Source organism: Tauraco erythrolophus, chromosome 7 (assembly GCF_009769465.1).
Source record: "Tauraco erythrolophus isolate bTauEry1 chromosome 7, bTauEry1.pri, whole genome shotgun sequence".
NCBI classification, from domain to species: Eukaryota; Metazoa; Chordata; class Aves; order Musophagiformes; family Musophagidae; genus Tauraco; species Tauraco erythrolophus.
In genome coordinates this window covers 28,671,165-28,743,253 of record NC_141471.1, presented here as the reverse complement: position 1 = coordinate 28,743,253, position 72,089 = coordinate 28,671,165, and the positions used below count along the sequence as shown (strand labels likewise).

The 72,089-nt window shown below is 41.2% G+C and overlaps 1 protein-coding gene across 1 annotated transcript; it reads right to left on the bottom strand.

Annotated features, from left to right (window-relative positions):
* Nucleotides 1-15,104: 15,104 nt before the first annotated feature.
* On the bottom strand, nt 15,105-46,664 carry SDHAF3 (succinate dehydrogenase complex assembly factor 3). The gene is made up of 2 exons (XM_086615017.1): nt 46,503-46,664; nt 15,105-15,308 (listed from the first exon to the last, which is right to left on the bottom strand). Exons 1-2 carry the CDS (start codon nt 46,662-46,664, stop codon nt 15,105-15,107), a joined length of 366 nt encoding a protein of 121 aa, XP_086471143.1.
* Nucleotides 46,665-72,089: the final 25,425 nt, after the last annotated feature.

Here is a 72,089-nt window from a genome sequence, read left to right as displayed (position 1 = left end):
CCAAGAGCCCAGACAGGTTTTCTGAGACGCAATGGTTGGCCCCATGCTGCACGAGAAGTCAGCCTGAGCTGCCGAGTCTGCTGCACTCACGGGAAAAGTTCAACCAGCCAGGAGCGAAGGAACCAGCCAGGAGTGAAGGAGAGCGCGCTGTTCTCAGCAGCCTTCATCCACGTCAGAATTTCAGCAGCCCAGATCCTTCACAGCCTTATGTAAATCTCTGCTCACTCTAGGGTTTGACAAAATACATACCTTACACACAGCCTGTACCAGTACCTATAAATCCAGCATTTACTAGCTCGACACTTTGATAAAATATCACGTTATTTAATCCAAACTTATAACCAGAAAGTCGGAATTACAGTAAATGGAATCTTTTCTATCCTCTGTTTTAAAAGGTCTAATTATTTTATTACTCAATGTATGTACATGCAGAGAAGTAATAATTATTCTGAGTATTATCCTGCATAACAGAGCCAGTTAATGCTCAGAGATAATAACACAGAGACAGCTCATTATACCAATTTGAACAAAAATAACAGAATTATTTTTTTCTTCTGAACAAACTTGGTCTGCTTTGATAATAGCAAGTTTCAATCACTTCTTTATTTGCTGAAAGATTAAACTATGTGCAGCCAGTATAGTGATTATTATTTTAACGATGAATCACCACTTACTTTTAGATGGGATTCAAAGAGGAATTAGCCATCCAAGGGATTCGAAGACAAATTCGTTTAAGGCTACACTGAAAGAAAGATGATCTCAAACACAAAAAGGAAGCCTACTGAGGGTGAAAGCAAGAACAGGTAGCCTGGGAAGAATACAGAGAAATTGTCCAAGCAGCCAGGGATCAGGTTAGGAAAGCTAAAGAGCCCTGATAGAGTTAAATCTGGCCAGGGATATCAAGGGCAACAAGAAAAGCTTCTACACCCTGGGCTGCATCAACAGAAGCATGGCCAGCAGGTTGAGGGAGGTGATTCTGCCCCTCTACACTGCTCTCCTGAGACCCCACCTGGAATACTGCATTCAGCTCTGGAGTCCCTAACACAAGAAGGACATGGAGCTGCTGGAGCAAGTCCAGAGGAGGGTCACGAAGATGATCCGAGGGCTGGAGCACCTCTCCTATGAAGACAGGCTGAGAGAGCTGGGGCTGTTCAGTCTGAAGAGGAGAAGGCTCTGGGGTGATCTTATTGCAGCCTTCCAGTACTTAAAGGGGGCTTACAGGAAAGCTGGTGAGGGACTTTTTACAAGGGCATGTAGTGATAGGACAAGGGGCAATGGCTTTAAACTGAAAGACAGTAGATTTAGATTAGATATAAGGAAGAAATTCTTCACTCTGAGGGTGGTGAGGCACTGGAAGAGGTTGCCCAGAGGAGTCATGGATACCCCATCCCTGGAAATGTTCAAGGCCAGGCTGGATGGGGCTTTGAGCAACCTGATCTAGTGGACGGTGTCCCTGACTATGGCAAGGGGGTTGGAACTAGATGATCTTGAAGGTCTCTTCCAACTCAAATCGTTCTAAGATTCTGTGATGCTGAAATTATTGCACATCTGCTTATAAACAGCCTCCTTACAGGAAATGTCACTTATGATTTCACGCTGCTAACAGCTGAGAAAACTCAGATGAGCATGGAGAGGAGGAAACGGTGGCATTCTGAAACATCTCAGAACCACACAAGTTCAAGGTGCAGAAAGCCAGTTCAGCCACAGAGTACATTTAATTTCACCATAGCTGAGCTTATACCTCAAAGCAGGACAACTGCAACACAGGAAGTGGCTTTCCTGCAAAAGGAAGACAGCCTTGTTCCTTGATAACCCAGCTGCCCAGCACAGCCCCTGCTCTCTGGTGGATCCAGCAGTGTGCTGCCCTCAATGCATGCAAGGAAGGGAAGTCCCATGACAAAGCATACGTTTGGTTTTTCCAGCCTTTTTTTCTTTCATCTCCCCTGATCCAAAGCTTGCTCCATTCAGCTCCTCCTTACCTAATCCCTTACTCCACTTTTGCCCTGAAATAAAAAATTTGGGGAAAAAAACCCAAAAAATATAAACCAAATGAAACAATCACTTGTCACTCCCAGCACCTTTCCCTCTTTCTCCAGCTTGTTTTCTCCTGTCTGCAGACCATGGGCACAGCATGGCCCAAGGCCACGGCAGGGCCACCACGAGACCGCATGACTGAGCCCAGGGGGACTTGGCGCATCCGCCAGCCCCATGATGCACAAGCCGTGGCACTGCAGGTGAGGCACGGCGGGGGGGTTGGGTTTTCCCAGGGCCAGGAATTCCTCCTACCCCAAAAAAAGACGGCTGGGGCAGCCGGGCTGAGCCGGGGGCCAGGGTGAGGCCAGGACAGAGCTGCTGCAGGTCCTGAAGGGACACTCTGCGCCGGCAGCAGACACGTGTTTCTGATGAAAACCTGTGTCTGTCTGTCTGTCTGCTCAAAGGCGTGACGCCTCTGTCTCACATTTAGCCACTGCCTTCTCCCCATTAACTGCATTCAGGAGGGGTTCAGACCCTTGCCATACCCACTGCCGCTTTCCTGGAGCGAGTAATTTATCGCTCCAGGTAAGTTTATAATTATAAACGGAGCCGGCTGCAGCTGGGCCGAGCACCAAGGGGGAGATCGACCCACCGCCACCTCCTTTTCTCATGGGATGGGGACTGCCAGGGCTGCGCCAGGGACTTTGGCACAAGGTACTTTCAAGGAAGGAAAATGAGGCCCAGAGGAAGAACTAAAATAAAATCTCCATGGAAAAGGAAGACTTTCATTTCAAGCCTTTCTGTCTTGCATCCCTCGGAGTCCTGTCCTGAAGCGAAAGCAGAAAATCACAGCTATATTGAACATAATTTCATAGCTCACTTCTGGTTTTGATGAAAACTCATTCTGCTTTTTTTCTGCACCAACATTTTTGCGTGTGCCCAGGGAACAGGAATGTTCCCTTTAACCAAATAAAATATTGTTCCTGCCTCTGTACAGACATTACGGATCCTTGCAATTTCTGTCTTCCAGCAGAGGAGGCTGAGACTGTGAATTTATTCGTCTGCGGCTTTGGGGTTTTTTCTACGCCAGTTGCGTGAGGGCGAGGGATGCTGCTCCTCGGCTGCGACCTGCCGCTGCTCCAACTGGAAGGGCAGGTTCGTTCTCAGGCTGAGGCACTGAACAGCTCCATCACTGGCACAAGCAGTACCAGCCTGGCTCCATGGGCACAGGTGAACTTTGCCACCTCCTCCCCTGTATCTGGGATTTGTTGCAGGAACGGTGCTTGCCCATGCCCTCGGTTCCAGCTAGCCGATGACGCTGCTGGTTGCAAATCTTCTTTCTACAGCTCTGACAGGCTCCTTTTCCGTAGATTACAAAAAGCATTTTTATCATCCAAACTGCATGAGCCAGCAATACAATTCACTGGAATATAGTACCGCTATAAATATTTCATAGAAAGATGCCAAGTACTATAAATTGTTTCATACAGCCAATCCTGAATGCTGCTGAAGCACGGTGTGCACCAGAGGCACTGCAAGACTTGTGGTCCAAAGCCTAGCAGGAGGAGCTGCTATTCGACAATGAAGGGGTTAAAATGTTTGTGAAAGAATTCCATGAAGGGTTTAGCAGGCTGTCTGCACATACCTAAAGAACATAACAAGATGACCAAGCTTGAAGCTGACAGAAGTGATTAGTTGGGAGACTCCTTATCGAGAACTGGCTGTCCTTGAGGGGAACATACCAGAAAATGTATAAACTTTGTTCTCATGTTTTTCTGAATTGTGAGCACGTGCAGCAGTGACTCAGGGCAAAGGTCATTCTGGCGGGGGAGATCATTACCACCAACTCATGGACCACCAACCCTAAACATACCCCAGACCCAAAAGAAAGGCAGAGGAAGAGGACTGAGCATGTGAAGTAATTTACATGCAAAGCAAGAGAAAATTAACCCATTGTTTAAGAGAATAGCAATGAATATGTAAATATGTTATGAATATGCACGATGACAATGTATAACTAAGTTTCTCTCCAGGGGCTGGGTGCACATGGTAGGTGGAGATATGTCCCATGCACCCAGTGCCAAATAAAGTGATGCCTCTTTTCTAACACAAATTATGTTGGAAAGTTTCTGTCTGGATTTTCGGCTTGTCCCACCTGTTGGCAAGGGGAAGGAAACGCACTTAAAACCTTGCTCAGATAAGGCATTCACCAGCACACCACGCCAAGGCTCTGTGCCAGCTCTGAATTTCCATGGCAAACAATCTGGGTGGATCATGGAAAGAGCAGGAAAAAAGCTTCTTATTTACAGCAGAGACTATGAGTCTAGTGACGAGCCCAATTCCTTGGGCTCGGGAAGCCTTCTCCTCCGTGATGAAGGAGGCCAAGCAAGGACAGCACGGGGCAGGGCAGTGGAGCGTGCAGCAGGATGCCCAGAGAGCAGCTGTACCAAACGCCTCTGAACACCCTCTGCAGCCTCTTACCTCTGCTCGTCCCCACCCTTACCAAGCTGCCCAGGGACAATCTCCTTGCCTGTCCCCTCTCCCCTGCTGAGCAGATGTGCTTTTTACGCAGTAGATGTTGGTACTTGCTCTGAGATAAGTAATAAGGTCTTTCTGTTGGCACAGGGAGTGAGAACTGTTTCTAAAAAAGTAAAAATAGACAGCCTGTTTTGGGGCTTATTGCCAATGTTTGTTAAAAAGTTCATTTTTTATTTAAAGACGTGCCATTTTGAGGCTATTCTCTTTAAAAAGTTGGTGTTACAAACCTTACGCAGTGCCCTGAGGCTGAAAAACACCACCTGGAAATGCTTTGATCTGTGATCTGAAAATGCCTGAGGAGAGGCAGCAGCAGCACATTGGGTCCAGAGTTGATGGACAAACACCTCACAGGAAACCAACATCCAAGCAGCCTGTCCATACCAAAGAGCTCAAGCAATTTCCAGAAAGGCTCGCTTGCAGTCCAGGACAGACGAAGGGTACAAAGTTTCCTTTCAAATCCTCTCTGCAGCATGTTAAAAATAAATCAGAAAAGCCACACAAGATCCCTTGGAGCAACACTGGAGGCTCCTGCTCATGTGGACAGAGGGGACCTTTTGTGCGGAGTCCAGTGCAGCGGGTCCCGTTTCCCAAAGCTTCAGACATTGCTGTAAAATTGCATCAATTTTAATAATCTTAGCCCGGTTTGCAAACCTCAAGCAGGTTCAATTACCTGCAAAGGGGCAGAGCTAAGGACTGTCTTTTTTCCCAGCCAGCCATTCTTTTTTTTCAGCTGAAAAGGAAATAGTTCTGGTAAAGAAATCCCACCCTGGGGCTGGAAAACCCATGTTTGTCAGAACAAACAGAGTTGGGACTGGATTTGGTTTGATGCAATTTTCAGTTTCTTCCTCCCAAGGGAAAGGCAAAGGCAAAAGCAGGCCATGGGCACAGCACTGCAGGCAGAAGATGCTTCGCTGGCATGCTGGACGAGGAAGAACTGAACTCCTTGCAGTCCAAACCTCAGCCCCCTGAGGGCAATGGGCAAATCCCTCCAGTACAGCATCAGGATTTCCCTCAGTGGCTTTCTGTGCGGTGCCAGAAGTGTCCGTTCCTGCCATGCAGAGGATGAAGGTGACTGCCTCAAGCCCCCTGAAGCTGGTCACACTGCCTGGGGAGGTGCTGGGATTAAGGATCGCAGGGAATGGCCCTGGGGATGGGTCCCCCCTCTCCCCTTCGGGGATGATCCTCAGCTCCAGCCCGCACAAACACTCCTTTGGGCCCCAGAGGATGCTGCAAGGGTGCAACATCTGTGAAACCTGATTTAGAAGGAAGCCAAATGAAAGCCAGAGCATGTGGTTTAGCTTTCAGTCATGGCTATGCGCCGTGCGACGTGTTCCCAAAACATCGTGCTACAGAAATACACCCTTAATCATTGGAAATATTGGAAAATGGCAATTGAATCCCGCAGGTAGCACTGATATTTCATGTTTATAGCTCTCCCCAGCTCCCTTTAGTCGGGGAACAAAGTTTCGCTCTTACAAATGACTACACCGTTAACTAATTACACAGTGATCAATTTGTTTTAATAAAGGGATTATGTGGCAATGATGAGATCCAGAAGTGATTATAAATCACACGCAAGGTTCATGTCGCACACACACAGAGCTGCACCAATATCTCGTTACACACACAGTGTTCAGGAGTAAGCATATTATCCATTTTCTCAGTCTTTTTCTTTTTTCTGGAGTATAGCCCAGGTATTTTCAGATTTCTAACATCTTACTTACTTACAGGAACTTTTTTATAGTGGTCTTAAGAGCCCTTGCCATCAGTTTTTGTAATTATTCCCAAACTTGTAAAGAAATAGCTACATTTTTTAACTCATCAAGTGATTTTTACGGTAATAAAGAGCTGAATTAGAGTGAAATACAAAGAACAGCAAAGTTGATCATCTGGGATTCCCATACCAGAGGGTAATTTCAATTTCATAGAATTCAACAAAATATCAACACAAAACCACCCCTCAATCTGATAGGAATAACCAAGAAAACAAGCTGGGTCAAGATGAAGATACTTACCTTGAAACTCGTGCCACATCTTAACTATCTTAACACTTTATGGAAAGTTAGCACAGTACCTTTTATCTTGCAAAGTCTGGGATTTGCTCTCGGAAGCCTCTTTGACTCTGGCCACCTGTGAGCTACAAAGATTTGTCACAGAAGAGACAGCAGCTCTGGCCCACGTGTGACCTGCTCTGCCTGGATCGGATCACAGGGGAACAGCACCATACCTCACAGCGAGAGGCAGCAACAACCAAGTTCAAGGTGGTTTCAATTTCTTAACTTGCACTTGGCATTGGAAGACATTCTGGGTTTTGAAGGACCTCCTGCACATCTCCCAGATCCCCCTTCCAGTTCTCAAGAGCTTCTTTACTCTCTTTTCCTTTGAGATTGATTTTTACATGGACTTTTAGAGCTCATCCAGTTTTCAACACAGGCAGAATCATATTTTGGCCTATAAACTTGCCGAATATTGGTTTCAAAATAACTATCCACATCGTGGGATGTCAATAACATCTAAATAGCTTTTACAGGATTGCTTCTAACTCCAAGTACCCCCTTGGCATTCCAGGTCAATATTTCTTGCTTGCTTTGTCTCACCGTATAGCTTTTAGTGAGCTTCTGTTGCGATACCTAGTAAAATCTCTATCACAGTTCAGGATTAAGGATCAAACTAGCAAATTCCTATAAAGTATCCCTTGGCTTCTCACTTGTGTTTGTTTTTTTGATTCTTTAAATCACTGCCAGTCAGCACAGAAGTCCATACACCCTCAGCCTGACTGTTCTTAATGCATGGAGGGAGGCTATAGTAGATGTTTACACATAGCCAGGAAGGCACCTCTGGCTTTGGAAGCCAGCTATGGCTTTGCAGAGCTGATGTGAACCAAGAAAAAGAGAAAATGGAGAAGCTAATTCCATCTGATTTACTTGTCCTGGAGCTTCTCCACTTGGTGGGCTGCTCTTTCTGGACTAACAGAGACATCACTGTAGGAAAGCACAGAGATTCAGGCATGTCCTGACTCATGACAAGCAGAAGAGGCTGCTGATGGACCTGAATGGTGAGCGACGGCACCACATGGCCGCCTTCTTTGCTCCTTCAGCACAGGACTTCAATGCTTATAAACTGAAAGGGATATTTCTCCACAATGCTCTGAAACCTGTTTGATCACCATGTCAGGGATGCCTTGTGCCTCTGCTCCAGGGCTTAAATCCTGTGACATCAAAACAGCTTTAGTCTAGCAGTCTCACTTTTCGGTGTGGATATAGTGTTTTTTGAAAGGGCAATCTATTATGCTTCAGAAGTGTCATTTTTTGAAGTTTCAGAGCTGCTTTCAAAATTATGCCGAAGCGAATACTGCAATAATCTATTTACTGTAGCAATGTGATCAGACACACTTCATGCTTTGATCTGCAGTAGAGCAGGGTACAGACTTCATGCAGTCATCATACCCATGTGCCTTGCTACACTGTCACGCAGTTCCTGCAACAGATTTTGCCTCAGGTAGTGGACTAGCAATGGAAGACGTCATCCACAGCCATTTAGGAGAAGGTAAAGGCCCAGAATCCACACCCCTGTTGTCCAAATACATGGATTACAGAGAAAACGTGGGTAGGTCTTATTGTTAGAAAGTGTCACACTGTTCTCTGAGCATCTGATGGTGACCAGTGTGCATGAGCTGAGGGGCTGGAGCAGTGGCTCTGGACAGGGAACACTGAATCCTCCAAAGGATTTCAACAGGTGGTTGCTCTTGTGGCCCCTATGGCCCTAGTTCCTTCTCTAGCCTCTTCCTAGTTCCTTCTCTGCAAAAAGAGACTGCCTTGACACAAAGAGGTTTTTTCCTTATTCCTGTCATCTTTGTTTTCCTTTGCGATACTGCCAAGAGGTCACTCAAATTGTAACCTGATGTACCAGAGGTTTTGTCAGTGATTTTTGTGTCCCTTTTTTTTTTAACATAAGATCAAGGAGATGGGAAACAGAACAAATCACCGCTACATAAACTCCAGTCTCCATAGCAACAATGAAACGTGTTTTCCTTCCTCAGTTTTACAATTCCAATCCTATAGTCTTACCTGAGGCTTGGGTGAGCGGCAAAAGGATAAAACCTTTCCTAACTTACTCGCTCATTGCAGTTTCGAAAGCAGGCTACTGGGGTGAGCAGCATGGGTCAAGCGAGACCTGAAAAAGCTTTCCTGAGCTTCAAGATGAGAGACAGGAGCTTGGGAAGGGCAAATGGGAAATAGTATATTTACCTCTCTAGGACTTGCATGGGGTAAAGCACACTCCTGTAACACAAATTGGCTCTGGCAAAGTGATGGAGAGATAAAACATAACATTACGCAGTGTCACTCCTCCTCAGACTGATCGTCCCACCGCTGCAGGATCAGGGAAGTACCAGCTCCCCAGGAATACAGGGCTGTGCTGCTGTATTTGCACCAAAACTGAAGCAACTGATGGTCTGAACTGTTGGCTGCTGTGAACCCACCGCAGCGATGCAGAGCACAGGCTGCACGCCATCCATGCTGCACCCCCAGCTCGGGGAAGCCCAGAGCCATCGCCAGCTCCTGCAGCTACGCGGATTTGACACTGCGTGTCTGTCCATGAAATGCTAAAATTACTGAACGCTCAAGAGAAAAATTGAAGGAACTTGGGACAGACAAACCAGATTTCCAAGGACAGACTGGGAAATTTTGAGCCTGAGGAAGACTGGACCCCACAGTCCTGGTCAACCTCTGGCACCAAGACCTCTGCTGTGGCTTTGGCATTCTGCATGATGGATTAGTGCTAGGCAGAGGTCTCTCTGGAGGAAAATACCTTAAAGTACCAAGAGGCTCTTGGAACACCTTTCTATTTGTTTGTAAAGCCAGTTCTTCCTAAATCTGCTTTCCCGGGCAGGGGCTGCTGGCAAGCAGCAGGCAGCGGCTGCAGATGTGCAGTTGGATGCTTCATGCTCCTGCCCGCGCTGTAGTAACACGTGTCAGTCGCATCTCATTAAGGCATCCAAGTCATTTGTATAGAAGGTGTCGATTTCCTTTCTCTCAGCACCTGAGCAAAGTGTCACTGTATGAAATGAGCAATTAACAGCACAACAAGGAAAACAAGAGCAGGCTGAAATACAGGTGCATCCAAACAAAGCTTATTGTACCTCAATGCACATAAAAACGCACTTAATTTCTTCTCCAAGCTGATCTTCCAATTGACAATATTAATTTGGGATAGCTGAACTGGACATGAACGGCATAATTTAACTCAAAAAAAAAAACAAAGCAGAAGAATTGAGTTTCACTGTTTGTAAAAAAAAAAGCTCCAAATAAATTTTCCTTTTTCCTGTACCCAAGGGTACATCTGAGAGCACTGTATGATACCATCCTAAGCTCAAGTTTTCCAGTGGTAAAGGATTGCAAGATTTTGCCCAAGAGGCTAAGAAACTGTCATTTTAAGATATTTAGGTCAGATCCACTTTCCCACCACCCAGTACAACGTGCTCACAATATAAAATTAAATAGAATGAAATAGAAATTCTCAAATCAGTTCTAACTGGGTCTTTGATTAACATGATATTTTCTTCAGCTTTGAAAAGTTCTTCTAACTTAACTGGATCATAATCAAAGGTGACCTCACTGATGACAGCACATTGTTAACCTGTACTGGAGTAGCAGAGGGGATGTAGTAGGGAGGGAATCCCTCTGTGAGTAGGAAACGTGGACTGTGATCAGCTGAATTGGTCCCCAGCTCCTTACTGCCTCTCTACAGCACCCAAAAAGGGAAAACCCAGACTCTTTCAGCTGCCCTCTTCAATCCCAGCAGGGCCACCTGCCTAGGACTGGTGCTGGCAGACAGCGTGCCTTGGGTTTGGCCGCACACAGTTCAAAGCCCAGTCTGGTCAGCAGAGCCTGTTGGAAGGATGTGCCGGGGTCCATCATCACTTGGGTTACTCATTGGTTCCTGACCGCACCATCCTATTTTTGATATGAGTCTCTTGTACGAGGGAAGAGTGTGACCGGTTTCCATCGCTCTGGAGTACTTTCTATGCTATAGATTCTGTAAATTATTCCACCATAATAAAGCTAAGTGATATCCTGCCTTTGGTACAACTCCAACAGAGTACTGCCAGCTTACTTTCCTCTACACGTTTTACTGGTTTTGCTGTTAATCTCTCAGGATAAACATATACCACTATTTCAGATTCTGTACTAGTCGTTTTTCCAGTCAAAACCAGAAACAGCAACCTTTTGGGAAAACATGGTAAATACATTTGCTCACTTAACAGATGATTTGAATTTCACCTCATCCCTCAAGGAGTGTAACTGGCATAAAATAGAAGGCTCATCTGTGCTGGAAATGGTGTTGCAAATGGTGGTATTTCAACAAACTACTTATTAAGAGCTTTACAGTGGTAATACACACTTGTCTCAATGTTCCTCAGCATTTATAACAAGTTGACAGATATTCAGTAACTAAAGGTCATTTTATTCAATAAGGGATTCTTGTTTTATAGTCTTAAGTACTGGCTTTGAAATTGCTAGAGAGCAGATTAAACACTGAACTCCCCAGACACAGGTATCCATTGCGTAGGATCATACATCACATAAATGAGCTTGTTGAAACACCTGACATTTACTCATAACACACACTGCTACAAGTGGCAAAACCACCAAGCTCTCGGTCATTTATACATTGAATTTATAGCTCTCAATTTTGATGTACAAAGAATATGTTGTATTGTATAATGGTTGCATCCAAATAAAATTAAATTATGTGATCTTCATGTGCCTTAATTGATAGACACAAACCACTGGAAAAGCTGGAAGAACTCAGCACTGTCAAATCTGTTCCCAGGGCAGAGCTGCAGCCATTGAAACTGCTGAAAAGGTTCCTACCAAAGCCAGGCAGGTAACCTCCACCACCATGAGCAGATCATTTACAAATGCAATTATTGCCACTTCTAACACCATCCATTCGATTTGTGTCAGTCTTTACAGTAAACTTCTTCATGTGCTTCAAAGGGGAAGACTTCCCAGTACAACCATTCGTCACTGTGAGGCTCTTGGGTACCAAACACTGGCTGGCACACCAAGCCCGGTCCAGCACAGGGAGACAGATCAGTAGGAGGTGGGTCAGGCAGTTCTGGTGGCAAACAAGTCCTGCAAAACCCATGTTGCCCTATCTATACCCTTCAGCAGGAAGGATTTACCTTGAAACCTTTTCCAAGAGGTCTAAAAATCAACAGTTAAGTAGGACAGCCCTAAAATGGGAGATGCCTTTTATAGTTACGCACCTTTCATCCTTCCTCAAAGGTACATGGACCTTCTTTGTCCATGCTTGTAGTAAATCAGTCTGCTGAGAGATTCAGCCCCCTCTCTGCTATTATTTTGGCTATAGAGAGTAAAAAATAAAATGGATTATAACAGGCAGGGCAAGGCATGATATTGCTTCTTCACCAATTGTTCAATATTTTTACCTAGAAGTCAATGAAAATTTGGCCACTGACTCATTGGTGAATAACCGGCTTCTCATAAATATGTATCCAGGATGAAGAAAGTCAACTAATAACTCAAAATACTGAAGTAAGTCCGAATAGCTGAGAAATGAAACTCCTTCGTACATTCTACCATCAATATAAGTTACTAATTTATTTTAAGCAAGAAAGATCACATTCTAATAGCTCTTGCTAGACAGCCAGTTAAAAAAGCATAAATCCACATCATAGAAATAATAAAACATTGAAGGAATGACATTTTCAGTTGTTCTTTTTAAGATTTATAACTTCATATATATTTGTATATCAAAACTGTGGTCATTTTTAATGAGAGAGATTTCTGAAAATTGTCTGCTTGTTGATACAACTTTAGCTCATGCCTTTTCCAGCTATCTAAACCTCAGCTCCCTCTAACTCCTGTCAGCTGCCAGGTGATCACATAAAGTGCTACCTCAGATAAGGTTTAGCCAAATTAACCAGTGAATTTTATCACTCTTTCAGTTCTAGAGAGCCAAATGAATTTACAATCACCAAAATAGAACAGATCTTTCTTAACAGATAAGCTGTATGGAGAGAGATCTTTTAAGGGTGCTAGGAGCTTTTCAGTGTTTAGTTCTGTCACAGCTATCCACACCAACACACACAGAACACAGCTTAAAACTTAGTACTCATTTCTAAAGTAATCATTTTTCATTATAAGGGGATTACTATCTCTTCTCTAAGCAACTCTTTTGCCATTTGAAATAACACACTGCTTGAAGTTTTGAAGTCATTTTGATGGATGCTTTCCTGTGTAAAAATTCGCCACAAAAAGTATTGTATGCCTTAATAAACAAATAGATATACTCTGCCCTTCTGTGGAAAGGATGAGATGCCCATTGTCCTCCTCAGCTTAACTTTCATTGAACCAGACTTGTAAATCAAAGAATTCACTGATGTGTGGTAGCGTTGGCCCTGCAAGGTTTCTGTGGGACCATCCATGCCTGCCACCAGTGTAAGCGTTGCTTGGATCAGAACATGCCTTACCATTAGCACCAGCTGTGTTAAAGCCAGCCATCTCTAAAGGTGTTTCAATTCTATTGTGGAATTTTGGCTTTTGTAAGAGTTGTTCTAAAAGAGAATATTAATCGTACAAAATACAAGCTGCTATTGGGAATGAAAGCCAAAAGTTGTCAGATTTACTTGAAAAGGGGCCATGAACATAAAGATGTTTACCCTCACCTCCAACTCACTTTAGGTCTCATCAGAATCATAGAACGGCATAGGCTGGAAGGGACCTCAGAGATCATCTAATCCAACCTCCTTGTCATGGGCAGGGACACCTCTCAACTAGATCAGGCTACTCAAGGCTCTGTCCAACCTAGAAGTTTAAATTTTTCATATCAAATAGCAATTTTTCATTATAAATTAATTTAGCCTCTAGCAACCTGCATTATCTAGGTATATAGATGAGTAGATAAACATCACCTCTACCTAGTTTCATTAAACGCGTTGATAAAAATAACTGTGCTCTAAACTGTAGTATTTGAAATAAATTGGAAGTAGCTTCAATATTGACTGGAAAGTAGGCACACGTGTACTAGCAATCAAGGAGTGGAAACAAACTCTGTTGTCAAACACTGTTTTTTATATTAAAACCAAGTAGATCTAGTGACAAAAGTGCCTACTGTACATCTGATGGAAGCGCAATAGAATACACCCTTATGCCCTAAAACTTTGGAGTTGGATTACATTTTTACAGTCTTTGAAGTCTGAAAAGAAAAAAGCTTTAGGTATGGGCAAATGGCAGTATCGGAGACAATTTTCAAGCTTCCTGCATGCACATCCAATCTGCTTCCCACTTTGATGCTGGGGCAAGACATGGCAGGGCAGGAGGGAGCTGCTGTTTTCTCCAACCATGTCCTTGAAGGACCAAGCAGCAGGACTTGTGAACCTCAGTCCTGCAGTCTGAAAAGAACTGGAAAAGAGGTAAGGGAGAGAACAGCAGGCTGCTTCCCAAATTGCCCCCAGTTAGGGTCCAGGAGCGTAGCTTTGGCAAACAGCATGTTGTTACAACTTGAGACAGATGGAAATGTGCTTACTTGTCAAAGCTGTTATCCCTCAAGAGGAAAGAAATTACGTTGTCTTCAACACGCTGTGGGTAGCAGACAGGGTAAGGTCCAGAAATAGAACACAACTAATAATATCAGACAAGGTTTGGAATATGAAATGAAAGCTGTCTTTTGCACAGAAAGGAGGTGGTTTTTCTTAGCAGACAAAAATGTAGGACTTTTTTTTAGTCACAATAGTATCAGTATTGCAATAGGCACATATTGTTCTGGTGAAGACTTAATCTATTACCGATAAATTAGAGATGTTTGTTATACAGTATTATCAATAGGACAGTATCCGTGATTGAGGAGTTTGCAAATTCCAGTCTATATAAAATATTGAATAATATGAGATACTGAGCTTTTAATGGGCCTTTGAATCCTCACTACAGCACAACCAACTCATGAAGGCTTTTTTTATATTTTAGATTCTAACAATAATCTGAGTCTAGCTTTGAAAAAAGTGCAGTGGTTCCTTCAAGATCAATTTAATAATGAACTACATCTTTTATTTTAAAGCACATTTCACAATAAAGCTCAAGAAGAAAAACAACTTTCAATTTTAACAGCAGTATATGTTTTGTGTTTCTAATATTGGTCGTTTCTTTCCATTGAAATAAGCCCACTCTAGTATCATACTTTTGTTCTTTCTCTACTGAGTCCACATCAGAAAACAAATGCTAATTGCATCTTTTCCACATTAAGGTAGAAGATGATACACAAACAGAAAGATGTTTTGCCCAATGGGTGTCAAGATAAAAAAACACAACTTTCTCTTTTAAAAATGTCAATTTACTTTTACCAAATTCTTTAAGTCTCCACATTCCATTAGGGAAAAAAGAAATATGTTGTGATTATTCCATCTTAACATTTATTCTTGCATAGAAAGCCACATAGCCAGAGACATCCGTTTCAGACAAGTTATGGCATCAGCAGTGCCCATCATTCCACAGAAATCACATTTAAGTCAACTGGAAAAGGAAGCTTCAAAATTATTCCATATGCATTAAAATAATTTTTAAACTCCTTCAGGTTTTATGTTCTGAGTCTTTAGAAATGGTGATTTTTTTATTAGGTTTGGTAGCCTCATCCATCAGTTCCTTCAGCTGCCCAATCTGCTCATCACGGAAGTCATTAAGTTTTTCTTCTGTGAGCTGGATTCCATATACAGTCTTTTCTCTCAAGTTTTGTTTGTCCTCATTAATTTGTTGCTGTATCAGTGCTGCATAGTTCTAATAAGGAAGGAATACAAAGGTCATAAAAATGACAAATGTAAGTCAACTCTTTTTAATACCATTTTACCATAATAACATAACTCTTATTCAGTGTTCTACAACAGTCTATCAAATCAACTATCTAAATCAACACCAAATGACAAAAAAAATACACTTTCTATAAGAAAGAAAAAGTTATTAAAACATTTCTAGTACATACAGCAAATTTTAAGCAGCTAGGTTAAAATGCATATCCTATATGCACAGATTAATTTAATTATGTTATATCATGTATTACTACCTACTGAATATTTAATTACAGATCAAATATATTTATGTAGTTATAACTATTAAAATGCTATCTAGGAGGATATCAATAGAATTCACTTTGTAAACTTACACATCTGGAAAAGTATTATTCTTGAAGATATGTCTCAGAAAAAGCAATCTACAACTAGGCAATGTCCTAAGGCCTTTCTGCCTAGCCACTCTCTGCATGTCTGGGAACTAATAAGGTCATTTGCAGTCAGCCTTGGCCTGCTCCAAAGTGGTAGGAATTCAGCAACTGTGAGACTTCCGTTGCTCTGTCAGCTTTGGAAGAAATTAGTTACCAAAATTAAAAGTACGGGGAGAGTAATAAGAACTTACTTCTTCCCTGAAGAAAAAAAAAGGATAACCATTTTTCTTCACTGTTTTGAACATAAATAAATTCATTCAGACTTAGTTTCAATCCTGTTGTAACAGAAAGCATTTGGATCATATTTACTGAAGTAACAGCTTTTATGTCAGTGGACAGGCAAAACAGTCGGTATGTGTTACACCAGTACTAGGCTGAGGCCACTATAAGAGCAAAACTTTCTCAAGGGCAGAAATGGAAGTGGTCAACAGGCTACACCAGTAATGCAGGCATAGCTGGAAAATTGCTTTCTCACCGCTTTGGAGCAATCTTTAACCATTATGACTATTCTAAATTACAACACTCAAGAGTTTTGCAAGGACAGCAGTTCTGCAAATTTAATTTGGCCAGCGGTGCTGCCGCTGACACGGCTGTGTTCAAAGCCCATCAGCACGGATCCTGTGCGCTCCCGGCTCCCTCTGCCCAGCACCAGCCCCGCTGCAGCAGCTCTCAAAGAATCTGTAGTGAGTGAATTTCTCAAAAGCCTCATGGCATGTGTTCTTACTGAAGTCAGTGAACATACTGAGATGTTTAAAAGTTAAGCACGCGTTTAAACACTGGGTTGCAAGGGAGGCTAAATTTTCGATTTTCTTAAGAGGAATTTAAAAACAAACTCCACAATTAAGAAATTAATTTCAAAAGTTAATTTTTATTGGAAAAAATACAGGCTTTTCTCCTACTTTATTAAGGTATCCTTTAAAGCACCGTTAAACTTTCAAGCACAATTCTGAATATAGTGTAAGAAACTGAACCCTCCCATGGCAGGGGGGTTGGAACCAGATGATCTTTGAGGTTCTTTCCAAACCTAACCATTCTATGATTCTATGATTCTATGACCTAAAAACCTCTATATTCTGAATAAATAAGAATGATGACTGTGTTATATGGTAACACTTTTTTTTTAAATGAAGGATCAATCAGGAGCACTCAAAAGCACAAGAGAGATAAGCATTATTTTAAGTTCCAATTTTCAGCAAAAAGGAGCCTCATTATTGCATACTGAGATGTTAATCCAATTACCAGCAAAGTTACTAAAGCCACTACTTCAGCTTTATGTCTAATAATTCCAAAGAAGTGGGTGAGAAGAAAGATCATGTGATAAATTTCAAAAGGATAACATTTACTAACATAAATATACTACACTGTTTATGGACCATGTCAAGCCTCACTGAAGTCAGTAGGATCTTACCAGTCCTGCTGCAAAGCTTAATTCATGGCTATTTAAAGAAAACAGATAGATAAAACAAACTGAGGCAAACTAAAGTAAATTTTTATTACTACAGACTCTGAACAAAACTGATTCCTCATTTCTAATAGAAAGATTTGTAGTGGTAGAATATTGTGTTAAAGTTATCTACAAAAACAGCTTCGTAATACTGAGGTTCTTCCCCACATCGCCTCTCCCCTTTTACATTAAATACGCATTCAGGAACAGTGAGACTACAGTTAATCCCTGCAGTAAACCTACACCTCAGTGGTATTACCTTATGGTAGAGTTGGTCCTGGGTTTAGAAGGAACTACACACAGTTTTTTTCTGATGACTGAAGAGTCAAACAGTAACAACAAGGTAAAAAATGATAATGGATTAAAAACTCTTCAACTTTGCGATTTACAGAATTTCTTATCGAGGTAGATGGACAAATGTGATCTCTGAAGCTGTCAGCAGACCAGTAACGCACCGACATGTTACACATCAACTATTCCACCTCATTGTATCTTCAAATTTCTGCACTGAACAATCCAGTCAGTACTGATTCTGGACTCCAAAAAAAGAAACTCTCACTGTACCAAACAACAACATTCCCATTATTGTTCAGAAACAATACTGAAAGAAAGCAATGTGAAACTCTCCACATCTTATCAACAGACCTGACTGAATGCACAAACCCTAAGAACCTCTCCATGCGATGTCCCACCAGCACAGGTTCCACAGTGGGAGAAAAGTCCTCCCCACCACTAATGATCAACCACCTGGGAGCAGCCTGGGGCTACTGCTGCAGGTGTGGGCTATGGTACCTAGAAATAACTGAAGTCCATTTAAAGACTGGTTACAATTTTACCAACTTTGCCGACTAGAAAATCATCTTTTCAAAAAATATCAAATTAATTACTGGTAAACAATCCGCAATACTTTTTTTTTTTAATCTAGCAACAAATCATCACACTTGACAAATAATCAGCATTAAAGCATCCAGACCTCAGAAGTGGTGGTCTTCAACAAAGCCACAATGCCCACTCTCACAGACACCCTGTATCCAGACACACAGGGACGGACTGTATTTGCCCATTCCTTGATGCCAGGAGTTCTGCTTTGCAGTACTCCAGCGTGCTCCCATCTGGACATGTCACCGCTGGCTCGTTTTCCCCCACTCATTTTCTAGCTGAACAAATGTTTTGTACATGCCAGAAAGCCTCAATAGTTGCGGTTTCACATTGATTTGTAATGTAAACAAAAATTCAAAATTGGACCCTGAAAAAATGCTGGGTTTTGGTTGGCTCATGACAGAAAATGGAACTTTCTCACCTAATTTTACCAAATGGCAGTGATGAACCAAAGAAAATATGTTTCAGTCTTTACAAAAGCACTGGAAAAATATCAAATATATGACATATTTCATTTTCCCTGCCTATGATGCCAGATGAGGAACGAACAAAACTGGGGATATTTAAATATTTAACACACTACTGTTCCCTCAGAAATTCATGCTGTTATTATGTGATCAGTGATTTGTGGAAAGGTAGTACAAAATTTGCTGGTACTTAGTTCTGTAATTTAAGATTCAGCTTCTATACAGAAAATGCACATGAACTTCAATATGTTGAACTCCAAAGTTTAATAAAATTTAAAAAAAAAGCTAACATTTGTTCTTTCAATAATAAACCTTCAGTCACAAAATATGATGATCACATTCCCTCTCAGGCAATAAGGAGGAGCAGGACGTTCGTCTACGCTCTAGTTTTCATTAGAACTTAATATATACAGAATTTAACTATTTCCAACTGTCATCTTCTCTACTAGCAAACTGAAAAAAACCCTTGCTTAGGTTTCCCAAACAAGGAAAATTACTTTGCTTCTACTTTTAATTTTATTTTACATATAACTACACCTTCCAAATATAACAAAACTCCTTTGTCAATTGTGACACAAATCCCTGGCAGATTTTGCAAGGGCATCTTATCCCAACGACGACTCACATTCTGCTCACAGAACCAGAGACAAAAGACACAAAACGGAAGACGAGTGAACCGCTGCACCTTAGGGGCTCTTAGGTTGGTTAGTTGGTTCTGTGCAAGTAGCTCTTACTGCAACGATCCCCTGCCTGCACCAGCTGTACACTTTCTGGGCACCTACATGAAACAAAACAAAACAGAACAAAACAAAACACAAAACAAAACAAAACAAAACAAAACCATCAGCTGAATGGTAGAAGCTTTTGCCCCTTGTATATGACTGCCACCAGAAACAAAGAGGATGGGAACCAAGTCCAAGTCAAGACAACCTCTCATGACCATTTAACATGAAAACACAGCTGATTTATCCCGTATTCATTCCCAGCATGCTGAGCATCCATACCACAGATACCCTCAGAGTCCCACTCTTCCCAGTATCTATCCCAGTCTTAAAGGAGAGTAACAGTCCGAGGTGCAGACTGGCCAGGTCCCCGCATTGCCAACGGTACGTGCAACCGCAGAGACACCCCCAAAACTCTCCATAGTGCCAATGCACAGAGGCAGATGCCCCACCTGAACTCTCTGATGCACACCTTAGAGATGCTGGTTTCTGCCCACAGATCACGTTGGCATCTACAGCACATAAGCTGAATCCAGCCATTAGGCTTTCTTAAAATCCCAGGACATGATTTCTACAAAAACACAGATGGCAAGTATTTGCTGTAATCAATAACCACAGAGGCTTTTATTTAAATTCACTAACTGAAGCGAATAGGCAGTTTTCCTCTGCATGCTGATTCATAAGCATTTGCAGAATGCCACAAATTCATCAAAAGGGCAACGGGATGGGTGACAGTTGAGGTTTTAAAACACCACGTATTACAGAAAGGGTGGCAGCCTTGCTATTTTCAAAGCTGAGAAAGGATTAAATACAAACACAAAAGCAAAAACCCCACAACCAAAAGCCCCACTCCCTGATTGCCAGATGTACAGACTCCTATGTGGTACAGTGCATGTTGATAGATAGCCATCTCATATGGGAATACGAAATGCTGATAGACGTTTATGATTTGATAGTAAGAATAAATGGGTTAAGAGTCTGTTTGTCCATTTTCACTGGGAAGAACGATAATCATGATTTCTGTTTTCTTTGGCGTCCGCCTCAACATGTACAATGCTACATTTTAGACTATTGCTCAAAAAACCGCTCTTAAGATTCATTTATATAGAAAAAGTCAGGATAGACATGTCTGTTCACAGTAACCACCTGTACAATTCACTTTCTTGTCAGATTTTCTCTTTAAAAAAGGCCTAAAATGTTAATCTCCCTGAAGCAGTTAAAGTATAAATCCAACGAATTCATCCATTCCAAAAGACTATCTCCTCTTGCAGTCAAATTAATGGTAACGCTGGTAAACAACAACATTACTAGGGCCAGATCAGAAAACGCTACTCTGAGACATGTTAAACAAAGAGGGCACAGTCAGGCACTGTAAAACACTATAAAATTATTATAAATTGATTCTTCTCAGGGTGACATAAAAAAAAACAAAACAAGCATGGCCTGACGGGCCTGACAGACCACCCTCATCGCTCCCTGGAAGTTAACTTAAAATTGCAGCATTTCAAATTCTTTTGCTGCTATTAGAAGCAAAATCAAACACATGCTGCTTGGACAGTAGCATGAAGACATGACTGTGAATGAACAGCACAGCAAGGAACAATCTGTTCTTATCATTGTGCAGAGATATGTTGAATGACTTATTTTATGCACGTTCTGACAGAATTCTGCAATTGATTTACTGTATTTTTTTACTACAAAACTGTTTTGTTTGTTAAACTAATTGAGTATCAGCAAAAGACAAAATCCTTACAGAACTGATTTTTAAATGGGAGACACACCTCATGAAATTCCAGAGCATCTTCATATATTTTACCTGAAGCTGTAAGTATAGTTAGAAATGTAGTAACAAATCCAGGAAAATTCTACCACGCTTAAGATCAGCTTAACATACAATTTCAGTGGATACCTTCATACACTCGTGTACACATGAAGTCATAACGCCCTACACTTCACCCTATAAGACCACTTTAAATAGCCCATAAACATTTTTAAAATGGCATAAAATACAATTACTGTCAAATAAATTACCTAAGCTGAATAAACAGCTATGTGAAGTCACACATCCTCTAACAGGAACAACGTATTATCAGGCAATTTCAAACCACCTTTGTTTTTGCAAATGACACACCACGATCACTTAAAAAAAAAAGTCAATATACTATAAAGGGTGGTGAGTAAGCCTGCCTCCTGCTTTTGAAAATACGCATCAAATGTTATTTGAATGATACCAGGTAATGACATATGTCTGGCATTATCAGTTTGTTATGTGGAAAATTAAAATAGTAATCGCTGGGAAAAGGGCAACAGAATCAAGATGGGAATTTCGCTCTAAAGGTACCCAGCACAGCAGAGGACCTCTGGGGAATAAAGATCTCTAGCTCCTACTGCAAGGCGTGACAGAAGGTGAAAAAACAACTTTCTGGCATTTAAATCACCCAAGCACCCATCGCACGTGTAACAGCAAATCAGAGGCAACTCTTAGCAAGAAGAACTTCTACGAACATTCAGCACTGGCTTAATCCTGCTCCTGCGGAAAGCCTGATGGATGTCAGGTAAAGTGGTTACTGCTGAGTGGTTTTGCAGAAAAAACTTTTTATGGACTATAGTGTAAGCACAAGGGGGAAATCGTAAAGATTATTCTCTTTCTGAAAATGCTATAGGACTTCACATGTAGCCCTGGAAAACACCAACATCCAAAAAGTATAAGGCCAAATGTTTCATCCACGGCCACTCCAGCTCCGGGGCAGCAGATGATGCTCACATTCTGAGCAACAGTTAAGGCCTCCGAAATAGCATTGTGCTCCAGTTAAACAAAGCATTACAAACAAATTGATGATCATAAAAATACGGTTACACTGTAAATTTACCAGGCATATGCAAGAAAAAACTAGCAACAAGCTTATTTTTTATAGAAACCAATGGCTTTCCTCATTTTTCTTGTTCTAGCATCTCCTTCATTATCAATGCCAGCACCATCCACAAAATGTTTAATATCTACTACGAGAGGCAGAGTTGTGCAAAGTAACACTAAATCTTCTGGTTTCAAAACCAGGAAGACTTTCCCAGCACAGACACATTAAAGAAAGCCAAAGAACGGCCCTTCAACAGGGTGGTTCGGGCTAAGGCAGCCATAGCTGCAAAGTCAGAGACCCGAGAGGGTGCCGCAGCCAGCAAAGGCTGTAACAACAGAGGTGAGCAAGCAAATGCTCTTCAAGTCCTGTGTTCACCACTGCTTATCTTGAGGGATCACTTAAATAATATTCTACTCCTCTTTGCATTCACACACAAACCTCTGTTGCTCAAATTAAGCATACTGGAAACTCAAACTCTTTGGCTTGAGTGAAGCACCAGGGTTGCTAATGGATGGGATATCAGTGACTATGCTATAGGCCACGGATTTAATTAGCTGTTCTTGCTGTATGATTTATCTATATTTCATGAGAGTCATTTGGTTATAAATGATGCTGTTCTGAGATCTGTTTACCACATTCTGACAGCTTGTAGACATAAAGAATAAGATGCCTTAAACAAGCTGAAACATCTGCCATTTCTGTTACATTTCAAATTCAGCTATCCTTGATATTTTCCATTAAAAATAGAAGGGGTCAGTTAAGCAGAAGTTAGGATGCAACATCTTAAATAGGTACATTTTATTCACAAATTTGCTATATATAAAAACATGAACGCTTAAGAAACAGAGTAGCTTACATGACCAGTCATAAGGACACTGGGTTGAAAGTTTAAGCACATATAAGTAAGAATCAAAAGGGTATCAGAAAGAATACTTTATTTTTATTAAAGCTGAAACATTATTTTGAAAAAAATAGTCTTCTCAGAAATTAAAGGAAAGCATATTTTCATATAAATTTTTGAAATGTTCAGCTTTTGAGAACAAAACAAAATTTTTAAAGCCTTTTTTTTCTAATCCAGCAACAGTGCAAATCACATTCCGCCCAGGACAAGACCCCTGTCATTGCCCTGTGCACCACCACCTCTCGAGCAGGGCAGCTGGGAAACCTGCAAAGAGGAAACAAATCCCAGAGTGGGGCTAAACCAGAGCAGGAAACTGACAGCTACCGTCCCTGCTCCTCTGCTGAGGCAGCCACCACAGTGGCACTCCAGAAAGGGAAGAGAAAAAAGGGACAGCAGAGCAACACACAAGAGTCCATTTCAGCACAAACGGAAAACACAGAAGGTACAAAAATTACAGTTTGCCAGAGGTGAATCTGGTTCCTCATGTACCCTTCAAGATCACAAGCATGGGGAAGCCATCTCACTACGGGATAATCTCCTACCCCCAAAGAAAAACTATGCAGGTGAAATAAAATCCTCTCTTTTCTAACAAATACACCAGATTGTAATTAATGAGAAGCTCTAAAAACAAGTTGTGCAAAGAGCAGCTTGGATAAGCCATTTTGTATTTCGGTTCACTATTAGATGGAGAGATCTGTAGAGGCCATTTCAAGCCAAGGGGATAGTCTAGCAGTAGCGATGGCGATTGTCTACATCTAAATGCTACATGTCTAAGTGAAGCTGGAGACGTAGGTTGTCTTTGTGCTGAGCATCAGAGAGAAAAACTTCTGTCTTAAACGTGATGTGATGACTAGACACACTGTCCTCCAGAGATGTGGGTCTCATCACTGCGAAAGCAACTATGTGTCAGTGGCTATAGATGACTGGCTCCAACCAACTTCCTTGCTTTCTTATAGCAAAAGGAAAGAGTTCATTAGCTGTTTTGTGGGGTTTTTTTAATTACAAAAGGGAACAAAAATACCATTTCTCCTTGAATGAATCTATATTCTCTGCCCTAGAGTTTGTCTTCTCTTTGGGTAACCCTGCCGAAGTTAGGCTCAGTAATATCCTGAAGTCAAACATACGACGGAAAAAAAAAAAAAAAGTTGTAGATCCTTTTTATCCCTAGAAAACTTTTATTATGTGTGTTTGGCCACACTTGGGCCACAACAACCCCCTGCAGCGTTACAGGCTTGAGGAAGTGTGGCTGGAAAGCTGCACAGCAGAGAAGGACTTGGGGGTGCTGGTCGACAGCCAATTGAACATGAGCCAGCAGCGTGCCCAAGCAGCCAAGAAAGCCAATGGAATCCTGGCTTGTATCAAAACCAGTGTGGCCAGCAGGAGCAGGGAAGTGATTGTCCCCCTATACTCAGCACTGGTGAGGCCACACCTTGAGTACTGTGTCCAGTTTTGGGCCCCTCACTTCAAGAAGGACGTTGAGGTGCTGGAGCAGGTTCAGAGAAGAGCAACAAAACTAGTGAAGGGTTTAGAGAACTTGTCCTATGAGGAGTGGCTGAGGAAGCTGGGACTGTTCAGTCTGGAGAAGAGGAGGCTCAGAGGGGACCTTATTGCTCTCTACAATTACCTAAAAGGAAGTTTGTCATGGTTTGATGTGGAGGGGGGGCTGGTTCTGGTGGCAGGAGAGGGGTTTTGCTCCCTGCGACCTCCCCGGTTTTGGAACCAGGTTAGGCTTAGTTCTGGCCACCAGATCAGACTGCCATCCCCCTCAGGGTTGAGCCAATAGGGCGCCTCTGCGAATTGCCCTATTTAAGTCAGGACAAAGGAACCAGAAAAGGTGCTTCGCCCAGGATCGAGCAGAGAAGGGAGGAGGGCACTGCCCCTGCTCCCGGCTCCCGGCCGGGCAGCTGCCTGCGTCGGGCCAGCGCTGCCCACGGAGAATGGCGGCGGCGGAGCCAGCTGGGGAACTCGGGGGCACCCCACTCCCGGGGTGCCCACTGGGCTGAGTTCACCTGGAGAGGACTGAGATCTGAGAGAAACAGCCGCATCGACAGCAGGTCAGTGAGGATGGAGCGGGAGGAGGTGTGCCGGAGCCGAGTTTCCCCTGCGGCTGATGGTGAGATAGCAGGCGGCCCCCCTGCAACCAGGACGGCCTCGGTGGAGCAGAGACCCACTCGCAGCCCGTGGGGAGAAGATGCCTGAGCCTGAGGATGGTCGTGTTGGGACGCACGACAAGGCAGAGAGGCATCTGGAGTCTGCGTGACGACCCACGCCGGAGCGAGTGGCTACAGCTCCCTAAGTACCCGAGACTGTGGTAAAGCCCACACCGGAGCAATCTGTGGGGAAGGATTGTTTCCAGTGGGCTGGACTCACGCTGGAGAAGTTTGTGGATTTTTCCTCGTGGGTAGGGGATCCATTGGAGCAGGGGAAAAGGGTGTAAGGACTCCTTCTCCTTTAAGAAAGAAGCAGCAGTAACAGCACGGAATGAACTGACCTGCACTCCCCCAGTCCCTGCCCCCTGTGCTGCTGGGGGGAGGAGGTAGAGCTGGGAGGAAAAGGAAAGGGGGGGGGGGGAAGGTGTCGGTTTTAAGATCTGGTTCTGTTTCTTTCTGTCCTCTCAAGTAATCGGTTTTTGTTTCCCTTTGTCCTTCTAAGTAATCATTAATAAACTGTTTTGCTTTGAGAACAGCTCTGCCTGTTTTGCCCAGAACCATGGTTGGTGGGTGCTCCCTCTGTTCTTGTCTCAACCCTCAGTCCCTTTGGTTTTTTTTTCTCTCCTCTCTACTTTACTGGAGAAGGAGAGACTGTGTGAGTTTTAGTTGCTGGATCAGCCTAAAACCACGACAAAGTTGTAGGGAGATGGGGGTCAGTCTCTTCTCCCACGTCATGAATGACAGGACGAGAGGGAATGGCCTCAAGTTGTGCCAGGGGAAATTTAGATTAGATATCAGGAAGAATTTCTTTACAGAGAGGGTTGTGAAGTATTGGAACAGGCTGCCCAGGGAGGTGGTGGAGTCCCTATCCCTGGAGGTGTTTAAAAACCGTGTAGATTTGGTGTTGAGCAATATGGTTTAGGGACCCTGACAGTGCAGGGTGAATGGTTGGACTCGATGATCTTGAAGGTCTCTTCCAACCAGACGATTCTATGATTTTAATTTCTGATGATGAAAGACCACGTCATCATTTCTAATTACAGTGCACAGAGGTAACACAGATTTCTCCAGGACAAAGTCACTGGATCACAAAGAATGGGAACAACCAGAAAACTTCAAAGTTTACTAAAAGTAAATCTGAAAAGAAAAGCCACAAGAACTTTAACAATATAATGTTTTCCCAGGAGATTCAGGAAGGATGCTAGAATATGTAATTATCGACGAGATTTCAGGATAGTGATCACAGCAACACAATGATGCACATACTGCAAGTACACAGAACTGTTACCATGCCAGGGGTTGGGGTTTTGGTTGTTTGCTTGTTTGCAGTTTGGGAGGAGAGAATGAAAAATTGTCCAGCTAAAATGGAGCCAGGGAATATAATTATGTAATACTTAGTAATCAGCATGGAGAATTATTATTTGATCAGGAAGGTAAAAATGGACTACTTTTTTTTTTTGAACACAGTTTACTAATATTGTTAAACTGGAAGAAATTATGTTTATTTAGAGGAATGCAAAAAAAAGCTCAAGCACTAACTCAGCTTTGTTTATAGCTTAAATAGCATGTTATTTTAACATCCTTTTTTCATGTAAGACTTATGAGATCATAATTTGAGGTGAAAGTGGGAAGTCTGTGGCCTGACCAGCAAGGTAAACACATATCCTATGCTATTAAGTCCAAAATGGAGCACAACAGCATTACAGTACATCACTGACTTTACTGTCATTTATGGAAAAACAAGCTGTGATTAATCATTTCTTTCTGGATGCACAATAGTTACGTCAGTATTGTACATCAGGGACAAAATCTAGGTCACTAAAAGCTTTTTGCACCATCTGATAACAACCATAGTCTTTAAGATCCTCTCCACTTATGTTAATAAGCTTCATCTCAGGCCTTAAAGAGGAAGCTTCAGCTCATTCTAGGGAAGAAGAAAGGGAAAAAAAAAATATCGGAACATACTTCAAGGAAAAACAACATTCAAGAAAAAATAAAATTACCAGTTAAGTTCTGAAAAGAGAGATCAAACTGAAATGTAGATGCCGCACCAGAAACAGGGCAGGATGAAGAGATGGGAGACAGAGCAAAAGATGGTCTTGTGAACAAGTTGCAATGGCTCAACAAGATCCTATGATGGTCCTCTTCCCTTGGACAGGTCGTATCATTCAAAGTTTGAGCTCCACCCGAAAAAATACTTCTTTTATGAAAGAACAAAAATACTCTTCTCTGAAGTAAGCATCAGTGTTTGAGAGGCTTTTAAATTGGTACTGGAGACAAAAATACTTGAAGATAAATATATTAAAACCTCCATTAGAATATAGGAAAAAAAATGGAAAACTACTCTGCCTGGACCTTTATCTGTAAAAATGATGATGAAATTGCACTGTTACTAATAAAAAACTCTAAGACTGCTGTAACTGGACAAATAAGCTACAGACCAGAAAAGTTAAACTTCTTTCAAGAACATTGTTTCATATTTTCAAACAAATCCTAATAAATCCTCAGCAATTTGAAAGATGGTTATTTCTTGACTCAGTTTCTATTTTGCTTTGACATTTTATGTTGTGCATGGCAGCTCTTCAGCTAATAAAAAGCTATCCTCTGCATTTTTTTTCTACTGCTGATGTTTTCTCTGGCAAATATGCTACAATTTCTCAGAAAACTCAGTTTTATCATGTGCTGTTAATTTAAAGCAGGGCAAGAGAAAATACTGGAAGTATCAGTTTGGTTTTTAGGAACTTAACTTCCTCAATGCATCAGTTATGCTGTAATATTTCTATTTAAATATTAAGCTAGGAAATCTTGACAAAGTGCTTCACTGCAGATAATTCCCAAACAAATATCAACACTAAATACAGACATTTTACCTAAAACAACTACAGACTATTTTAGCAACATAATCACACAACTGTAATTAAAGCACATAATGCAAACATCACTTACAGATTCCCATATCGATTCTTTAAATAGAAGACAAGCATCTTAAATTTGTGGTTATTTCCTTCAGAAGTATTACTTCCAGATTTTCAATGAAGGCAATGATTTCATATCTAGATATTCAGAAAAGGAAAATAAAGCCTTTTTCCAAGACAACCACATTAGTTTCCAGACTGCTAGATACTAACCAAGAACACGCAAAAGATTACATATCCCAGATGATGACACTTGAAAGACTTTTCATGCATGTTCTTCTACTCAATTTACATCCAATGAAGCATTTTAAGCATACATATATATCCAGAAGAGACTCAGTATTCTTATTTTTCCATTACTCATATTCCTATATGCTCATTAGAGCCAAAACCTTAAACTAATACAGTAACAAAGAAAACCTCAAGTATAAACAAAAACTTAATCTGCAGATAGGCATCTTGCCTTTTTACTTTAATGGACCTGTAAGAAGAATAATGCGCTTGAATGAATTAAGTAAAAAATCATGGGCAATATTTAATAAACAGATCAGAAGGTCATTTGTGTAAAAGTCAGATCTATCCCTTAGGACAGACAGAAATTTCCCCAGATTTAAGTGAACATATTCTATGTTCCCTGTTCCAATACAATACATAGGGTACTAATACAGCAAAGTAAATTTGGAAACAAAAAATAGTGAGTCAAAAGCTGATTTTCTTGGCCAGTTTTACTATGGGCCCTTTAGTAACAGGGCAGAGAGACAAGCCCTACATTGGTGCTTGTGGAGGCGCTTCAAACCGACAAGCAAAGAATCATTAGAGTTCATCTGGCTGCTTCTTCAACATGGTAGAAACATTTTGAGATGTGCTCTTCATATAGCACTACCTAAGAGGCTGGACATTAATAAAAGAAAGCCTACATACAGGTGGGCTCATACACTTTCAAAAATAAAAAAAAAATGCCACTGGGAAAAACAAGTGAATTCTTACAAGTGTGTTACTTATCCAAGTGTGACGTTCAGTCTGGTACTTTTGAAAGCCCTACTCTATAGAAATAACTCCATGTATTTGACCACAATTGTTTGGTCGCAATTCAGTCCTCCTTGTTTTTAAATAGCAGCAATAGGGCATCTCCATGAAAATAAATGCAGTTATCGATCGATGTAACTGACATTTTCCTTAAGACAACTAACAATATACTGGTTTATATTTGTAAACTCACTCTGTGGAAAGAAGGCTTATTACTGCAATTAACATGTACTTCATAGTACTTAATAAAAGGCAAAAAAGATTAACTCATTAGTCTCAGTGCAAATTTTTAAAGTTCTTGTTGCTGCAGCAAAAGATGCTAAATGATGTTCAAGTTTTAGATCAGACCTATACTTCGTATACGCATAAACATACCTCTGTCAAACAAAGTTAATAATATAAATTGTTTTAAAAGTCTTCCATATCCTCCAAGCAACAGAACAAGACACAGCATTTCCTTCTTTAGTTTTATTGCTCTCGAAATTACAATGGAAAGTCCCTTACTCTGTTTTATTTTCCTGAAATATTGTATATAACATACATGCAGCCAGAAAGTCCTCTGATATAATGGTGCAGGAAAAAAGGTCAGAGAAATTATAAGTTCCCATTCTAAATATAATTCTAAAATTATGCTGATTTTTTTTAGCAGTTTCCTACGGTCAAAAAACTCTAAAGCCTACAAATCTATGTTTCTTACCAAGGATTTTTAACTTGTGAATTTTTATACAATATCTGAACTACTTCGGAGGTAGCCACAGAAGTTAACTGAAGAAAACAAATTTGCCATTAGTATCTTCAAGGATATAAAGGAGCATGCATCTCTAACTGACTACATCAGAGCCCTCAAATCTGAAAAACCCAAAAACTTCTGTAGTCATTTGTAAGTCACTATCTATTTATCCCTTTATCCAATAGCTCTGACACTGAAGAGGATATTTAGCGTCTGCCACAATGCAGTAAGCATGGTCTGGGCTGTCACAGAAGACTGGAGGGACTAAGTACCAAAAGAAAAAGGAAAATTCACTTATCTGCTGAACAAGTTTCAAAATACAACAAAGTACTGTAGAGACAGCTAATTTGAAAGCATTTCTGAAAAATTCCATGAAATATTCCATACTGTTCTTGGGGATATCAAACATGTATCAAATTCAAGCCTGGAACACATTCTCCTCTAATCTCTATACAACAAATACTTCAAAATTAACTCACCTAAATCTTGCTCTACTTCTTTTCGGTTTCTGCTACTGCAGGAGGTTTTCCAACAATTAAAGGGGTCTTGCTTTGAATTAGCAAATGACAGGGAAAACAGGGTAGGGGAGTAATAAAGGGATGGAAATCAAGTAAGTCAAATAGCTTAGAGTCATACGTACTTCATTCTGAAAAGAACACTCAGTTAACAGAAATCTAAGCTTTCACAACAAAAATCCAGACTGCCTACTTATTCCTAAAGATTCACAGCCACCTAGAACCTCTCGTTTTTCTCTGTGCAACCACAGGCTGTCCAGTCTCAAGCAAAAATACATGTTGAACTGGAATAGAAGTTAATTTACCTCAATAACTTAAAGGAAAGCATCTTAAAAAGAATGTGAGAACACCAGAGCCAGGAAAATATCATGGCAACATTTCAGAAATGCAAATGCACCACTTTAAGATTGGTCAAACCAGCTTAGCTCTGTGCCCTGGCTGCCAGCCTCCCAGGTGCTTTCACAGGTGAGCACCACGGTCTTCAGCTATGGGTAAAGCACTAACGTTTGCAGCAGAAATAACCTGCTTGTAGAGCAGATATCAAGAATGGAAAGTGTAGCATATTAGCTCTACTTGTTTGTCAAAACACCCTGAGAAAACTACCTCTGCTCTGAGTTAAACGTACCATTTAATCATTTTGGTATGGTACATCTGCATACGCTCAGATGCTTTTTCCACACTAATACAATGATACTTTATCATTAGCATCAATGTCAAACTTCTGCAGTTTTTCCTGTATTAAGAAACAAACCCTTTTTCTCCTGTATATGATCAGCAAGAAAAGAGTTTTCAAACTGACTATATAATAAGTTCTAGAAAAACCTCTGCTTGCCATCCATTGACGACGCAAATAAATAGATTGCCTCAAGGTTTCTACCATTCAGAGAACACTTGAAACTATTCAAGAGGTTTCATTTGTCTTTCGAGACTTTTCAACATTAAGGAATTATCTCAACTTACATTTGCATGGCTTTAAAATACTCTGGACCTGATTAAAGCAATGCAATGCTATATGAACAATAAAAACTTGAATTATTTTTGACTTAGTTATACGTCTTAATGAATTTTGCTTGCTAGCCAAGAAAAATACAGAAAAGCAAGTCTTGTGTACATTTGCTCACAAGTAGGCAGTTACATGAGAATCAGGATGACTTCTTGTCTCACTCTCCACTCTGCAGGATGGCTTTCAGAGTACCTATTTAAGATAAACTCCCAAATAAGATACTCTGCTTTTTAATTTAGTCACAGGATTCAGAGTTAGGTCAAGATATTAAACACAGAAAAAATCTCAAATAACTTGCCTGAAGACACCAGCAGAATACTCTTGAATAGCATTTATATCACTTATACCACGCAGCAATGCTTACCCTTGAACCACATCGATGGTAAATTCTGCGGTCTTCATGAGCAGGGGTTTATTGCGGTCTTAAGGGAGGGATGAATATTAGCATGCTTTGCTGTCCTGCAGAATGTTTCATGTGTCTTTGAAAAAAAATCATGCTCGCTAAATTGGCAAATAATAATAATAATCATCATCATCATCCAAGTAATATCAATTGCATTGCACTTGTGAAGCCGCCAGCCCAGGGGAGAGCTTAGGCTAGTCAAACTATTTCTGTTCAGCAATGTAGTGGAAACTCCTCCCGCTCACCAGTATCACAAAGATGCAGCAGGTGAGCACAGCACGCAGCTGCAGCAGGTCACAGCTCTGAGCACTGGCCCTGCACAGGAAGGCATCGCATTGCGAGGGTTCCCCTACCATCCCAGCACGTGCCCCATTTCTACCACAGAAAAGACAGGTAGACTCGAATAAACAGTTGTTTACACCAAAACCCACTTGTGGGCTGCTTGCCGAGCTGTCCCTACAGGCTAGACGCTGAAGGCATCCGCACAGGCTGATCCCAGAGCCATGTCAGGTGTCACCTTGGTGTCCTGACCACACCATGCTCCTCAGCTCACCCCGGCTCCCTGTGGATCTCTGACCCGCAGGCACATACACTACAGTAAATCCAACCACAAAGCCCACCTGCTGTTACAGTGCAGGACTAGCCTTTATTATTGAGTGCTGCCCTAGAAAACCAGAACAAAACATAATTTATCTTCTGTATGTCAAAACATAATGTTTTAACATGAATTTTTAATTTCTCAAAAGATGAAAACACTGAAAACAAGACCGTACACCAATGGGGGAGGGAAAGCAATGGGATCATTTGTATTCTACTGTATTTATTTATGAGAAAAATACAACAGATCTCCTCATCTTCACTGAACTGCTTGCTATACCCACTATAGCAGTGATTTTACAAATTACAGTTTTGCAAATATCGTCCTTTACAGAATTCAGCTTAGTAATGCTTTATTTCATCAGGTGGGAGAATTTCCGTGGGAAAGTTCTGCCACAGTTGCTGACAAAATTATTATACTTATTTGGAATATCTTCAGGATCCTATCTTCCCTCAAAAACACTGCCTACAAGCAATCTAATCACAAACGAAAAGTCCAATTACTTGGGAAAAAGGAAACCTTTGGCAAGTAACTTGGTAACTTGCCAGTGACAGATGCATCACTGTACCAAAAGCTTTAATCAATAAATGGGATATGCTAAATAGTAGAAGGGGTCATGAGAACTTCATCTCACACAATAGAATTGAACATCTGAAGGTGAAAAAAAAGACAAAGCCAAATAAAACAAACTCAAAGTGCTCATTCACACTGCAATTAAATCCATTACACACTGTTGTGTGTTTTCTGCTAGACCACTAAATAAATTCAAGTGAAGCACTGTTAGATATCAATCTAGCTAATGCATTCTAAAATTGTAATACCATGAAAGACTGGAACTAAGTCTTTTGGGTACCATGGAATTGATTTTCAAAAGAAAAACCTGCACAAACTCATACACTTAATTTATTCCTACTTATACAAACAATCCATTGAAACCAATACAATAAAAATTAATAATGATGCAGACACCATTCACACCCAGTATAATACTAGTTTCCAAGCCCTTGCTAATTGCCGTAAAAGCCTTTCCATCACAGTTACACTTCATACTGTCTAGCACATTAACCCTCATTTCAGCCTCATATATAATTTATATGGCTGACTTATGTCTCAATATAAGATCAGATAAAAGCATACCAAACATATTCTTGAAACATAAACGCATATCCAACATCACACCTACATAGTTACATTTACATATAAACTTAACAAATTATTAGGTATTCAATTCTTCAAGACATATTACTCTTGAATTGAAGACAATTGATTAGAGGTACCACAAAGGATACCAATGGGTGTCAGTGATCACATATCCCCAGAGTACTCAGTTAACACTGGTACTTCAGTACCTTTTAGTTGTGAATGCTGAACTAAATTATGACTTTCTGACTTTTATCATAGTAATTACTTTTGCTTGAACACCAGAAACTTTAGGAATTTTCTCAGCTAACACTTGAAAACTATACTATAAGTCAAATCTTTCCTCCACATCCTCTACACCAAATGGCAAAAATCACAAGGATTTGTGACCAGACAAGGCCCTGAGCAACCTGATCTGAGATGGTCCTGCTCTGAGTAGGGGGCTGGACGAGGTGACCTCCAGAGGTTCCTTCCAGCCAAGGCCTTCCAGGCTACCTCTGCTTTATTACTCTACTCATCAAAAAGCCAAGATTAGGTTAAGTTATATTTTATTGACTCTTCTCAAGTTAAAAAAGACAAATCTCAAGCTACAGATAAAATCTGACATTATGTTTTGAAGATTACCAGATTTATTTTTTTTTTAATGTTCCAATACTGAATATAACAAATGGCTCTTTCCACCCACACACACACCCCAAGATAAACGTATAAAAGCAACTTAATCAACTACAAATTTCACTTTAAGACAGACAAGTTCACATACCTAAGAGATTAGTAACAGAATATTATCACTATTCAATATTTAGCTGATTTGTTCAAACTGCATCAAGAACATGAGCTTTTGCTGAACACATGCAGAAGCTAGTTTCTATCCTGTTCTTTCATAATAAACACAAAACTGGATCCACACAGATGGAAGGTGTCAGGGCTGGAAAGACAGCGTCCATCATCTCAGTCCAGGGTCTGCTAGTCCAACTGTATTCACCAATTATCAAAAGTCTTCTACTGCAGACGTCTGCAGAAGCCAAGACAGGCCTCGCTCTCATCCGAAAATCAGCTGTTAAAAAGATAGATGTTTAATGTGGAAGGCAGCCACTTCAGTGGGGATGCCAGTAGAGGGGCAGTGGGTGAAATCTGAAGGAGCAAAATTAAGTGTAACAAGACGCTGGCTGCCCGGATTATGGAATAGTTCCCAAAGGAAACCAAGATCCATCTGAAGAGCTTTTAGGGTAGTAAGAAGGAAAACAATCTTGACATTGCTGTTCTTTTAGTACAAAGTACGTTGGACAAAATATTCAGCTTTCCAACATGCTGCAGTTTGTAACACTGCTGGCTGGAACACAGGCAGAAGTCTGGAGGGTGGCTGTTAAATGCTTTATAAGTTTCTCGCTGTTTCGTTTTGACTTCACTAAATTGACATACATTGAACTTTCAAACTGTGTTATTGAAGGTATGCTTAATTTCACAGTGACTGGGCCTTTTGAAGACCATTGGGTACTTTTTGCTAGATACCCCTACAGAGAATAAACTTCAAGAATTTTGTTGCCATACTGTCATTGGTACTTGGAAAGTGTTTCTTCTGTTTATAAAATAAATACGTACAACAGAATATAGGGAATACATCAATGTTTCTAAAAAAAACAAATGTCTACCACAACTATTTTCCTTTATCTGGTCAAGTCTGGGAAACTAGGCTGCTGCTGAGGAGTGCCATCTGCTGGCAGACAGGCACTCTGCAAAAATCAGATTCACTAACAAAATTTAAAAAAAAAAAAGAAAAAAAAAGAAATCAGAGTTTACAATATTCACAAAGCAACTTTCACTTGCTTCTTGACTGACAGGATGATGATGGTTTTCTTAACAATGTTTCAGTTACAGCGATAGTACTGAATTGCCCATGAACCAGAATGACATTATTAGCGTTGCCTACGAAATTTCTTTTCACTCGTCAATCTGCAGCAGAACTAGTGAAAAAACACCCACAGCTATACAAGATCTCATCTTTGTAAACCACTAAGGACGTAATACACATGTGTTATTAATTAAAACTCTTCACATCATGGATCCCAAATAAATTCTTACAATGACTCACTGTAATGGATGTTAAAAAGCTCGCTAGCGTACTTCACTGTGAACAATCAACTGAATTTAAAAATTCAAGAGGCCCAGAAAACAACTGACTATTGTGATTTACTGTACACCTTAAAATTTATTCAAAGTATTAAATCAAACTTAACTACTGTAAATGAAATACATACACAAAACAAATCAAGTCATTTCAACATGAACCAGAATATCTTTACATTTTAGAGCAACTGCTTGTACCACAGCCTAAAGCAGACCTACACTTGCTATTCTTACAAGCTGTAGCTCCTGTAACTGTAGCAGACTATAGCTTTTTGGACTAAAGTATCATGGTGGATGACTGACACAGGTCATATTCGTTTTGGAAGGGACAGAAAAAATAGAAGAGATTCAGTTTAAATGTTTCAGCCACTTCCAGGAATGAAAGTAGGAATAAATATGGTTTTATATTATATTTTCCTTTTTAAAGAAAACTTCCTATTCTTAAGAACACCACGCAATACCAACATACTTTGCAACAGCATCTAAAATCTGGCATTATTAACAACAAAGTTTTTATTTTGGTGAATGAAATGTGTATATTGGGCTATTACTATAGACTTTTTTAAAATGTAGTAACTTTAAAATGCAACAGATCCTTTAGGCACACTCTTCTGGGGGCTACCATGAGTGATAAGAATTTTGTAATGACTCACTCTCAGCTGCCAGGGTAGTCAGATGAAAACAAAGCAGAAAGGTACGGTGATAATTATCTCCCTCTTGATACCACAGTAGCAAACAAAGGTGTGCTTTATGCCACTGAAGTATGACATCTGACATCAGATCTGCAGCCAAAGAACTGGCTGGTTATCCAACTACCATTATCCAATGTTGATGTGAAACATCAACAACCATTCAATTGTTAGACTTAGAAATTAGGGGAGGCTGCTGTTGGTAAACACAAGCCATGCTCACAGAAAGACTTGAGTTCTGATTGAGCACTGGTGTCCTTGTCACTCCACTGAGGACCTGGTCACAGCACACTCCAGCTCTCTTCTAGCCTCACAACATTAGATGCCTACAGGTGGAAGCCAGGGAGCTGCTGTGCATGTGATTCTCACCCTCAGTGCCGTGTTCACTGATGGAGGCACTAGGTCTTTCACTAGGCCAAGAACACTCGCTGGAAAATTTACTTTACTGATCTGGATTACAAGATGAGAACTTGGAAAGAAAGACTGCAATGGGGAAAAATAAAGAACAAAATACTATGCGGTCTGTCAAAATATGCATCTATTAAGAAGTAAAGAAAGAAGAAAGTATTTACGTTACTAAATGTGCCAGAGAAAAGCTTGAAAAGGAACAAAAGAAGCAAACCTATCATGTTGGATCATTTAATCACAAGACAATGGGAAAACACTTTGAAGAATTCCCAGAACCTTCCAACTGCAAGAAAAAAGGGACTTTTACCATGTCTGTATCTGCTGGAAAAAACTATACACTGGCAGTCTATACACTTGATACAAAAACTATACACTTGATACACTGGCAGTCTATCAAGTTCCTAGAATGTGATTATTTCTTTTAATTTTTTTTAACATTGTGGAGGCTAGTGCAGGGTATTTATCTTATGCTCCATTGCAGGTTTGACTCATCTACAATCCAACTGTGAAAAGCAGTTTGAGCAAAAATCTTCACAAAATGAGAGATCATCACTCCAAAAATGGAAGAGATAAAGAAGAATATAGGGGATCTCTTTGCAGAGAGATAAGATATATTTCTCAAATAGAGGAAAAAACAATAATGGACTTCAGAAAAGCAAATTTCAACACGATTGGGGAACCAGAAGTGCCACGGAAACACTTTGAGAGATAACAGTGTTGTAGGCCCCCTTTTTGCTGCTAAGGTATCAGAGGGTAGCTATGCTAAACACTGCAAACTACTGGAGTACCTCCCGGGTTTTGCTGCTGGGGTAGCAAACTATCCCAATGCAAATCAAAACCAGAAAGCACATCAAGAAATCACTATGGCTAAAGCAGGTGGAATGCACAGTGAAGCTTTTGAATTAAAAAGCCTTCTCAAAATCTGCAGCAGTACATTAACAAAGCTCAATATGAATTTAATAAATAATTTAACAAGAAGAGAATCTGTGAAAATTCTAATTATTAGAAAATTCAAAAGCCTGCTTCGTTCTACTACAGGAACTAGACTTCTCAATTTAAGCATTTGCTGCCATCGTGTGTACACGTCAAAAACTGCAGTCTTATGAAGGATACGTTTCATTATCATCAGTCAAAAATCAGCTATCACGAGGGCATTACAGACTTCAGACGGAAGGCGACGAAGTTTGAAAGACTGCTAATGTGATATGAATTCTTCCTTCAATACAGATTGCAGAGCTGATAACACTAGACATCAAACCACATACAAACTCAATTCAATTACATAGACCATGTGCTTTCTACTATGAGATCATTAAAAGCTAAGTGGTATTTGGTGGTCTACAGAAAATAAACCAATTGTTCTGGTTCATTGTGTGCAGGTATTAATACTACCAACACAATTTAATACCTTTCTGTCATGACATCTCCAAAGAAGCAACGGTGCTGGGGACCTTAAGTTCTCACTTTCCACTAGGCTTCTTGTGGTTCAGATAAAAGAAGAAAAAAAAAGGACAACAAAAAAAAAAAAAAAAAAACAAAAAAAAAAAAAAAACAAAAAGAATGTTGCAGTGACCTAATTATCTGTTCATTTCCTCTAAATTATGGAATAAAATAGTCAAGAAGACAGGGAATAGCATGAAGACAGCACAAAACTAGGTACCCAATTTTATGTCATTCAGGAATTCCCACACGAGCAAGGAACATTACATTTTAAGGATCAATTGCTAGCCATTCTTGAAAGATGAGTGCAAGATCAATTTCGAAGGTATTCTACAGATTTAGCTAGTTACTTACTATCATAAGTGTGTCTTAAGTACAACTCTATATTCAGATATGATACACACATCTAGGGCATTAAAAATCCTCCAATTTGTATAAGACTACTTGCGCAGACAGCTCACATTAGGCTGAAAGAAGAAAAAAAACCCAATTCTGAAACAATTATTCAGATGTGCTCCAGATTCCATTTTAACTTGCAGAAAATATCAATTTTGTGTCTACACAGGACAGAAAAGCACATCTATACAGTATGAGCAATTACAGCACTCATAATATTATTGCAGTAATTACAAAATACGGTACTTGACAGCACTTGTGGAAAGTTGGCAGTGTTTATAGTGTTGATAGTGGGAATGCACTGAAAACATAGTAAAAACCTACTATGCTTACAAAACACTACAAGCTGACAATATTCACACAAATACCAAACAACTGCTAGAAGAAAGGTGTCAATAACACACAAACAAGCAGAAATTGTTATAAATTTGCAGTTTCTATTCATACTCAGTTTGTCTGTTTGACTCACTACATTGTCTTAAAATACAACAAAGTCAAAAAGATTCGTGGATTAATTACTTTGATGTTATCTTCACCTGAAAACCTAACCTGGTAAGGATTTCCAAATTCTGCTATAAAATACTTACAATTTGTCAGTACTGAAGCATCAAGATGAGGGCAAAACAATCGGAATACTCATCTCCTTTTTTACTTTTTTTTTTCTTAAAGCTTAAGAGGAAAGAAGAAATCTAACAAGACTCATACTTGTACACATACAACTTAAAAATGACTTTTTAAACCATCAATTTTCTTTCTCTGCCTGGACCAAGTTAAACTTTTTGAAACACCTGTCAAGGAACACTGAAAAGCAGAATGAGGGAAATTTGCAGCAAATGAGATAAACTGTTAGATTCAAAGAGTACTCGGGGATCTGAATGCGCATCACCAAAATAACTGACTCCTGAGCATTAGAGCTGTAACTTAAAAAAATCTGGAGGTCCTCAGAATTACGTGCTATTAGGTACACAATTAGGTCCTGAGGCTTGTGTTTTCCTAAGGTTCAAACACATACACAAGTACTACGGTACATTAGACAGCAAGGTCATGCATAAGCTGTCTCTCGACTGCCTTGGTCAGAATTTTATCTCACCACTAGATGGAAACCTGAATTACCTTTTAAATCGACAATGCTGTAAATGTTCCAATGCTGGTTCTGCTTCTACTGTGTCTCACCATTGCTGCTTTCTTATTTCGAGAGCTAATCACATGCTGGCTGTCACAAACCTGTACTCATTAGGAAACCATCCATGAGCAGGCTTGCACAGAATTTCTGCAATGTCTTCGAATCTGAGAGCATTAACATAGACATGCCTTGCTCATTTCCCAAGCTGGTGCTACTCAATGCCAGAATTAAACTGTTATGCATATTAGAGATCTACCTCACTTCTGCAGCAATTTAAACTTCTCAATCTAAGTTGTAACTAACAAAAATTGCTGTACTCTGCCAACAAATATCAGTTGGGATTTAATGACACACTTTAAATATCAAAGGCATGTTATATACTTTACAACTACATGCAATGATAAAATCATCTGAAATTTATAAACCTGTTTGCACACCACATATTTATACAAAGTTCCATCACTTCACTAGAAATTTACCGTGCAATGTATTATAACCGAGGTGACTGGCACACCAAGTGGCTGACATTACTGTCTGATGGGACCCCAATGACTCGGATATTATTTTCTGCTGTGTCAAAACAGTTGTGAACAAAAAAATTCAACTAGGAGACAGGCACAGTTATCAGGACAGCCATCTGAGCAGCTACATGTAATCATAAATACAATAATATAGAGATAATTGGCATAGTAACACAACAGAAGCATTGAGAGTACTGATGTCACAACTTAGGAAATTTTGAATTTGGAAAATACAGTAAAGGTCTAAAACAAAATCTCACATTTGCCTTTTTAAGTCTTATTTTTCCATCAATCCCAGATCACACCATTTTTGAAATATGAAAAAAAAAACAAAACATTGGCCTTAGCAGTAGGCAGATGAATCTGAAAGAGCATGGCCCCACTCTCCGGGTAGGAAGTCCCGAACACCCCTTCCCGTCACACACGTGCACCCACGCACAAGCCAGCAGGTATCCACCAATTTATCCAAAGTCTCTCCATATGAGAAAGCACCCAGACCACCTGGATTCTGCATGGAAGAGGAGCAGACACCAGCTCCTGCTTCTAACCCAAATTTGAAGGAGCACTGAAAGGATGGAAGTGATGCCGTAATACGAAAAGGATGTTATTACCATGACACTTTGCTGTAGGGACCCACGCGGTCAACCCTTGAGTTTATTTTTTCAGTCAAAGGGACAACTGCACATGAATGCTGGCTCACAAATCACGGGTGCACCAAGGCGAAGTTGCCATCTTAGACAGGGAGACTTCAAATCTTACAGCAAAGCAGGCCACCAGGACCACCAGTTCAGAGCAGCAGGCTGATTTCCTGCGGCTGGTCATACTCGAATCCCACATGCTCTTCAATTTATCAGCCACAACTCTGCGGATCTCAGAAAAGTGAGAAATTCTTTCTTGCCTTTTGAGAAATATCAAAGAAAATAAAGGAAATTGTCTCCAATTTAGTTCTTAGAAATTAATACCCAGTGAACACCTTAAGTGGGGGCTAAATACATAAGTCTCAGTAGGAATTTACTCTCACTAAGAAGGTTTTCATCAGATAGCCATAAAAATCACCAAAAGCAAATTCCAGTGTATCCGGTAATGTTACAATGAAATACTACTCTTAAATCCTATTTCAGAACTTTGATTAAAGTCATAAAATGGAAAAAACCTTAAAGTCGTATTTCACTTCCAAAAAAATGTATTTCTTTGTCAGGCAAAGAAAAGATCACTTATATAATGTACTTCACTGAAACTGAGAGCAGAACACAGACAGTCAGCAGCAGTTTTAGACTTATGCAACCTATCTATTTGCTGAAAGACAGTACAAAGGGCAACCCACATGTCCCATTCCCCTCCCAGTCTGACTCCAATACTGGCCACAGCTTACTCTTCCATCCACCCAACTTTCTCTGGCTACTTGTTCTTTAAATTCTCCTTTCAACATCTCAACGGATTTTTTGAGTCCCAGAAAAACAAATCAAGAAGGGAAGGGAAGATCATACCAGCCCAAAGAATTAAGAAGCAAAAAATTCTCTAAGTGTATTCGCTCATGAGCAGAAAAAGATGTAACGGGACAACTATGTCTTGGGAAGTATGGTGAGAACATCCCACAATCTTCCCAGCAAACTAAATACTGCAACATGGGCAACTGAAAACAAATCTGATGAATGACAATTATTGGTATCATATCAGATATCATACTGATTAAAAAAATTAGCCGTTCTTGAGAGGCTATGCGACCAGGTTCCCCAAACAGACAGATACAGTTCCGCCTTAGTTTTACCAATATAATGCTTAGATTTGTTATTAGGTGTCAAATAAAATATCACCTTTCTTCTGAGCATACAACAGCAGATGCCAGCTCCCAAATCAGCCTCGGCTCACCTGAAAGCTTATAAAAACGCTTTCAGAGTCAAGAGTGGCCAAAGCATTTCAAAGGCAATTTATTCAATCTATTATATTAGATGTGAGAAAATGTCATGTAATTCTGCAGAATGACTCTGCTTATCTCAAGATAGTCCAGACCTTTCCATCTACAAGGTCAGGCTCTTTAAAAAAGCTAAGTACAAAACGGCCATTTTCAAAATTAAAAGAAGAGTTAACTTAATGATGTAAAACAAATTATTACTGAAATTACCTAGCTGAATATTCTACAACATATCATTTGTAACCTGGAATAAAGTAATCAATATTATCTTAATATTACCTATTCTTAAGTAAGCATTCTCATTAGCTACAGTATGATTTAGAAGACTGTTGAACTAATTCACTGATCATATCCGTCAACATTTATTCAATAGCATTCCAAGGTAATAATCACTATCAATCTAATTATATAAGCCGCCTCCTGTAAATGAGTACCAATTATTTGAATTAAAATACTAAACATTTAGAAAATAGAAAGGAACATGTATTAATAACTGATACACTTAATTTGAATCTACCTGACAACCATAATTCCAGAACAACAAAGCTTGATTTCTTTGTATCACCCTTTAATACTTTCAAGACACAAATCATCAATCCAACACAGGTTTTAGGAAAAATGCAAAATTTACATTGTGCTACTTTTATATAAACTATACACACTTGCACACTATTTCTGCCAGTCTTTTTCACTTAAGAACTCTTCCAAGAATATTCAAAGGATCGTCTCCCTATTTTGTAAACACGAACAGGTCAGTTTACGTTTCCCATAAAATGGCATTAGCCATCTACGCGGTTGGGTTCTAAACACTAAATCCCTCAATCACGGAGCATGGCAAACAAGGGGATCCCTTCTCATCTTCTTTATGTGAAAACAGTATGAATCACATACTAAGACAATATTATTTGGAAGCCTTTTTACCTCCTTTTTCCCCCTGTTTCTCTTTAAAGTTAATCTTAGAAATCTCCCTTTAATGTTCCACCTGTGCTCTTGTGTACTGTAAGGATATTCAAAATGCTTGTATCCCTGTTTGAGAATTAGGCTGAGTATCAGGTCCTGCACTAAGATTTGAGCTCTTCCCAAAAGCCATGGAACAGAAAGCATACTAAAGAACTATGGCAATATTAGAAGCTATGGTGCTTGAAAGCCCTGTAAAACAGTTATTTTTCAAGCTTTTAAAAGTAAAACCCTATAGTTTTTTTCACCATGTTTCACAAGAAATATAAAAGAATTTGCCTCAGCTTGTTTTCTTTGATAATCAATCAATGTGCCCAGTTCCCTTGAATCAGCATGATTTAAATACCAAGGGGAAAAAAAAAAAAATATCCTTTGGCACAACCATAATGCGATTAAAATGCCAGGCCTGTTAACTAAACAATTAGAAAATATGAACGAAAACGGAGCACAAGAAAGCATACCACAAACACAGACTATGAACTAGTATATTCGAGCACACACAGAAGGTCTGACTATCCAGAAAAAGCCTGAAGAGTTCTAACAAAAGTCAAGCTGTTTCACGTCAAAATAAGTTGTCCTTGGAAATTTTAATTCAAAAGCATATGGGGTGGCTTCATAACATTACATTTCATATTGGAGTCCTCATTCAAAGTCAAGAAACATCGACGCAATCATCATGTCCATACTCTTTACTCTACCTCTGGTGAACATTACATTAAGATATACTATTTTAATATAAAATTATTAATACTATTTTTCTGTAATATGATACATCATGCCACTCTGTACCAGACACCCTGTACGCAATAGAAGACATGAGGAAATAACTCTTTCAGATGGAAGTTGAACATTGACACAACTCAAGTGCAACAGTAAGGTATATGCGTACCTTAATGAACAAGCAAATTGGGACAAAACGTGCTTGACGTGAAACACGCCAAAATACTGTTAACAGAGCTGTAACTTTGCATTTTTCAAAAAAAAAAAAGGCTAAAACTTCTCAGGGAATATAAACATCATTTTGTATTAAAGCTGTAGTGATTTGCTTGGGAGATGTTGTTTGGTTTAGTTTGTGAGTTTTTTTTAATAAAAATAGATATGGAGGTACGAAGTACACCTACGTTCATGTATGCAAAGTGGCACATCACAGCTTTGCGCGTTGCTAAGCCCTTTGAGAACCGGGCACTCTGGCGGTACGCTGGCGTGTTCTGCGAGAAACCATTCTAGAGCCCCAAGCCTATTGCTGATGAAAAGAGTGTCCTGCCACCTGGGAAGGGTGCAAACAGGACTCCAACATGAATTAGAGCATCTTTATCTTTCTCTGTTACCTAATCCAAGTCATCTATGGTCTAGCTCCCTCAGTTATCTAGTTTGAGTCTTCAAGGGGCTGGGAACCACAGCATGTTGTAAGATGCAGAGTCCCACAGGCCATAAATGTGACAAGTGTGATTTAAATTCCCACCCTTGAAACAGATTACTATTTGGGGAAGAAAAAATCCCAGAGCATGACAAAATTAAAGACGAGAAGAGCCACATTAAACTATGCGCTAACATCTCCAGCATCTTGCTAGAAGACAGACATATTTGCCAAGTTCTTTATACACACACACTCAAAACAGTTATTAAATTAGTTTCCTTTCCTTGAACATATCATAGCTAATAGCACTAAATGTCAGGTTTCAAAATTCAACTGCTGTTTCTCGTAGTCGAATTTTTCTCAGTTTTCCCTATAATCTACTTTTAAAACATTTTAAAACAGAGAAACATTTTCACTATTTGTTTACTTCACAGAAAGGGCTGAAGATATTTAAAAGTAAACATTATCTTCCTTCTCTAAAACTATTTTAAGGAAGATTTTAGCACTGAAAATAGCAACCTGTAACTTGCCTTCTTAGCTCATGTTTAAAATTGGATGCAGCGATGCGGAAAACGCTTTAGCAATACCAAGTAAACGGCAATTGAGAACTACAATAGCATCAGGCATTTGAGAAGTAGATACAAATTTTCCTGATTTCAGGATCTATCAGTTGGCAAGAGGCAATTAAAATACTCTCTTCAGAGGAACGGAATACGGTATCAGGCCGTCTTCTCTCTGCGGCTCCTGACACCCCAGCAGAAGGGTTAGCGGAGCTGCTTTCACCATAAGGTTTCAGCTACAGTGAGCAGAAGGGATGGGTCAGATCTCTCCCCATTACCCTTCTGTCGGTAAACTGGGAGGCACTGGATGCTAACCAATGCTAACCAGCTTCCAGGGCAGAGCAGAATACAATTTTCTTCCACAGAAAGAAAAAAGTTTTGAGATTCAAAAATATTACCAAATGAGTAGTTCAACAAGCAAGAAAAATAATGGGAAGCTTGTCTATAGACCTGTCTCTCGCAGTTCTTTTGATGGTCTAATTGAGGGGTTTTCCTCTGTGAAGTGTCTGTAACATTTGCCTGTCACGTGGATTTTTGAGGTCTACTAATATGTCAGCATCTGCTGGAGCATGTGGGGAAAGCACCTCGAGTCTTCAACCTCTGCTGCTCATGAAACTTGTTATATCCTAATCACTTGTGAGCAACCTGCTTTTCTGTTGTTGGTGAAACCAGCCACTAAGTTCAGGAGCAGAGGTGGAGCAGGAAGTAAGCAGGGAAATAACGTTCACATAAGACCTGTTTCCTTAGGAAACACTCTGCAAAAGTGTCACTCAAAAATGAAAGACAAGTTCACAGGGAAGCTATTTACACCTATGGACTTAGCTAATTATAATTATACAATTAGCTATGCACACGGTTATAAATACATGCACATTTATATAACATATTATTATACACAGATAATTTTGCGCCTGTTTTTTATATGTATCTATAGCTAACGACATAATTGTTGTCACTCTGTTACACGTACTTGCGTGTGCATAGTTACAACCACACATAGGTGAGGCACGGAAACAAGAACCCTAAGAGACAGCCCGCCAAGAGACAGAGCACTGCAAGGAATTCTGCCACTCTGGGGCGAGTTCGCCCTTCGGGGGACCGTGCTGGAGCGGGACACTCCGAGCACAGGAACCAGCGACCGACATCCCAGCGGTCATTAGCAGCGCGGGAGCCAACAGCCGCTTCCCATCACCCTTTCCACGACACACATCCTTAAACAACGCGAAGCCCGGCGAGCTGCTGCTGCGGCAGGTGACGGCGGGGCTGCCGGAGGCGCCGAGGGAGGATGCGGCCGCCGGCGGAAGGGCGGCCTGCCAGAGGCCGCTCCCCCTTGCCGGGCGGGCGCCCGGGCCTGCCCCGCGTGGGCCCCGCCGCTCCCCGCCGCAGGAGGCAGGCGGCGGCTGCGCGGCGCCCGCCGGCAGCGAGGGCCGGGCCGCAGGGGCCCGGAGCGCCCCGGCGGCCCCGCGGCTGGGCAGGCGGCCCCCGCGTCAGACCCCCGCAGGGCGGCGGGCACTTGCCTCCCATTCCCGCAGGAAGCGCTGGGCCTCGGCGGGCCCGGCGGCCTTGTGCTTCCTGAACTCCTCCTTCACGTAGCGGTCCCCCAGCGCCCGCAGGGCGGCCGGCAGCGCCCGGTGCAGCAGCAGGATCCGCCGGTACAGGCCCCGCGCACCGCCCTGCATGGCGGCAGCGGAGGCGGCCCCAGCGGAGCCCGCGGGCGGCCGCACCGGGGGCGGGCCGAGGGGGCCGCGCTCCGCCCCCGCGCCGGGCCGGGGCCGGGGCCGGGGCCGGGCTGTGCGGCGGCGACTGGGGCTCTTCGGGCGGAGGAGGGAGGAGCGTCCCGCTCGCCGGGTGCGGCGGCCGCGCGGCGTGAGCGCCTCCGGGAAGGAGGTCTGTGCTGTGCGTGTCAGAAAGTAGCGCGGGACGAGCTCGGAGCCGGCTTTTTGCAGGAAATTCGTCTGTCCCGCGCTCGTTTGCGCAGCGTTTAAAACGCTGCCAAGAAATCCGGTTACAAAGAGTACTTTTAAAATAGATGGAGGGTGACTGAGCAATTCGCGTTGTTTCAATAAAGATGTGTGCGGGTGGCAGGGATCACGATAAAAATAAAAAATCACTTAATTTTTAGCTTTGTTTTCACCACCGGAAGAACAAACTGTGCACTTCATACCTGCGTAGAATTTCACGCAAATCATTTAGTCCACTAAACCCAAGCTTCGTAAGCCTAAATTTGATTTATCTGCATTGTTAAGTGTGGGTGAGAGATGAGAGGAGGCGTAGGAAGAAATGTTACTGCCTTCGTGGGGCTGCTCGGGATTTGTGCCACCACCTTGGTATCGCCGAGCTCCCGCTTTCTGTTACCTCCCGCCTGCAGCTCGAGCAGCAACTCCCCAGCTCTCCACAAAGTTTTTTCAGCTGTTTAACATCACATCCAACCCACCTACATGGAAAAAAAATCTTCAAACGTCAACAGTTATGGATATATAGAAAAGAGCAAAGAGTCTGAAAATCAGGCAGTGGCAGCAGCGGCTAAAGTCTTGCCTCATCACGGATGCTTGTAGAGCTCCCTCCAGCCAGTTAAACCAGTGACTCTTCAAAACAAGAAGGAAACATTTCCGTAGGCCCAGGGAGCGTTAAGCTTTCCCAGGATACTCAGAAATGTCATAAGAATGTACTGCCTCGTCAAAAGACCAAGTCAATTTTATAGGAGCAAACTACAGACTATTTCGCTCGCTATCATTTCTTGATGTTTACTTATTCTCCCAAGCGCTTCAGTGTAGGAAAACCAAAGTTCCCAGTAACACAAAAGTTACTGAAATAAAGGAAAACCGTTACAGTTTCGCTTTTTCTCACTGGCAGTTTCCAGTTTTCTTTGTGCCTGTGATGCTCTCAGGGTGGGTGGACAGACCCTGCCTGGCCAGGGGAGATCTGATCTTCAAATTGATTGGTTTTGCTGTATTTTCAAACTGTATTTTCTGCAGGTGTTTCTTTGAGGAAGGATTTCTGGACTTAATGCATTGTATCTAGCCTTGTGTCCTTCAATATGTTCAAATTTTTAAGAGAGTGACATTAAAAAACCTGATATGCTTTATCAGTTTTATTTGCAGTGCTGCAATTCCACTGAATCATCTCAGGGTGTGTTCATTCACAGAATTTATTTAAATCTTTTTTTTCTATAATGACCACCATACTTACGTTGCACATTTACAGCTTTCTCCTTGCTACATCCACACTGTGTGTTTTTAGGCGTCCTTTTGCTTTAGTGGCCTGCTTAAGCCCTCTACTGGGCTCTTCCTTTGTGGATCAAGAAGGACAAGGAACTGCTTGAGAGAGTCCAGCACAGGGCCACAAAGATGATTAAGGGAGTGGAGCATCTCCCTTATGAGGAAAGGCTGAGAGCTGGGTCTCTAGCTTGGAGAAGAGGAGACTGAGGGGGGACATGATTAATGTTTGTAAATATGTAAAGGGTGACTGTCATGAGGATGGAGCCAGGCTCTTCTCAGTGGCATCCAATGATAGGACAAGGGGAGATGGATATAAGCTGGAACATAGGAGGTTCCGCTTAAACATGAGGAAGAACTTCTTCCCAGTAAGGGTAACAGAACACTGGAACAGGCTGCCCAGAGAGGTTGTGGAGTCTCCTCTGGAGATGTTCAAAACCCGCCTGAATGCGTTCTTGTGTGATCTGATCTAGGTAGTCCTGCGCCAGGATTGGACTAGATGATCCTTTGAGGTCCCTTCCAATCCCTAACATTCTGTGATTCTGTGAAATACTAACCAGAATGCATTGTGTTCTGTGACCTTCAACATTTTTTACACCTTGTCTTTCTGTCCACAGAGACCATTTACCCATCCTCTGGGGCAGGTGTTTCCTGCCCGGCAGAAAAGGAGGATTCCTGCAGCATCTGTGCACCTCCAGGCTGCTTCAGCTGCAGCTCTTGAGCCTTCTCCTTGCGCTGCCAGAGGAGTGAGGAATTTGCCAGTAAATTCCCCGTGGAGCAAAGGACAGAGCTGTAGGCTCAGCAAGCTGTTTGATAGCCAGCTAAGTTGTCAGCCTTTGCCCATTAATAATTTTTACATCCCAAAGTCCTCGAAGGGCTCTGCACTATCAGGGAATGTGGAGAAGCTGTAGGGGCAGCTGAATGATGATCCCTTGTGTATGGGCACAAAAGGACTCATTGACAGAACTTATTAAGTTGTAATAAGATATTAGAGATATTATTTCCGTATAATGACTTCTCAATCGTTAGTACTCGAAATATCTATGCCACAGCTTGAGTACAGAGACAATTTTAGCTAAGGTGCCTGAATGCAACTCCTCTGCTTGCCACTTGCAGACATCTGCCCATGCTTCCAGGCAACACTGACTCCATGTGGGCACTGGGGCATCTGTGCTGCTGTCCCCAGTGCTCCATGGCCTGACAGCGCTTATTAGTGTGCACCAAAGAAACAGGTACCTCGGGACAGGGATTCATCCTGCCCCTTTAGGGCAAGTGAAGCTGATTAATCCCTACTTCTTTTCAGCTGTCAAGAGAAGGATGTACTGGGGTATATGTGATTTAGATACCGCATAAAGGATTCTTCTGTATCCAGCCATGCTTATCAGCACTGGCTCAGTGTCAGTCATGCTGAAATTGGAGCAGATCCTACAAAGGTACCAGAGTATCTGTGCAATACTCTGTAGTGTCTTTCGATTTTGGGAGGCAGTATCAGCTCTGCCATACAGCAGCACAAAGCCAGGCAGAGTGGCTTAGTCAAAGTATTAAATCTTTATTTACATGGCCAGGACTCCATGAGTAGCATCTCAGTCTTTTCGCAAGGATACACAAGAAATTCATGGTAAAGCATAGAGGCAAAGTGCTCTAGTTGCTTAGCCATCCTTCTGAGCTAGCAGCAAATCAATAAAAAGTAGAAGACAGATTTTGACTCTGACAACATGCCAGAGTGGCCATGTTGTTTGCTACAGTACTAACTCCAAATGTAGGAAGACCAGAGGAACATTTCCATGCTTATTTTTTCCTTTTATCGGTAATGTGTTGACTAAAGGAGATGAAGATGGTATTTATTGAACTGTTATAATTGCTGTAATTTTTAAAATTATCAAGAGCATCCTGAGAGGAGTTCCTATTGTGAATCAAAATAAATGATTAAATATGGAATGCAATGACATCGTATTCCTTTCCAGAGCCCTTAGTAGTCCTGTCGAAGCTAGATTGTATTGTCATCTGTGAAAAAAACAAGATAACCTGCAATCTTCTTCCCTAAACTGTAGATAAATGTTAAAGTACAGTCTAATTTCCTGCTATTAAAAAAAAATAAGACCACATAGTCCTGCCTCATGTTTCCTATTTTTAAATTGTGCGGGTCACAACAAAACTGCATCTCTTACTTCAGAACTACAAAATTTTTAATAAGCTCTCTAAATATTCAAATAGATTCAAGACAGTTCCTTTTTACATACTATTCCAGACCAAGGCAGACTTTTCTCATGCAGAAGCCAAGCCAAACGTCTAATACGACAGCGCAAATTGCCTGCTAAATATTCTGCAGCATCTTCCAGTGTGCGTTGTAAAGTAAAAAGATGCAGAATTATCCCTTCTTTGTGGGAAACAACTGCAAAATGAATGGTTTCATAAATGACTTAGAAAAAGCTACTGATATTTGGAGATACATAGGATGATTCTGCCTCTGTCAAAGTGGAGTAGAGTTTTGTCCTTGGTTCAACAGGAGCAAGATCAATCCTAGCATGGGTCGGTCTTCAAAACCCACCAAAAAGTTTTATATGCAAACTATTGTACATGGATACTTTTAAAAAATGGACCAACTCTTTCTCCAGGGCTTGGTGAAATACAGGCTGATGAAGATACCAGTCACATTTGCTCTTGGCTGCAGAGACAGCTGCCTATCAGTGTCTGGCCCAGGTGAAATTGGGGTTCTTGGCATGCCCCAGGCTGGTCAGCAGGCCATGGTAATGAGAGCAGGGCAGAGAAGGTTTTAATTCAAAAGATCCATTTCAGTGAGGAAAAAAGATGCCATAAAAAATGCTGTTTGGTGCAACTCATCAGGATGGCTTCAGGTACTCATATGTGCATCTCATAGTAGAAGGAAACCAAGTAACAGAAAGTATTTCTTATGAAACATAGAATGATTTTGGAAGGGACAGACATCCAGCTGTTTCTGGACTTCAGTCAATTGCGTGCTTAGCGTGTTGATAGCTTTTGGACGTTAGTTAAAAGGAAGTTCTGCTTTGGTTCAGCTTATGCTTGAGCTGCTCGTTCGTTGCAGGATTTCTTGTTCTTTCATCTGAAGCATATGATCTGTATCATCCAAAACACATTTTTTTTTGACAGTCAAAAGAAGCAATTCCCGAGGAAGTTCTGCTTGCCTCCTGCAGACTTGAAAGATGCCAAGAGTACTGGAAATCTTCAGAGAATTTAGCTGCCAAACTCTATCAAGTTTCTACTTGAACATGTGTCAGCAGAGCTTTGCAGCGAGCCAAATGTAGGCAGCTTCACACTAGAGGAGTGCTAGGCTTGTACATGGACCCTCCTGCTCACCATCTCCCCACCTTCTCTGCAACTCTTCTCTCTCTAGTCCAGTGCCAGATTTTGAAGCAATTCTCAGATTAAGCAGCTGTGAAAGAAAGAGAGAAGGATTGCAAAGAACCTATGAGGATTTTCTCTAATCTCACTTTCAGAAACATCTGCTATTCAGCTGAAATTTTCTAAAATAATTCAACTCAGTGAACTGATCCAAAATATAAAATTTTGGGTAGAATGATTAAAGAGCATCAAAATTCAATGTAATGACAGATATTTTTAGGGGAAAAACCCTATGCCTTCATTTTTAGGCAATGGTGCCAAGTCAGACTGTGAGCTGGAAATCTTTTTTTTGTCCTTAAGCTGTTGTTTTCAACATTCAAAGTAAACACCCAAAAGATTGCCTAGTTTACAAAACAATTTTTCTACTTTTGAAAATTCAACCTGAAATTGAAAAGGTCCTTATTTAGAATCACTGTGTGTCTTCTCCTTTTACAAAAAATCTTTTTGGTACATACACTACTAATCCACTTGGTTACTCTGCCACGTGTGCTGTGCATTAAAATTCTGTAAAAGGTGCAATATTATCCTCTTAATTCACATAAGTACAGTCTGAAAGAGCATGTTTTGTTATTTCAAGTATAATACAAAGTGTGCACTGTTCACAGGTAAAGCTTTGTTTTCATGGTCTTCATAAGCCATTGCAAAACTTAAAGCCATGCAAAGATGCTTCCACAAATCCATTAAAATTCCTTGCAGAAGAACACAAAAAGCCCAGAAATTGTTATGTTGATGGTTGTAGCAGAAAGGGGGAACAGGAAAAAGGAGAAGATGGCCCAAATAAATAAATTTATATTTTGAAAAGCTGCAGAAAAGACCGTATGTGTGTGAATGCAAAACAATAGCTCAGCCTTGGAGCATCAGGAGAGGAGCACAAGTGAGCCCCTTCTGAACAACGGCATCCATGGATCCTGGGAGCTCCAGACAACATGCTTGTCGAGTCCTGAAGTCTAAGCTCAAGGAATAAAACTAGCTAGGCTACATCACTTTTAAGCTTTTAGCCCAGCTTCACATTAACCCAAGGGGAATTTAAAACATAACATAAACATGCGTTTAAATGAAGTTAGAAGAAAGCTTGTTGTCCTGTCTCCTGTTTTAATTAAATGTGTTTTATATGAAAAGCATAGCTTACAAATGCAGGCTATGTGGTTTCTCTGGCAGCATTGCAGCTCTAAGTAAACACACTATAGTATTATTTTGTTTACTTTCTTCCTAATTAAGTTTTAAAAGTTTCCTCAGCTCTCTGTGTGGCTGCTTCAGTTTTGGCAGCAGTACTGTGGTAAAGGGGACTAGGAAGAAGAATACGCTTTCTCTTTCTCCATCCCTCCACTGAGTAAACCAATCTCAGATCGATTGGAAACCTCTTCTCTCTTTTTCAAGATCTATGGATGACAGACTACATGCCACAGGTGAAGCATGAGCCCTACGGGTCATATCGGTGTGAGAGCCCATGCCCTCGCACTGGGAGAGAAGCAAAGCCCTTGGCTGCGCCAGTCATGGGAGGCACAGCTGCGAGCGCCCGGGCTGTGCTGCATACTTCAGAACACAAATCGGAGCCGAGCTGCAAAGTTTGAAGCCAAGCATGAATTTTCTCATCCTTTGAGGCTGTTTGGATTTTTTTTACCTTCCTCAGAGGCTCCGGGTTTTCAGGTTCAAGGCTTTGCTATAAAACTGTTCATGTTTAACAAATCCAGGTCATTGTCTGCTGTTTAAAATGAAGCACGCGTAATCGAATGTCATTCATCATTTTGGCATAAGCAATGTGCTATCAGCAAAGCACATTTCCCATCTCAGGCTCTTCCTAGAGCTTTGATAGCCCTCTGAACACACCCAGTCTGTCCAGCACAATTTAACATACTGGCCAAGTACTGGGATATAACTTAACTGGCCTTGCGTTAAAACAGGTGGCATCACCTTTGACGTAAAGCTCTGGATAGGCATCTCTTGTCTCTATCCAGTTTCTCATGTTGTAATCAAGCAGGGAAATAAATCCAACATGAAGCTGCGTAGCTCTGTAACTGTTCATGTCTGTTTATTGTGTTCCCTACCCTGAAATTCAGCACCGCAGTGCAGGCTGGGGGGTATCTGGATGGTTCCTCATCCTGGCTTTATTATTCACTGGGTATGGTAATATTTGGGGTTACGTTTCTTGGTAGTCAGGATTTCCTTTGTGGTTTCTTGATACAACATCACGTATTAATGGTTGAGATTCAGGATGGAACTATAGGATACCACATGAAAAAAAGCTAGCTTTAGCATAAATGCTTGAGGTTCTGTGAATCTGTTTCATCCAACAGCACTATCACAGTTCATCAATTCCTACCGCCGCCTCCTTCCCAAACCACCTGAAGGCAGGATCGGTAGCGATCAAAAGACGTGCTGCATTTCTTTGAATGATCCTCTGTGAAATATGGATTAATAATGAGTTTATTGCTGTTTGCCGTTGAGTTATGGCTTTGCACTTCTCCTAAGCTAAAACAAAAGCTATTTACAAGGTGCCACAAAAATAGTTTTCAGACTGAGAAACAAGTTAGCAATCACAAACTCCTCACTGATTCGTGAAAGTGGCATTTGTTTTTTCACTTCTTTGAGATTTGATTTTACACTGAGATGTTGAATGATAATTTGTTCTTGTATCCTGCGGAGCAGTAGCAGCTCCAGGTACTATAGAAAGCACAAAGCCCTTCAATTGCAAAAGCAAGGTGTAGGAAAAAATTATCAACTGTTTCAGCCTAACATGTTAGATAGTAGGATGGTCACAGTCTCTTCAAAAGAAAAACTCTGGAGACATTCCACTGATGGGAGATAGCAACTACAAAGTGCCATAGAGTTGTTTATTCTCCTATTCTGTCTTTTTTCACCATACAGAATGTATAACATTTTTATATTAATTAAGGTAGGGAAAATAGCATATACCTCAAAATCCTTGACATTGAGTCTTGAAAGCAAAATGTTTAATGGTGCAATGATGTTTATGGAGTAAACAGCATTCTGTAGGACAGCTGATTTTTCTGTGAGCTCTAAAATTCAAACATTTGCTCCACCATGTTGAGAAACTGGAGAATCCCGCAAAGTCTAGGGTACAGTCTGTATTTCAAATGTCAGCTTGCTTAAGAAGTGGATTCCCGAAATGAAGCCCACCTTTTAAAAATATCCCAGCATTAATACTGGCAAGTCTTACTGCGTTAGAGGGAACATATTTTAATTTTTGTACAAGGAGGAGCACAAGCATACCATGAGCTGTACTGGAGGGGATCAATACTTCAGAAATTCTTCAAAAGGACAAGAATCGTATCCCTTCTGTTGTTCAGCTTCATGTATCAAAATTGTGCTCTTCACAGCTTCCAGAAGGCTTTGTTGTGATTCATTTACTGTCTTCCTGCACTCTGTTTTCAAAGTTATGCCCTGGGAGCAAAACTTCTCATTTAAGACCTGGATTTCAAAGTGCTCTAAAATCCACAGGCATCTCTGACATGTTTTGAAAATTGTTATTCCTCATCAGAGCCAGGGGCAATATTATCCATGCAGGTCTGAAGTCAGTTGGTCTAGCAGGTCTTCAGATAATACCGCTTCTTTTCAACCTTCCCAGGAAGGACTGCGTTTAATATGCTCTGAAATCCACTGGGATGAGATGATTGTCTTGAAAACTCAGTCACGACAATGATTGCAGGACAGTACACGTGCAAATCCGGGGTCATTTCTCCCTCCCTATGGAATTGCTTATAGTAATTTTTGATTCTTGTTTTTTCATAAATAGCTCAGAGAAATCTGAAGGTATGAATCCCATGAGATAGCTATATATTATGGTCTTATCCTGAGCTCAGGTCTTCAGCTGACCAAACTTACATGATTGAATTTGGTAAACAGCCAGTTTAGAAATATTTAACACTACAGATTTATTAGAAATAGTGTAAAACAAAGTAGAAAATTGCTTTTCTGATTCTAGAACACAAATCCCTTGTATTGCTGTCAGTAAATGCTTTTGATTCCTGCTCAGCTATTGTCTGTATGATACAAGTGCTGTTGTACAAGCAAAAGAATAGATATGCCATAAATATGACACACCAGTAGTAGTGCATATATATGCATATACTTATTTTTATATGTACGTATATACATATACATACACCCACGTGCCCCTCGAAGCACACATATGCCTGCCCATACACACATCTGCGCGTAAATGCACACAAAACTGTTTTGTTGTTGTAGCGGTCTGAAGTAATGTATCAAAACCATATTTCCCCGGTTTACTTTGTAAACAGATTTTTTTAAGGTTTTTAATATGGTGACTTCTTTTTTTCTCTCTCTCTATTAACTTATCCCAGTACTTTCCATAGTATAAACCATACCCTGTGCATGTGTACTTGACCCTCACCAATTGCTCTGCAAGTTTGCATTCCAAAATGTGCCTTCAGCTACATGGAGATTGTCTGTGCTACATCCCCTTTCAAAGGATGGGAAACTTGAGAAACTGAGACATCCTGCAAACCCAGCATTCAGTAAGACAGTGGCAGAGACGGGACAATAACTTAAGACATTCCTGGGTCTCCATTCTGTGCTTTAGCCAATAGCTCATATTGTCTTTGAGTTTTGCCTAACTTTGTATTAATCCGCCCTGTGTCAATGTGACAGCTTTTATTTAAAAGGTTTTGGACAATATCTTGTCATTGTGTGGTGTTACCCATACAAATCAATGTAAAGTATACGGAAGTTTAGTAAAATCTATCTAGATTTTACTAGATAGATCTATCTAGATAGATCTATCTATCTAGAGAGCCTGTAGAGGCTCTCTCAACAAAGGGAACATGCAGTTATTGAGGTTTTAAGTCTTAACCCTAAAATGAACTGAAAGATGTTCCCGCAGCAGAGTTTGCAAATGCCCCTAGCAGCAAACGGCTTGAAAGATACTGATTGTCTCTGGTTGATGTTGAATAACAGAAATATGTCTTAAGGCAAGATAAAACCTTCATTAAAGAGGGAAAATGAAACAGCATTACAAAAAACTGAGGTTTCCTCCTTATGCTTCAGTAGTTACAAAATATTCTTCTGGCTCTTTAATTGCAGCTTGCAGAGGCTCTATACTGAGTCATTTAGTTTCTGTAAGTAACAACCCTGTCCTAGCCTTCTTATTGGCATTTACTCCTATGCCACCCACATTGAACTCCAAATCTGGATCCAAGTATTGCTGAGCTGTGAAGACTCTATTTGTATAATTCTGCCAGTAACCACCCATATAACCTCAGAAGTATCAAAGAGAACTAAAGATATGCTGAAACATTCAAAAGTCAGTTGAATAGCACCTACCAGCAGATGCTCACAGGTTTAAGGATATTTTATGCATCCTATTCTGTTCTCTGGTTGGTCTTTTCAGGGTGGAGAAGGATGGGAAGGAGTCAAAGACAGACGTTTGTGTTTGGTCATTTAGCAAAAAGAAGTTTTGTATTCCCTCCATCTCACCTCCAGATGAGGTGACGGTGGTAAGTCAAACCTAGCACTATGCCACGCTGCAGGACCAGAGGAAGGCAGATGAATGCTGCCACAGGGTGAAAAAGCATCTTTAAAAGGAGATGAGGACTAAGAATAATTAGCACAGCTATGCTGTTTACCCATTCCACAGTTTGCTCATTCACTACCTAGCAATCAACCCTTCCTCAGCCAGTAAGTGCCTCTTTTTTGCCTACTTGCTAAAGAAAATGAAGAGATTTACGCAGGGCCAACAAGAGGTCAAAGCAAGAGCAGAGAAGCCTCAGCATCCATCCTCCCTCTCCTGGCTTCACCCCTCACCCTGGGAGTTCCCATGTCCAGTTTTGCATGTCCCAGAGGAGTTCTGTCTTTGGGCTTGACAGACGATGCAGTAAGGCTGGAAACAAAGTGTTTGTCACTTTCAGTGTATGAATTAAGTGTCCTAAGGATGGCACAGGCTCTGTGCTCCTGAAAAGTGGGTTCTTCCAGGTTGTCTCAAAGTGGGCACTCAAAGGTGAATAACACCAACTCGCTCGTGAAGTGGGTCCAGATGGCGACAGCAGCTTTGTGTGTGCAGAGCTCTCTGGTTCATCTCTACACACATATGTGAATAATATGCATATATGCACCCACACACACAAGCAAACCTCTGTATTGAAAACAAGAAGACAAAAACTGATGTAAAAGGCCCTTCTCCACTCCGTTTAACTGGCAGTAGCAGAGATCTAGCACACCTGAAGACAAATGTTCTTCCATCTGTTTTTTTAACCAATGCTTAACCCTCCCACCTTTATTTTCTGAGACTTTATGAATATTTTTGAAGTATTTAAACTGCTCCTCTGTATTTCCTCATTCTTCCAACTTGGACAAACAAAATGGGTTGATTGATTTCAGGTTTAAGCAATGAATTTCTCATCATTTTCTCTCTCTGACTCCCATGCACGACCAGAAGGCTGCATTGTCTCGTATGCACTGGCTGAGTGGAAGATATTTATTTATAATAAAGATATACCAAAATCTCCTGTATCCACTAGAAATGATAAACATAGAAAGATCTCCACGAGGCTTTGGTTTGTTAAAAACCCCTGTGTTTACAATTACTATCTTTAGGTCCCAGTTTGACATCACAGTGTCCCTTCAAACAAATAACACAGGCAATGCAATGCTTTTCAGAGGGGGGTTGAAGGTTACCACTGACGTCTTCTTGCTAGTCAAGAGATTCAGCAGATTTTGGGGGTTTGGGTGAAAAAAAAAAAAAAAAACAACTTTATTATCTGAACAAATATTTTTCTGTAACAGTTCCTATATAACCTAGTATATGGAAAATATAAGTAAAAGTCAAATGAGAGCAGAGAATAACTAGGAAGACTCCAGAGAGTGTTTGGTTATTACCCAGAATTATTGTGGAACGCACCCGTGGACACATACACGTGCACCCACCTGCCAAAGTAAAAGACTGGAGGCTTATATTACCAATAAACAGAGACACGAGCATCACACTTGTAGTTTTCAGGCCACATCTCAGACGGTTACTGCAGTAAGAAAATCACTAACATACATGACCACATACAGAAGTCATGGATGGCATGGTAACATAGGACAGCAGCCAACAAGCCAGCATCTGGTTTATTTTTTATTCATTATTAAGCGTCATTGTGTTTAACATGTAAGTTCACATCCCATAGCTCTGTTTAAAGAAGTTACACAGATCAGAAAATATGGAAAACATTTTTGTGCTCTTGACTTTTTTTTCTCAATACAATACAGCCATTCAGAACCAAAACCCAGGATGTCATATCCAAACAAGCAGCTCACAGATACACACATTGCTGTTTTGTCCTGCATCCTCAGGATGCTGTCAGTCAGGAATCAAATGGCAATTTTGACGGTCTGAAATTATTTGAGGAGGAAAGTCCAGCCCACAGCTGCCCCATTGCTAGCATCCCTGCATCCCCTGCAGGGGATGTCTAAATCCAACATACATAAGGATACATCTGCTGTATATGGTCTGGCAAGAACTTTCTGTAATATTTTACTGTCAGAACATTTTTATCACAGATTTCTGTTTCGTCGCTACGAGGAAGACCATTTTAGATCTGTATAATCACAGACTAAACTAGTAACACCTCATCTTTTTTTTTTCTTTTCTATATTTTGCCTTTTCTCCTTCTGTCTCCTCCCTCTCCACCCTCCCCTTTTCTTCCTTGCTAACCGCACTGTGAAAAGCCCATTGATGAGCAGTGAGGTTGTGTCATTCAGGTCAATTCCCTATCCCTTTTTTCACATGCCCTCTTCTCCTCTGTAAGGGATAAAATCTAAGTGAGGGAGTAACATGCAAAACTGTACAGAGCTTTGGACTGCTCGCTTATATTAAACAGAGACTACAAGATGATGCCCAGTTCGAGCATGTTCTTGACTCCTGCTAAAATCAATGCGCAACGGTACTCAAGTCTCCATGGATTACGGTGGCCGCCTTTAATGCAGAGGTTTATATCGACACATTGCTCATATTTGTGGCTCTTGCTTCCGTGCACAATATTCGTCATTTTTGGACAGCCTAGATTTTCTTCTCACCATCTAGAAACCTGTACAGCACTGGCCTGGATCTAGTCCATGCTGTATCCCTCAGCTCTGGATTGATTTGCTTGCTTGAACTGGAGCCAAAGCCTTCCTTTCTGCACAGTATATTCCTCTTCTGGATGCTGCGCTGATACCGTAGCTGTGTAACATTTCCAACCTCGTGCCGCTCACTGAGTAAATTGACACAGCCTACCCGTTTTAGAAAGCAAGTATGATGATTTTCAGAGGTGCTGGTTCGGCTGAACTGCATCATCTTGTTGAGGCAACAGAACTAAAAATTATAGGATCAGAGCTGATGGAAGACAAGGGATTTCAAAATGATACACTTCGAGCATAAGAAGTGTGAGCTGATAGGAAAATTTTTCTCTCTGCTATCGTTAGTATTCACATTTTCAGAAACAGACATGTTTTGATTGCCTCCTTTATTTATTTTTAATCACACTATTTGCAAGAGAAATAACTTACTGCTGGAGCACCAAGTGTTTGGGGTTGATTAGGTATAATTTTCTGCACAAGACTTACAGAGATTGCATCATGTTAAGAAAAATTCACTAACAGCAACGCAGTGCAGAAATCAGGACTGTGTCATTTTAGGATATCAGAAATCCCTGCTTACATGTATTGCTTTTCAAGAGCGGAAGAGGCACATTTGCACATTTTGGAGCTTGTGGATATCAGCTGGTTACACCCAGTGCAAGTTGCTTTAACTCCTTTTTTCATCTGACAGCCACTACTGAAGACAATAGGGAAGCTTTGCACCACCCGAGGATTTGGCCACTGTTTTCCTTGCTTGTTTGGACTTCCAACTAGCAATAAACAAGTGGTACGGAAGTGAAATACCTTATATTTTATTTTTCAATTTCCACTGTATTACTTGAGATACCAGTGAATGTTTCTTCTGATTTATTTTCCTGCCTCTCAGAAGGTTGACATCACCTTTCCTTGCAGAGCCGAACTTGCCCTGATTTCTGCATATGATCTTCCTGCGAACACTCCTACAGCCATGGGCCTTGGCCAGTAGATGTCATTGTGTTTCCACCGCAAGAGCGCATCAAACATATTCGTCTGGCTGCCAACGCATGTCCAGTCCTGCAAACAATGCTGTTGACTATTTAGGACTTTTTCTACCCTGCAGCAAAATATTTGTTAAAGATGCTTAGCCAGAAAGAGTGAAAATTAAGTTCCACAGCATTTGATAGCTGTGACTAACTAAGCAGAATACCCTTGGTCTCAGCTAATATAGTGCCAATGGTGTTATACAAACCAGCTTACTCAACAGACACAAATCATTGTTAATAAACTATTACAAAGATGCCAACAGAAGAGGACAGTAATAATGTCTCATGGATCAGCCAGTTTCTTTAAGTAATCAGCTTGCTTTGTGGTGAGGTAATCTGCTCTTCAATACTCAAAGAGACAGGATTGAGGATTTATACTTCCAAACTTTTTAGACCTTCAGAGCGTAATGAAAAGTGGCTGTAGCCTGTTATTTTTCAGCTATTTTAACCTAGACTATGTTAACAGCTTCCTAATTTGCATGATATTAATATTTGTGATGTAATTAGAAAGTTCCATTTGAGGTCAAAATATGGTAGCAATAGAGAAGCAAACACATGGCAGTCATCCCAGATGTAGGGTTTTCCAGAAAGTCTGACATATTTTTTTATCAGCAAAAACTCAAGAGACATCATTTCAGGTTTTATTTTTAACCATGGTTTCATAAACTTAATGAACGTAAACAGGCTTTGATATCTAAAAAACTACATTCTCAATTGCGGCTCATTTCCCAAGCTAAAGAAAAGCACAAGAAGAGCAGAGGGTGAAGTCAGCTTGCAACAGCCACGATGGAAATGGCACGTAGGGCCAAATTCCTTGCTGGCAGCAACCAGCCAGGCTCCACTGGCTCTAACAACACAGGAGATCCTTGACTGATTGAACAGAGAACTGGCCTTCTGCAATGTGTTTTGAGTCCCAGGAGCCGGCCACAAAACTGAGTGAAATCAACGGAAATCTTTCACGCTCTGGCTATGGGCTGTGGATGAAGCCATGAATCAGGTTTTCTGGAGACTGGGCGCAGCACATCTGTCTTGGGTGAGGCAGCCGAAAGGCATGGGCTTGGATTTGAAAGGACAAGCTCCATCTCATGAGTGTCTCTCTGCTCAAGCTTTACTAGCTCAAGAATAATCTGTGAGGATCATAAACATAGAATGGTTTGAGTTGGAAGGGACCTGAAAGATCATCTAGTTCCAATCCCCTGCCATGAGCAGGGACACCTTCCACTAGATCAGGTTGCTCAAGCCTCATCCAACCTGGCCTTGAAACCTCCAGGGATGGAGCATCCACAACTCCTCTGGGCAATCTGTTCCAGTGTTTCACCACCCTCATTGTAAAAATTTCTTCCTTTTATCTATGCTGTGGATGCTGTGATAAATGATGTTCTTCCCTTGCAATGCCTAATGGAGCTATGAGGAGAGTGACTTGTCCTTTTGCTCGCTCACAGAAATCTCAAAACCCCTTTCTAGCCTGGAAGAACTTCACACAGGGAGGAATCACAGAATGGTTGAGTTGGAAGGGACCTCTAAAGATCATATAGTCCAACCCCCCTGCCATGGGCAGGGACATCTTTCACTAGACCAGGTTGTTCAAAGCCCCATCTGACCTGACCTGGAACACTTCCAGTAATGAGGCACCAACAAATGGCTGGAAACTGTGACTATTTCCAAGTTTGGATCCACCAACCAGATAGATGCCCAGTGGGGGCCCATATGTACTGCAGTGGTTTCCTCTGGGCTGTAAGATGCGTGGGGCATGTCTAAAGATCACAGCAGCATCACCTGCTATCTTACAGATAAACTCATGTCCAAATACACGAGCCATCAGCAGTGCAGAACTTAATTTATTATTTAATAATATTCCAATGTCATCCCTTATAAAAAATCATTGTGTGACAAAATGTAAGTCTAACACTATTCACCAGCCAGGCTACAGGCGACATACCCATGTCCCACACATCACTCCACACTCAGGCATACATCCTACTGCCGCTCACACTCCAAAGCAGGCAGAGGAATCTCTGCCATACTCAGCCAAGACTGATCTCAGGCTACTGAGGTCCCAGTGCTGTGGTTCCAGACTTTCACACTTACCTGAGATTTCTCATTGGAATAAGATAATTTAGAATTGCCTTCAGGTAACTCTCTTGATTCACATCAGCTGAGCTGCAAATATAAATAAGAAACATGCCACTGCTGTCTTGAAAAGTTGTATTGCCAGCTCACTGCCTCCCCACCTGGTTCCTCTCGCTCCTGCTCCCTGTCCCACGCAACCAGGGCTTGCTGGCACATTTTCACTGAGGACTTAGCTGACTACAAGCACATCAGGAGATCTTCTGCTTTCAGGCACACACTACTTTCAGGCAACCTGCTGCTTCATTATAGCGTGACACTGTCAAACATACGCAAAATGTAAAGGAGAAGACAATAGAGCCCTGATTTCTATCTGCCCCAGGACACCCACACACAGGTGGAGACAGCGGCCTGTACGCTGGCGGGATGGATGTGGGAGCCCGAAGAGCTGACTTGAGTCTGCACTCCAGCAAGACTCCTCTGTCTCATTTTTCCATCTCAAACAGGGAGGTAATGCTATTCATTATCTCGTTTCACCTGAGGAAAAATGTTATCAAGGTTAGTAAGGCATTTACATACTACAGAGACTAGAAAATTCCCACTTCTGCAAAAGATCATGAAGAATGACTGGCTCTACTTGTGCCAAATGCAGTAACTATGGGAGAGGATCACTAATTTAAAAATGACAGTAAAAATACTGACATATCTCACTTCCTAAACATGCCCTGGGTATCCTCACCAACATGAATGTTACACTTAAAAAAGTGGTTGATGATGTAATTAAAGCCTGTGTTAGAACACACTTCCATAAGGCAGATGAATGAAGACTTTCTGAATATTGTACAATTTTATAAACTTGAGGTTTTCCATATTTGGAGCTGCCGCTTCCTTAATATTCTTTAATTTTTAATGTCATTGACATGAGCTTGCATATCTTTCCTCATTTGGAGCAGATCGCAGCATGGCAACAGTCAGGTGCAGGTGGAGGTTGTGCAGAAGGGTTCAGGGAACCAGAGCCGCCCTCCGCAGTGGCCAGGGACATGTGTGATCCTGGGGTGGCCGCACCACTGGCCTATGTGGATGTCACTGCAAGAGCATCTCCAGTGGGATCAGTTTTCCCTCATCACAGAGGCCTCAGAAGGCACTTGGCTTACGCTTGTCACTGGGATTCCTCCACCACCCCAGCTTGTGCAGCCATGAATCCATAAGACATAGTGGTGAGAGACATAAAAAGAGATGTATTGGGGGCTTGGGGGATTTTTTGGTTTTATACCATGGTATCTTTCTCTGGTTGTCTTTTCTTACCCCGTTGGGTGCAACCAGGCTGTCCCAAGTTTAACTGCCTAAAAGGAGGGCAGCAAAGCTAATTCACTTCTGGTGAATGTGAATTGGTCCCTTCTGCTGCATGTGACAAGAGTTGAGGCACCTGGGCACCTCTCTGCCCCAGCTCAGCGCTTGACTTCTGAGGGGCTGAAGATGACGGACTCCTGACGAGTGCTGCGCCCACCTTTGCTAGCCATAACAACAGGCTGTGCACCCACCAGGCTCTGCATCCTCCAGCCTCGGGGTAGCTTTACCTATACCTTGAATCTCTTGGCCATTTTTAAAATAAAAAAAAAAAATGGACTTTGCAACAGCTGAAAATTTAAGCAAGAGAAGCTGATCATGTTCCTGCATAATGATTACTCTTCAGCAGGGTTATTTTGCATTCTATCTGTTCTTAGTATAGTATCATCACAAAACTCTCTTGGTGTGCTCAGTGTGGAAAGTCAGTTGAGATGCCATAATGATGTCGAAATGAAATGCTGTCAGCGCAAATCCGTAAAATGACATAACGGTGTCAGAAATGAAAGGGAATCATATCAGAGTGTGTTCCAGCACCACTCAAAATTTGTGAGAGGAAAGGGTGCCACAATTTGGGGACAATGTTTGTTATGACAGAAATACTCAAACAGCTTAAAAGGGAAACTGCATTTGCCAGCCGCATCACTTTTTAATCCAACAGATTTATCAAGAAGTTGTGCTAATTTCCTCTATAAATACCTCTGTGAGCAGAATGGTGCTTTGTGTTGCAGAAAGTGGTTTTTAAGTAGTTGTAACTCCAGGTTTCTTCTGAAACAGAATGGGAAGGTTCGTTGCATTGTTCGCTTAAATAAATAGTCATCTCTCTTTTGAGAGAAGGAAAAAGGAAACATCTCTCATCCAGTTATCCTCCTTGAGGAAAACCACATCCCCATGTCTGTCACACCATCATAAAGAAAGAGCTCTCTAGGCATCACAGGTAGGATAAATCTATCCCTGTATCCACTTTTTCTACTCTGTAATGCTTACAACTGCCTAGAAATTCCCACACTCCTTGAAAGGATCTGTATCCTGCAACTGTTCACTTTCCTGCCATGTAACAACATGCTTGGCAACAAAAGCTGAGGCAGAAGAAGAAGAAGAAGGAAGGCTGGGGGGCTGGCTTCCACAGTGGCCTATGGCCAGCAACCGGCTAGGCACCAGCTGCCTGCGGGAAGGGGTGAGCAGTTGTCTTGCTTTTCTTGCTGTTTTTTTTCTTTTTCCTTCACGTATCAAACTGCCTTTATCTCGATTTCTTGCTTTTGATCTTCTTATTTCTCCCACCACCCCACAGGGTGGGAGGAGTGAGTGAGCGGCACTGTGGGTGCTTTAGCTGCCGGCTGGAGCCAACCCACTGGGGAGGTGAACTGGCCAACACTGCTGTAAAACACAACCTCCCAAGCTTCGGTAATGCTTTGCGTTTACTACTACGTTAAATCTGCAACGTAGGCTTTGCTAAGCTGCTTCATAGCAAAAGTATTTCTAAGTTCTTTGAAAAGTCCTCTAAAAGCCGAGTGCTGCAGAGGACATAGCAAAGGGTGGACTAGCATGCTGCAAGGGCAAGCAGCCAGCCACATCTGCTGCCACGCACAGACACAGAACTTCAGCTGGCGGCTCCTATCCTGCCCCCGTCCGATGACTGAGCTAGAGCACATCACTGTAAGCTGAGAATTTGCAAAGGCTCAGAGCTGACCTGACTTGGCTTCTGGAGAATCCCGTGGTAAACCTCCTCTGGCACCAACGGGAGCAGCCTGGCTCCAAAACACTTTTGACTTTGTTTGCTGATGGTAATGAATTTGCCATGACTTTTGTTATGGCCTCTGAGGCTTAATTACCTTCATTATTAAAAAGAAGCAGTATCGTTTCTGTTTGGAGCACTCTGACTTCAGCTTCTCCTGGCTAAAATCTGGGACCGCACATCATTTGTCCCTCTGAACACCCGTCTGTAGTGCTTGGAGTGGCAGGCGTGCCAGGGGATGCTCTGGTTACCCAGCAGTTTAAAGAGTCAAGCATTAAACTCACGGTGTTTGTGCACGCAGGGGAAAGCCTCCTTTATCTGGCTCTCAGTGTATCTCCTGGATTACATGCAGTTACAGTGCCAAATACTCAGACTGTAATATAGATGGTCTGGAAAGTACTCCTGATAAGTCAAATTAATACGGCTTGCAGTGCTTATATTAGCATCCACAAGTATCCTAAACACTTGAGTTTGACAGTGTTCTTGGTAGAAGCAATCGATCAGGTATGTAGCCACACAGCTGTCTTGTGATGTCTCTCCTAGGAAAGAGTGATCCTTCCTCAAGACACATCCATCGTTCTCCACCTCAGCAATGGAAGCTGAGAGTGCTGGCCTAGACTTGAGATCTGGATTATAGGTGGCTAAAATAAGGCAAGCTGCAAAGATCATGTTAATGAAGCTTACCGACGAGGTTGTGTTCAATTTTCATGGGTAGAACCTTCAAATGAGACAAAAGAGGTTGCCTAAAATTTCAGCGGATCAGAAGAATTTTTCTAAGTGCCTGTCTGTGGTAGGGGCTTACGCTGCATTTGCCAGTGCTTGATTTAAACAACAAAGTAGATTCTGATTACATTTTTTTCATCCAAAGTCATCTTTTAACAAGTTAAATTTACTTTTAACCAAGTAAATTTGGTTATTCAAAATATTCCATTGCTTGATTTGGGAGGTTTTTATCTTCAACTGTCCATACTGAAAAAAAGATAAAATAGTATGGAAGTCGAAAAAGTCCACGCTGATGTTTTACAACACAGTTTGATTCTGTGACTACAAAATTTCTGTCATTTCCTCTATACAGAACCAAAAATCTTAAAAAACACTCAAAGCTGAAGTAAAATATTTAATTTCAGGTCACAAAAAATGTATGTTTTACACTACCTGGAAAAACTGTCAGAATTTCTGATTTCTACAACATTCAGAATAATTATCGCGTGATCATTCAAAATGAGTTTTTAAAAGATCCATCAGACTTTCCACTGAAATAAAATCTGATCTAAAATGCTTAGACTTTTTGAAAAGTAGTTACCTCATATCAGGAATGGCTGAAAATTGGAAAGCAATACTGATAATTTCAAGGGAAAGATATTTTTCTGCATGATTTTACAACTTATTTCTGCTACAGAAATGGTGGCAAGAAAACTTTCAATTTCATTTCTAAAGAGATATTTAAGCAGATTAAAACTCTTTAGGAAATCTCTGAAAGTGCTGCTGATTTTGACTAAATAACATTCTTGGAATATTTGCAATTTTGACAAAATATTTCCATTTGACTAGGACTAGCTCATTAGGCTTTCATTTGTGTAAAATATGCTCCTCAAAGTAGTAATGAAAGTGGAAAATCATGTTTCACATTATGGTAAAATGGGGATATATTTTAAAGCCTTTCAATTAAAATCTGAATTTCTTCAAGGAAGGTTGAATATTCTTTTTTTTTTCCTGTATAAACAGGATTTTGACTCAAAGGAACTCTCCAAGATCTTCAATACATTCATATTTAAAAAGTAAGTCTATTACTATGTCAAATGTGTCTCACTGGAAAAAGCTATTGACTTTTCCATTTTATTGCTTTAATTTTCCACTACTCTTGTACGTTGGAATACTCCAGGTGGGTACTGCGTGTGCTTCTGATTATGCTGTGTTACACAGCAGGGAAACCTCTTATCTCAGACTGGTTGCCTGGTTGAGAAAAAAACACATTTAAGGTAGTAAACACAGCTGTGGAAGAAGTATTTTCTATTTCCTTGCTGTTTGTTTTAATGTACTAAAATGACATAATTATGGAAGTTTGCAAAAATGCCAAAATGTAAAACATAATAATTTAGTCTGTGTGTTTCTATTATAGTCTATATGTCTTCAGCTATAGCTTTAAACAGTCCAAGAAAATCTTTAGAAATGTCTTTTCTGCTCTACGCTCTCTTTTGCCCTGATAAATAAAATACAGAATTTCAGAGAAAAAGAATTTTAAAGTAATCTCGTGGTTATGCTGGTATTAAGAAGTTTTCAAATCTTGTTCTTGGCATTTTTTATGCCAGCTCGGAACTTTTGGCTTGGAGATTTGTGTTTCTATTGTTTTCTTTTTGACTCTGTGCAAACACTTTCAAGATAGGAAATTTGCAGATCTGTGGAAAAAAAATTAAAAAAAAAAAGAATAGAGATTTTGTAAATCTAACCACCACAATTTCATTTGAAGAAAATGAAATCTGAACTCTGAAAGAGGACAATGCCTTTTTTTTTTTTTTTTTGAGCTTGCAAAGAAATAGAGTAATGCAATCCCTTTTATTTTGTATTTAAACGAGGCTGAAGCGTTTTCATCTGTGGTGTGTAAAGTCCGCTTTGCAAAGAATAAATTTGGAGTACGCATATTGTAAGTATTTGCCGAGAGCATCAGGCTTATATTGGTTGAGTAAACAGCACTATAACATTCCAATAATAAAAACAAAATGTGCAGAAATATGTTTGTCACTTTTTTACCAACATTTTCTTGTTTTCTGAAGCCCTAGTGGGAAAAGATTAAATGTGACGCCTTCAGTAAGGAGCTCTGTTCCATTCAAGCTGCAACCGTTCTCCGTCAGCTATTATTTCACCAAAAGAAAAACCAGATTTTGATAGAGATCCTCAGCCCAAACTCTGCCCGCAAACACCCGAAGCCATCTCCCCTGAAATCCTATGTAAGATAACACACAACATCCTGGCCACTTCGGTCTGTGGAAGATTTTGTCTTTCATATCACGACGTGTAAGCACACAAAGGGCTGCATAAAGTTCTTTTGACTGTAGCTGGAAAGACTCGCACTGGCACCAGCGCCTTTGGATCACACTGTACCGTCCTTTCACTCCATCCGCAACTATTATTTCGTTGCCCAGAATTGTTGTAATATGACTGTCTCTCTTCATAATCCCTCATTTTATCTAGCTTCTTTTCCAAAGCCAGAGAGGATAATTGTCATCTCTTGTATAACGCAGCAAAAAGGCCAAGGACAGGCTTCAAGGCGATGGCTTTCTCTGCTCTCCAGTCCACCCTGACCATGTCCAGACTGTAAATATGTTGAGGCAACGTGCAACAGCAAGCACGACGAGGATTTCTGATCTGCCTAAAATCAGTAACAAGCACCAGAGGAAGAAAAGATTTCATGTCCAACTCATCACAATAGAATCCTCCAGCAAAGTGGGATGGAGAAGAAAGAGGGCAGGTGATAGCCTCGAAAGCATGAGTACCGAAATGGGTAGGCTAAGGCAGAAGCTACAGCTCTGTGGTTCCAGGAATTGAACCAGGAGAGGGAGCATGGGCACAAAAAACATCCGCCTACTCCCACCGAAGCCAACAGGGACTCTTTCTATTGTTCTTAGCAGGACCTGGATCGTGTTGGTGGTTTGTATCAGGCGGGTTGCCTGTGGAGATCAGGGAAAAGGAAGAGGCAGCCATGTACACCTTTGTAAAGAGCTCTAGGGTTAACTGCTGATCCTTCAAGTGATGAAAAGTCCCAAGCCCAAATCCAGGCATCGTCCTGTGCCCACCATTTCTAAAAAAGAGGGATTCTGAAGTCCAGGTGATGGCACATTAACCACGAGGACTTTATCTGGCAGCACGTGAGAAAAAAAGTTGAATTTTTTATGAAACTGACAAAAAGAAATACAGGAAGGCCAGAAGGAACCACAGTAATTATTTGCTCTGATTTCCCGCACAGCACAGGCCATACAACCTAATTTGGTCAAGTTTGCATCATGTGTTCATCCTCTGCTTGATCCAAAGATCTCACTTAGAAAGGGAGGCATCTCCATGAAAAAAAACAAATCATGCAGAAGCCACCATAACCTTTTGGGTTTTTTCCCAAGGGTTAATCTACCTTTTTGAAAGAAGAAAAAAAAAAGATAAAACGTCTTATTTCTAATCCACACGTATTTTCAGTAAACATCTTTAATGAAAATTCTTTTCCTTTTGTAGGTATTCAATTCACCCAGGTGGTACTTTACCTCAAAACACGTGCCTGCCTCAAAGTCTCTTAAGAAAAACACTTTATTCCTCATTCCCAAACCAAGACATTTTCCTAATAATAAAAGAACTAGCAGGCTCACAGAAGCACAATTGATACAGCCCCAAGAGCTATTTTTCAGTCACTGACTAGAGAACATCGTGATGAAGAAATCTGAGCTGAAGAAGAAAATAACCTCCATTTTCCCAATAAATGAAGATCTCCACAGGAATGTAAAATGAATCTTAAAGCAGAGCATCTTGATGCTTCTTGCAGTAGGGCCTCTTTCGAGGACAAAGATGTAATTCAAACATGGAGACCAGAAAAAGAAGAAAAGTCTTTTCCTCTATGCTTATGAATATGACAGTGACCTTACAGAGCCCCTTGAAGAGACAGCACTGACAACGCAGCCAGTGGCATCCAGCTTCCCTGCAGGGCTGCTCGAAGCCACAGGCTGGATTTTGAAAGATGAAGCAGGAGAAGGTTCCCCTGTGCTGCATAGGAAACTTTTAGGAGACCAAGTTTGGATTATGGCAGTGTACATTTTAATGAAGGACATAAAAGCTACGGCAGAAGATGAAATAAAATATATATCCCTGGAATTGCAGTCATGGGGAAATTCTAGCATATATTTATTTTAAAATAATAACAATAATAAGGCTAAGCTGTAACTAAGGATCTGAATATGAAGTGGGTTTTATGACAGATGCAAGTTATTAAGTCATTTTATAAATATATCTACTGTTAGCTAGCATATATACTGTCGGTGAGTACCTCTTGATAAACTTAACAGGTGAGGCCAGACGGACCATGTAACGTGAGTAATGAGGACAGAACCATATGACAAGATGCGCTTTTGCCATTTTGATCTTTAACCTGCAAAGTGTCCTGGCCCCCTGTTCAACGTCACTTCTCATCTTCACTGCTCAAGCAGCCTTACTGCTGTGGTTTATTTTATTGATTTGTACGGTTTAATGCTGCCTGATGCGAGCTGATCGCGCAGGCACAGGCGCACTAACCTCGCACTAAACTTAGCGTTAGCTAAACAGGAGTTTCCAAGAGTTTTTCCTAAGGCTTCCATCATCTGCAAATCCTTCGAGGTCTGAATTACGAAAGTTTGGCTGACCTCTGTCGGATAACAACATATTAGAGCATTATTAAAAGAGCAAAAGGAAAACTGCAAGGTTAATTCCCAAGGTTTGTAGGGGAAAATCCGCGTTGCACGAGGGGCCCCGCAGGCGGGCTTCCCCAAGCCCCTCCGCCAGCAGCCCTGCCCTGCCCTGCTCTGCTGAAAACACACCTGAAGAGCTACGCCTCAAATTCTTTGACTGGTCATCTTTTAACAGGGATGTCAGAGACCTGGGAAAGCATTCCTGTGGCATTGGGATGCAAAGGGATTTATCTCACATCTGAAGTCCTGCAGAGAGGCAGCGACCCTGCTCCTATCCAAGAGGCCAAGAAGTGGGTTACGGCTGAAGATGTGACAGGCGGGAGAGAAAAAGCAGAGTGAATAGCCCTACTGGAGATGAATCAATCCTCTTCCTTGAGGAGCAACTGCCTTTGGCTACTCAGAGCTAAAAGCTGCAGTAATAAATTTTAAGGCCTGAAAAGATCATTACAGTCATCCAGCCCGCTGCCCACTCATCCAGGATGCTGGATTTCCTGAAGTCATTCCCTCTTGCCCCTCCTGCCGCCATGGCCAAGGACTTTTCCTCCTCTGCTCTTGGTTGGAGGCCCTTCCCCACGTCCCCACCACCGCCACTCCGACTGCTGTCCCAGACCACTGCAGCACCTAGTGCAAATATTTTCTCTGGAGTGTTTCTGGCAAAGAGAGCTTTTACAGCTGGCTCTCTGGCAGTGCTGGCTCATGCTCTGCATCAGAGCAGCACCTCCAGCAGCAGTTTTGCCTGTGCAGCTCCAGGTCCATGCTCAAACATCTGTTGTGGAAACCTCAGGCAACTGCTTGGGGCAGCTCTCGCTGCTGACCCAAACTGCTGATCTGAAAATGGCTCCAT

Excerpts from the sequence above, each read along its gene's own strand:
- SDHAF3 (XM_086615017.1), bottom strand. The coding sequence starts at position 46,664 with ATGCAGGGCGGTGCGCGGGGCCTGTACCGGCGGATCCTGCTGCTGCAC. Across the intron at positions 15,309-46,502 it reads GCTTCCTGCGGGAATGGGAG|AACTATGCAGCACTGATACA; the intron begins GCAAGTGCCCGC and ends CTTCCTTATTAG.